Genomic DNA, 71,789 nt, shown 5'->3' on the forward strand with positions numbered 1-71,789 from the left:
GGTTTCTTGCTCAGCCTTGTAATTGGTATTTGCTTAGAAATCGGCAATCTATTCAAGTGGACAAAGCTTTGCAGGACTTGAGCAAGTCAGTACTTCTGGAGCGAAGGATGCTCCCCCTTGCCTGTCCTCTGAGATCCCCATTATTGAGGGTATCTTGGACCGTTTGGAAACTGTAGGTTTCTTCCAGTCAAAATAATCCCAAATAATATATATATACATATTAATGATTTATTTGAAGAATGTGTTGTTAAGCTGAACCAACTGGAAGTGCACTAAGAACTGTGACAGAATGGTGTAGACAAGGAGGAACACTACCAGTTGTGCTGTTAAGAGCTCCTGGAGACCATATCAATTCTACCTCCACGTTTCTCTTCCTGTAAAATATGTCAGTCCTTACGTTGTCAAATAGCAGTTTTATAAGGTAGTGGAATTTCTCTGACTGTTTTAGCTAGAAAGTCCATTTAGCACTTTTCTCAGCTCTTCAGATACAATGTGTTTGGTATGAATATTAATACGATTTTCCTGGCCACAGCAGATAAGGTTTGGAGCACAGCAGTGATGTGTTCACAGCAAATTGTCACTAAGCAGATATGCTGCTTAGTTTCATACCAACTGAAATATTTTCCAAGTGTAGGGCTTCCCTTTCAGATGTGCATTTTGATGGTTTGTATTCAGGGGGTATGGATATGGAGTCACCCTGAGTTATATTTGATTCCAGGACAAAACTATTGATAGGACAGAATTTCACTGAGAAAAGAATACAATATGAAAAAACCTTACTGCAGGCATTCAAAAATGTCTTGCAATGCAACACCTTAGCCTAACTATTGTACTACCAGGATGTTTTTCTCAGGCATTAGTTTTCTCAGCATCTCCAGATAAACCCATTGTTCTGAATTTGTTTATACAAGTCAGTCCTGTTCTCCTCTTTTATTCTACTTTTTCTCCAGAAAGATAAATCCTGTTTACCTCACTTCCTTAACTGAACTGTGCCAAATTAGTGATGCAACTCCATTAACTTCAGCACAGTCTCACCCAGGATTAGTGGCTCTGATCACAAATTCTTAAGAGAAATATGTCAATTTAATCAGACCAAATCAACAAGCTGCACAAATAAGATTTTTCCTTACCTTGAGGTCCACTTCCTCAAAAATGTCATGAAGTGGCTTAGGTACTCACAGACGCTTAAGTGCCCTCAGTGGTGTGAGTGATAGCCTCAGAAAATTGAAAGCCTCAGAAAGCAAAGATCAAAGCAAACTCATTTTATAGCTTTGCTCTCCATGCAATGAATTCCCTCCTTGTAGTAAGTCATAATACAAATTCTGATGTCTTTTAAGTGAGATTTAATCCAGGTCCCAAGTGGGATATTTTGTCTGCGTATGGCATGATGGATGTTCCATATGAGTGACTCACTCATCCCCAAAATCTCCTGGAATTGTGTCACTATGAAACAGGATATTCACTGAAAAATCTATTCCTGATCAGCAAACCAAAATTGTACTGTTGAGTTACAGGCTCATAAAAATAGGAGGTGACTGTGGTAAATTTGAATGGTGAACCTATTAAATGGAGAGCTTAAAAATGACCTCCACTGTTTTATACGTAGATATACATCAACGTTTTACTCATGCTGTAACTTTTACTATCTTGAAAGCAAGCACAAAAAAGATTTGACTCCTCAAACAGAAATAACAAATGTGATTTATGTATTTAAGTTAATTGATGGGCTTCTGCTGATAGACAAAGGAGCTCATCTAAACTAGCAAAAGTTTAATTTTGAAATTCCAGTAAAATAAGTTACGTGATAATGAAAAAGAAAACAAAAAAAAAAGAGAAAGAGAAAGAGAAAGAGAAAGAGAAAGAGAAAGAGAAAGAGAAAGAGAAAGAGAAAGAGAAAGAGAAAGAGAAAGAGAAAGAGAAAGAGAAAGAGAAAGAGAAAGAGAAAGAGAAAGAGAAAGAGAAAGAGAAAGAGAAAGAGAAAGAGAAAGAGAGAGAAAGAGAAAGAGAGAAAGAGAAAGAGAGAAAGAGAAAGAGAGAAAGAGAAAGAGAAAGAGAAAAAAGGAAAAGGAAAAGGAAAAGGAAAAGGAAAAGGAAAAGGAAAAGGAAAAGGAAAAGGAAAAGGAAAAGGAAAAGGAAAAGGAAAAGGAAAAGGAAAAGGAAAAGGAAAAGGAAAAGGAAAAGGAAAAGGAAAAGGAAAAGGAAAAGGAAAAGGAAAAGGAAAAAGAAAAAGAAAAAGAAAAAGAAAAAAGAAAAAGAAAAAGAAAAAGAAAAAGAAAAAGAAAAAGAAAAAGAAAAAGAAAAAGAAAAAGAAAAGAAAACAAGTATCTTTAAGTTTTATTTATGGAAGCTCCACCATACTGCAAGAAGGACTCAATTAAAATGAGGCAGAAAAGCTTCTAAGAGTGGACTGACACAGAGTCATTTAATTCCTTAAAAAGCACCTGTCTAGCATACAAACACTCTTCTGGAGAACATACTGTGTGGAGCAGCCCTTTGTTACCAGAGGGACAGGACTGAAAATGTCTTCAATTTTTCTGTGTTCTCTATTGCTTTTCTCAAGAACTGCTGCAATGAGGGTAACTCCTCGTCCCTTCCAGGAGCTTCTCTGCATTTCCTGTTTCTTAGTATTGTTGATTTCTAAATGCCAAAATAGGACAAGAATACGGTGATATTTCCTATAGCAGAATTATTGTTCTGTTCCCCATTTAGTCCCCATCTCAAAGGTTGTGACATGACATGGGAGACAAGCTTCTCCACCCCTCAGCAAGCCAGTACAGGTTGGGTAGTCCTAGAGTAACTTACTCTTTCAAATAAGGTGGACGTGGGAAGGCACTTGTGCCTCAGAGGGCTATGCCTGAAGCACACCACCACCTTCCAATTTATGGATTTGCTTCCAGATGTAACATCTTTGCTATTTTATCGTATTTATTTAGGGTGCTCATCTGGTTTGCAGTTTGGAGAAGGATGAGACCCATCAGGATATGTCATAATGCAGAGGTATAGCAGGAAAATACGAGAAGAGCCCAGATGTTCATATGATGGACTGTTTTTTGGAAATCCAGGATGTCTGTCAAGAAGGTTTTCAAGCTCAGTTAATATAAACAGGCAGAGGCAGCACTGTCTCCAGCTGTTGTCCAATGCTCTGTGAACGAAAAAGCTGTGCCAGTTATTGAAATTCCATAGAAGACCAGGTGAACTGTTTCAGGGGACTGTCATGAAAGAACGTCATCGTGCAATACTCATTAATTGACTGCTTGGATTTGCTGATGTTGCTCATTCTCTGAAGAATTGTTTCCAAAAACCTGTGATCATCTTGCTGTTGCTTCACATTTTCCTAGGTTTAAATGGCAATGACCTAGCTTTCATTCTGCTTCAGCTGTAGTTGACTTCCTGGCTGGCTGTTGTTATTGCAAAGACTCCTGAATTGCTTTTATTATTTTCCTCCATAACATCAGTTTTAGTTTAGCACCTCGTCCTCCAAAGTGCTTTCAATATCTTTTTTTTCTCTCATATACATTTTCAATCTGCTGTAAACAAGCTATATTGCTGGCGAAAAGAAAGGAAACAGAAGGATAGGAAGGACATACAAAAATATATAAATTCCCAGCAGAACAGAGCTTGAGTATCTTCCGTTGTGCTTAAGCAGGTATTTGCACTCCTGGTGTGGTAATTAGACACTTCAGTGTTGGGCTGTTGGAGGTCATATGCAAACTTCCTATAATATCTCTTCCTGATAAGATTTAAAAAAATTAATCCATTAATTCTAGCAAATGTTAGATACACCCTGAATCTGTTTGCCAAAAGGGAGCTTTAGCCAGATGTGACTGGCTCAATTCCCCTCGCACCCCGAAGCCTCTTGGGGCGGCCGTTCAGTGAGCACTAGTGGCTGCTGCCATCACCCTAGGAGAGGTGCTGTGTGCGTATGACGCAGAGAGTGACCATATCTCTGGTTGGAAAGAGGTTTAATATAGCTCACTGTGCTGCTTGCCAGTCCTCTGTTTGAAGTACTACTGGAAAAGGAAAGTTCTTTTTATTCCTGTTTGGTTGTAGCTGATCTCAGTCAGGTCCTCTTTGGCCAGGGAGAGGCCCAAGACAAGCCACGAGTGGTCTATCTCCCTCCTAATGACAAGCTTTACCCTTTGGTCTAGCACAGGAACAGCAGTAATTAGAGCACAGAAATGCCAGTAGCTGTATGTGAATATGCAGTCAGTTTACAAGGTGATATGTGAAAGCTGATTCAAGCCTGTACACAATCTCTTTCTCATTATGGAGGTGTAATTAATCACTTTGTCTCATTATCACACTATTGGATTAAACACGGTCAGTTTAACCTTCCTCTGTACCTTGGAATCTACTCTGGCACAACAGAAGCCAATTTCCTTCGGAAAATGTGATTGAGTTTCTGCATCTGCATGGACGTGGTTCTGCAGAGATCTTCTAGTATTAAGCTGACTTCAGCCTTTCCATTAACAACCTAAACTAGAAGAGCATGTTAAAGTTATTGCCTTCGTCCCTTTCCCAATAGCAAATCAAGCTGTCAGGGCCTTGAGAGCATCCATCCCCTTCCAGACGTCTCGTTGGCTAAGCTGAGGAGCTTAGCTGCCTGACTCATAGGCTGGCTCCTTTGCTGATAAGAGCAAGAAAAAAAGCTAAAAGCGAGGGCCTGCCCTTCCTCTCCCTTGGGAGCTGCTTTTCAGCTGAGGCTTTGCCACTGGCCCCACCTGGGCTGCATCACAGCTGGGGAGCAGCTATGAAAGGAGCTTCACTTGAGTAAAAACTGAGGGGTTAATGGGTGGCCCTGAAAGCCACAATCTGCAATAGCCCCAAACTCTTTAGCCCTGTGTTTTGTTCTAGCAAATCAAGATTTACTGAGTCGCAGGACCTGCCTTGTCAACTCATTGCACATAAGGTTTTGAGCCCATTACTCAATTTCTGGGCTGAGGGCAAGGTGCAGACTGGGCTGCCCCTTCACCTCCCTCCCAGATACCACAAACCAGTAACACATCAGTTTGCATACTATCCAGTATCCATCATTTATAGCTGGATCAGAAACAAGAAAGTTGGTAGCTGTCTCCTCTCCATTTCACCTAATTAGGAAAAGTTTTGAGCTCCGTAGAGAATCCCACACTGTTGACGGGGTGTTACAATGAGTAGAGCAAAGATGGTCCGAGCAGGGTGCAAAATGCACGCCACTGCACGAGGCAGCCAGAAGCCACATTTATGTCCTTTCCTCAGAGCAACTTCTGCTTCCTTCACAAATACGCTGCTACAAACACCCCCCAGGCAACCGAGCTCAGAAAAATGGGGACATGAGGTTGGAGCGAATCCTGTGCATCTCATGGAGTACAGGGAGCTGGTCCTGACTGCAGCTTGAGACCAGAGCCAGGCTGTAAGTTGACAGCTGTTCTGGGTACCACAAGACATCCCAGAAAGGTCAGCGATACTGTGACACTCTGCTGCAGCCTCACCCTGAGGTGGTGCTGAGCCTCTGAGCAAGGAGGGACAGTGACATACTGTCAGGCACATCAGGGAAGCAGGCACCCTGAGCTGCAGGTAGCAGGAGCAAAGGCAGAAGAAACTGAGTTGTGGACCTCCTCTAGGAAAGAATCTCCTCTAAGAAAGACATTCTGTTTCCCTTGCCCTGATAGAAGAGGGTTTGAGAGGTAGGAGATGGTGCTGAGAAAAGGCAACAATGCTAAGTACAGACAGTTTGCAGAGAGCTAAAGGCAGAGGACAGGCCGCACCATGTTAGGTGGGAGACACAGGACTTGGCCTGGTCTGTTCTGAGTTGCCCACAACTTATAAAATGGTGTCATGTTCCTGGAGATAGAGAACCAAGTGTCCCTTCTCCCCAGATGACCTTGGGAGCAGCGTAGCACCAAGAGCTGTGCAAGCACTGTCAGTGGTGCCTCTAAACGTAGCAGAATTGGGGTCTGTCTTGCATGAAACCTCACAGCTCTGCTGCAGTTATCGCAGATGCATCAATGTGCACTATGGGGGGCTGGCCCAGCCTTTCTGTCTGCTTTAATCCATTCCATCATTTTAACTTCCTACCTGTTGTGCTGAAAACGCTAAAATGGCTTTTTGTTTGTTTGTTTGTTGTCATAGGGCTTGGAGAGGTCTCTTTTTGCTAATCAGCTGCCCACTGTTGACTGATTCCAACACTGTTTTAATGGACCTGAGTGCAGCCCCATACCTCCACATGCAGAGAGATCTCAAGGACAAACTTCTGCTTCTTGTTATTTCATCTCTGTTTTTCCTTTTAATATTGCCATGAAGAATTCCTCCTTGAAAATTAAAAAGGGGAAATAAGTATGACCTGGTTTTGCATGGAACTACGAAAATCACATTTTTATACTCGAAATTATAATCCAGACCACGATTTCCTGGGCTTTGACAGACTTAAAAGGTTTATGAACCTCTGGGATTTGTTTTGCTCTCCTTAATTAAATAGCCCCATCCTGAGAAAGTCAAAGGGAGGCTACAGCCAAGTTTGCCTAGCACAGTAAATGGCAGGGACTTTGCTATACAAATGCTGACAGGCTGGTACTTTATTTCTGCCCTCTGGTTTCTCCCAGAGATAACAATTCACTAGGATCATGCAAGACTTTGCAGCTTGTACTAGCTTGAAGAAATATCTGGAGAGACTTCTGAACTGGGGGAGGAGGGAGGCTGGCGCCTGAGCGAATCCTTTTATTCTCTGCAGAGACTCCTGGAGCCCAGCCGTAGTTGCTCTGGCAGGGCACCGCGTAGTTATCTGATTATAGTAAAATATATTCCCTGACTGCATCTGAAATGTTCTTTCCTCTTTAATTGTATGTGCTGGGAAGACTGAAAAAGCTTTCGCTTCCTCAGCCTCTTGAAATAATTTTTTATCTAATGCATTTTGAAGTATTTTCGTGAATGTCTTGTAGACATAATGGGCTCCAATCTATGTGATTTCAGCCTCACACATGTGAAGAGGAGTCTTAAATTAAAAATCAATAGCACGTAATGGTCAAACAGCAAGAGAAGGTCAGTCCAAGACCATCAGACTTGTACTGTGGTAGCACAAGGACAGGTTTTGATGCTCCACCAGGCTAGCAGGCTCTGTCATGTCCTTAGGGACAGTCTCTAATAATGTGAGGACCGAATCGAGGCTAAGCAGAAAAGCTCTAAATCATTTTCAAATCAGTGAATGTGCTTGTCCGCCTGTTTCTTAAAGCCTGCTCAACAAGGATGCCCATGTCCTCTCTCCAGCCTCACGTCTCTCCTTCTCCCTTTCCCCCTGCATATCAGCTCCACAAGCTAGGTCTTGTGAGGCAAGGTGGTGTTCCTGGCTGATTATAATCATTCTGCTTTTAGAGGAGTCAAAGAATGATTTGCTCAAGGTCACGTAGTAGATGATGAGCAGAAATAAACCCAGAACCAGGACACAGATCCTCCTCCCCTTCAAGCCAACATAAATCAAGAGCAAGTCCACTGGAGCCACTGGCATTGCACTAATATAAGGGAAGCCAGGAGAGGTGTTTGACGCTTAGGCCTAAAGTGTCTGCAGAGACATGTTTCATCAACATCTTCCAAATGTCCCAGTTTCAGTGCAGCTGCAGCAACAATAGGAACCCATAGCGTAGGTCAGGGAACAGTGGTTTGTTTTATCTCGCCCCTTGGCAGCTCCCTCCTCAGGGCCGTGCAAGGTGGGAGCAATGTCACAGGCCCCAATGATGTTACAGTTCTGGGAATAGGAGGAAAATGACACATAAAACTACAAAACTTGCACTTCCTTGGGAAGAAAATTAGCCTCATTTATCTCCTCTTACATTCACTCTGACCAGAGGTTCAGGATCTTCTTTGTTATGTTCATTAAATTGCCTGTGCTTTTCAGGCACACAAGGATGCTTTTAGCACAAACTAGTTGTTAGCAGTTAATCGAGATTTTAAAAGGGTGTAGGGTTATTAAATCACGTATTGGTTGCCTATTAGTGAGATACAGGAACTGTATCAGCATTAACGAACAGACTAGCAAAATAAGGGAGGTGTTTCCTTCTAGACGATTTACTGTTGTGCAGTAAAATCTTTATTCCTTTATCTTTTATTCTAGGCTTTAAATATTTTCCAGTTTCCTCCTGAAATATTAAAACTTATTCCAAATTTAACTATTTCAGCTGGTGTTGCAAGCCTGTACCACGTTGCAGTATTTCACACGTATTGCAGATGGGTCTGATTCCCCTACAGTGTCTTTACTAACATACTGCACCTAGAGGATAAGTCTGTAAACTGCTGGTTTACAGCTGTCATTTTTGAAATAAGAAAGCAACTTCTGAAAAAAAACAAAACAAAAACCACCAAAGTTTCATGCTTTCCTCTCACCCAAATTTGGAATGTCATCTATCAAATTAAACCGCTGGCCCATCCAGGGTGAGAAATACCCAGCCAGAGATGAGGGAAAGGCATGAAGTCTGGCATCTTGCGTTCCCCTGCAGGGTGAAAATAAGAACTTTGTTTATTTGGAGAATGGAGGAATCCCAAGCTCGGACCGCAGCAGATCACGCTGGACCTTTCTTTCCTGGGAGGTCCTGCAGTATCAGACTTGGACATCACACCATTTTGCCAAGAAGCAAGGCAGGCTTTTGCCCACTCATCTGCAGAGCTGTGCCCTCCTAGGGGAGCAGAGGAAGGCCTGAGGCTTTTGGAGCTTGAGTTGGTGCTGACTGACACCATGAGAACTCATTTCAACCCCTCAGGAGGTCTTGGAGAAAGGTCTTGAAAAATAGACTAAATTTTCATCACATTTCTGGTGCAGTCAATGAATTTGGAAAGAATCTGGATGCTAATGCTCGCTGCCACAGGGATCTCAGAGGATCACGGTCAGCACGGTGAAGCCCTGCTCTGCTCTCCATGTCCAGCTGGTACACACCTGTTTTGCAGATTTCCCTGTGGCTTTCTGCCCCCAAATGCCACAGCACACACACTTGCAAGAGGTCTCAGGTGTAACCCCTGTGCTGGCAATCAGCCCAAGGCTAACCTCTGTAATTTTCCTCATGACCTGCCTTTGCTAGATTCTTCCCATGCGGCGCAGTGCCTAGTGGGTGGGTTTTATTGCTCTGGTTCTCCTACTCCATAAGGATGCTCAGCTGCCTCTCCCACATTACCCAAATGAGGAGTGGTTAGGCCCTGGGGCTTCGCAGGGGTTTATGGCTGCCCAAGATCAAAGCTGTGTTTGCTGGCAGCGTTTAACGCCTTCCAGCACCATGGGATTATTTCTGTCTCCCAGCTGGTCCTGGCTGCCCAGCCTAGGCTGTGGAGCTGTAAGACTTCCATCTGCAATGCCACCACTTTTAATTTTCCCTTTTTATAGGGAACTAAATCAGAGGGCTTTTAATGTTCCCCTCTAATTATTCTTTACTTCAGAAGGGAGAATTAAAAGCACACCAATGAGGACGGGAACTACTTGAAGCTGCAGCTATGCTCCTTCCCAAGAAAAACTACAGCCATGGCCCTGCTAGAGAAGCTGGAGCAGAGCTAGGGTTTGTTAGCACTCCTCATACCATATTTTATCTTATTAAAATTACAATCTTTCCTGTCAGTGGAAAGGGAAAAGTTAATATTGGTGAAGTCACAGGTCAAAAATAAAACAAACAATATTGAGTGAGCTGCTGAGTTTTCATTTTAGAAATGACTCCGAGGAACTCAGCCAGTCATAACTCAGGCATCTTGAAGCCATTTCTCAGTGATGCAGGATGTTAACTCGCATCTCTTTAATTACAGAGGGAAAGGGGCAGTGAGGGACTTGCTGAAATCAGTAGTGAAACTGCCACAGATTTTAACAGGCATAAACTTAGTGTTGGGTCAAGCTGTGTCTCGTGTGCATGGAGGTGGTTAAATGCCATCAGATTTAAAGATGCTGAACAGATACCGTGGTGTTCACAAGTATCAAAGCCTGCAGAGCTCAGGAGGGCCTGAGTGCACGTGACACAGTATGGAGGACTCTGATACCTGGTCCCTGTTCAGCTTCTTCAAGTCACAGACACGACAGCAAGGCCGTGGGTGAGCACGGCCCTGTCTCTGCTGTGCCATGTGCCTGCGCAGGCCTCTGCAGCCCATAGGCCACAAATTGAGCGCAGCAGCCTTGTCCCCAGCCACCTCAGCTCATGCAGCCCCATGAGCTAAACTCTTTTTTTTTTTTTTAAGAGCAGTTCATGGTCAGTGAGCATGCACAAGCAGACCATGGCTTTCACCCCTGGAACAATGGGTCTGCGTCAGGGCCTGCCTTGCTCCTCGGAGCCTGAGGCCCGGCAGTCAGGCAGGCATTGCTGCCATCCTGTGGAGACCTGGGGCTGAGGGACAGCAGTGGTGCCCTGGGCAGCCCCAGGGTGCTGGTGGTGGGGCAGGACCCCCGGTGGACAGTGCCTGGGCTCATGCCCCTACCCACAGCCCAGTCCCAGGCCCTTCTGCTCCTGGGAAACTCCCAGACACAGGAAAAAGGGGGTCTGGGGTGACCAGCTGAACGATTAGCCACTTAAATTTCAGGTCCTGGGTCTTCCCAAATGTCCGCTGTACTGTCACCACTAGGAACAGCTGGGAAAACTATCTGCACAGGGTCTATGTTATATCCGCCTCTAAACATCACTGCTGACAATCTTATGTATGAGAAATAGACAACTACATTTCATTGTTTCTTCAGACAAGAAACTGAAGTCTGAACCAAAGCAAAGTTTAGTGTTTTCCCATGACAATGAGTTCAAGAGTACCCTGGTCACATCTACAACATGAACAATGCTTTTGCTAGACACCTCTGAGAAAATGCTCGCAAAAAAACCTCAACCTGCTGAGAAATGTGGCTTACTGCTGTTATTCCTGACCTTTACATTGCACAGAAGTAAGGCTTTCATGCCAGAAGGCATGTGGGTGACAGGCCCCAGGCACAGATTTAGACAACCTGTTACAGCTTCTGAATTGTGATATCCTGGCACTGACATCTGTCCCATACTATAGAAGCACAGATTGGGGGCACTTTGCATGGTTTTGGGCCAGGGCCCTTCTCTTAGCCAGCTCCAGGACTTCGTTAGTTTATATTGCAGTAGTCCTTGTACCTGCAGTAGCTGAAAGGGGATTCTTGTGCTAAGCATACAAGCTGAATGTAAAAGCAACTGGGGTTACTTATTCAGTGTTCAGATTCCACAGTGACTGCTAATTTGAATGCATGGTAGACGGACATTTCTTTTCAAGGATGCTCTCCATAGTGACATCACAACCTCAGCCTTGTTTTTAGTTCCATTTTATTCTGTAAAAGTTTAATATTTTGCTAAAAGATAGTATTAAAAAATTCAACTCAGTGTGATTGGAGTAAAGCTATATGCAAACAGCTAGAAAGATCGCAAGAGAGCAGGAAAAGCAGGACAGTTACAAGCAGCAATAAAATTAATATCTATATTAAACTAGCAGTGCAAAGATACAAACTGGAAGCAGCTTTACATTAAAAATACAGCTTTTTAAATACAGAAATAGCACCAATTTACAAAAGATAATCAGAAATGTAAACGTGGCAGGTAGATTCAAGTATAAGTTACACGCTCACCCTCCTTAACAACTGTCTTGAAACCAAAAGGTTTTATAAACCCTGCAGAACATCGTGGGCATGCACTTTTTGTCAGTGCAAATACAAATTCTGCTTTTCCAAAGCTACTTTGCTGGTGAATTGTTACTAATTTAATTTACGTTTTCAGCTTTCAGTGAAGGTAAATGTAAACTCATTCCCTCATGACAACCCACCCTTCTGCCTTGCCAAGTCTAGTACAGCAGCTCAGGTGCTGCAAGTAGCACTGCTCCCAACATCACCCAAAAGCTTCAGTCCTGCTGCTCCATCACTCCTTTCCACCTACTCCAGTGAGAATTTTGCATTGACAAAAACAGAACAGCATGTAAACTCCCCTTCTTCTCCCAGACCCAAATCTGCTTTCACAACAGCAGCCCATCAAACAGCTTTGATTGTGAGGGAGTCAATCCTCAATTCCAGGCCTGCTGTATTTACGGAAACTCAAAAGTGGAAGCAGAAATTGGAAACCGAAGATACATTTTCAGCTCCTGCATTTTCAAGTATAGTTAGGTTAGTTATGACTCAGAGTAACATAACTGACACAAGGAGGCAATTTTTGTGATGATGCTTCAACTGGAGCAGAGAGTGAATACTTAAGCCAAATCCTCCTCTCAGCTCCCAGCTGCCATTTCATTAAAAAGTTGCACCATACTAGAGGTGAAGAGAAAAAACAAGGTTTGGAGAATCGATATCCATCATGTCACCCAGAACCCCAGCAGCATGTTTCCAGCCAGAATGGCAACAAATGTATGTTAGCAGAAATACAGTGGCACCACTGTGCCAGTTACACGTTCCTTTTTCAAAATGAAATTAAATTTAAGTGGGGGTATAGGAAGAAATAATTCAGAAGCAAAAATTGTAAACTTTCACAACTGTAGTGTAATTAAAAAAAATAAAAAATAAAATTTAGCGGTCTGAAGATTTCTCCTTACCACCCCTGAAATTTCCTATGATAATTCTGCTATAGAGACTTTCTTTCAATGAGGGCTAACCAGCTCTCCTTATAAGGCTGTTATTGGTCTGTTCTAAGATAAGGCCACATTATTCAGCTCCCAGTTTTACTAAAATTCGTTCTTAAATTCCATTTTAATAACATTTCATTATAAAAATAAAAAACCTTACCAACTCCCCAGCCCCCAAAGCCAGTCCTAGCCTCCCTTGACCAACCGAGTAGCACATCACAGTGTATTTACCCTTGGAAAACCAGTACCATTCAACACAAAGTTGGTGCTCATGACAGAAGAGCTGACAATGTTGGCCCTGTGTTTGCTGAAAATCTGGAGTAACATGATGTCAACAACACTTTCTGTCTTCCAAAGAGGAAACTGCACAAATTTAACAGCATACTGCTACACCAGTGAAAACATACCAAAGCATAAGAGCATTAACTCTTATGTCCTGTATTATTAATAGCACCATCCATTATGTGAGGACCCTGAATGTTAAGTGTTATACATGCCCTTTTCTTCCTCCTTATCTTCTCATAAGGAGGATGGATAATTTTCTCCCAGTTCCAAAATTTATGGCTCCTATTCTTTTTCAGCTTCTTTTTATGGTTTAGATAGGTATGTGCCAAAAACGTAAGATCTCCCTTGTCTTCCAAGTACACTCAAATGCACTATTAGCTAGTGACAAAATTCCCATAAGGGAACAGCTAGGCACCTCAGTCTATACCCCTTAAGGGTTTACTTAAAATCAACTTAAGTAGGCACTTAAGGAGACTTAAGTAGACTCAGGTTAAACTGAACCTAATCATGTGGTTAATGACTTACAAGTGTTCCTGAGTCATAAAGACTAGAACATATTTTTAATGGTAGATGAAATCTTAGCACTGCCCTCCCAGTGGCTTGACATTCTCAAATTAATTTGTCCAACTGATTTAAGGAATCAGGTTCTGTATTCTTTATATCTACCTTGTACTTTTTGCTCAGATTAGGAGAAAGAAACCCAAGGAACAACGCAGTTCGTTAACATAACTATAAAAATGTTAACATTCACAGTTATTTTGGTCTTAACATTTTTCACATGTATACATTCAATCATATTGTGTTATTATTACGTTTTCCTAACCACAAGTGCTGGGCAAATTGTACAACAATCAACTGACATTCAAGTAATCCTACCCTGAGAAAATCTGTTATTCTGAAGCTCCCACTCTAACGTACAAAATAAATAGCAAGAGGCTGTACTGCAGAGGCAGGGTTTGACAGATTGGAACTAAGGACGCAGTTGCTCTTGCAACTGTAGAAGTTTATCAATTTCACCGCAGATTTACTCAGGGTAAGTACAGTATATGTAAAAAAAAAAAAAAACACGCTTACCCCAGATAAGTGCTAGACGTCTCACTTAAAACCATGAACAAAGAACCCATGGGGACTCCAAGGAAATCTGTTTGCATCTCCTCACAGCAACAAAGAGAGTTTTCCAAATTAAAACCACAAATACAATTTGATGCCCACAAGGCTGTGTGAAGCACAGCATCTGAATTCAAATCAGTACTGAAGAACAATTAAGTAAAAGGTTTTTGCCACCAAGGATGATTTGTGAAGAAGGTTAACAGAACTGGTGGGTGAAAAGATGATGGGGAAGCATGCCAAAAGGGGTGACATTTTAACGTGCTCCTCTTGTCAGATAAAAGCTTGTTCTCTTGTAATGGATACAGTGTCCTAGGACAATCTGCCCACGCTTTGCAACCTGTGGGGTTAGTCATTGCTGCTACTAGAGATTTCTAGTCGCCTCTGCACAGAGCTGGCATTTCTGGTCTGGCTGCCTTCACCTTTTTTCCATGCACCAGGATCTCCAAGACTTCCAGGAGTTTTGAAAAATGTCTCATGACGCGCAGGACGAATACTCTTGGGAGTGACAGGAGTTGACGAAGGCTATTTGTGAAACAAAACAAAAAGTAATTCAGTAATTATCGAAGCCTACATGCAAGCATGCAAACAGAAGAGAGCTTGTAGACATGGAGCCCTGTACCCAGCTACTATAGGAAACCACGTCACACAATCCTTTCAGAAGCTCCACATGAAAGGCTATGGTCTTTGCCCCTGCTTTTTGTTCTGGGGTTGTCTGCCAGTACATCACTTCTGTGAAGCTGAAAGCCTCCATCTCATTTCCAACTTAAATGTATTCACAGCTAGTTCATACTCATTCATTCTCATGCCAATTTTGGCCTCTAGCTTAAATGGCTCTTTTTCCTCCTTATTGTTTTACTCACTTTTGTTATTTGCTAGCATCAAAACAGATCTAAAATTAATTTTCCTAAACCCAGGCCACTTCTGTTTTAAGTGCCACTCTACTGTTACCTTTAATGCTGGTATCTGTAATCAGATAGGCTCCGTTACAGACTTTTTATAAAGTCTAAACAAAATAAACATAAAATAACTGTCATAAAGCTTCCAAAACTTTGATTTGTCTCTGCATTAGAAAATAGGAGAACACATCACAGATCTACAAATTTAAGCTAAAGCAGTGCCAGAATGTCACTGCCAGTAGTTGTGAAGACCCAGGTAACAGCGTGACATGACTGCTTTATATCATCATTGTACCTCAGTTAGATGAGCCCTTCATTTTTGAATTCCTTGTTTATTTACTTTAAAAGCCTATTACCATGGGAGATTTTTAAAACTATCATTACAAAAAGGTTCAACAAAACCGATGAAAATTGGTGTTTTCCCCCAGTTCTGATCTGATGCTGCCATTACGTTTCTATTCCTTGGTGAACAGTGATTAGAACTGGGGGTGAGGATTCCCAGCACACTACCACCTGATTCTAGCCAGTTAACTCCTGAAATACAACAAACAATCCTCCTACAATGTGTTTCCTATAGCTCCTGCATGATACGCTTACAATGACAGTGTCAAACTGGAAAAAATACTCACTCAAATCTCAGGGAAAACAACCAGCAACTCTTTTACCCCTATTTGTGCCAGACTTTTTATCTTTTAAAGTTCTTGTAAGTTTTTTTTTAAAACTCGCTGCCCTCCCACCAGTACGGGTGGACGTGTACGTTAGGTGGAGGACACCAAGTCCCAGCCTGCCAGCCTGCTGCTCTGATGCACAGGCACCAGCCTGCAGCACGAGTTGACTTCGGTGCCAGTGAGCTGGAGCTGCTGCTTCACCGTCATTCAGTCACCTTTTGGTCTTACCTGCTGCAGCTTCAGGAGGGTCACCGGATGCCCCATGCACACAGGGGAGTCCAGTTTAACAGTACTGCAGGACCTGGCAAGCACAGGACTCAGGTGCACAGCGGGGTGAGCTGTTTGCTGGGGATCCACCGAGGGGGGCGCATTTGGAGTAACCATTGCCGTGGTGCCGATGAAAACAGGTGCTGTCGATGCCAGGCCAGACATGCTGATATTCATGGAGGCAGCAGCCGAGAAGGAGCCATCAGGAACCGGAGAAAGAGGGCTGGGGATCGCAGGAGAACAGACGAGAGGGAAGGAAGCCAAGGCTGCTGATGGCACCATGACACAGGGGATGCTCAGAGAAGGTAACTGGCTGGCAGCCAGCCCAATGGCACCGGGAGCTTGGTTTGCAGAGAACAGGAAATTAAAATTGCTTAGTCCTAAACCAAAGAGAAACAGAAGGGCATTAATACAGTTGAAAAATTTGGAATTAAGCTATTATAACTTCATCTAGAACAGGAGAGAAGGGTGAAAAGCAGAAGAAAGAAAGAGAGAGGCTGCTCAGGAAGAAAAAACTGGCTGTTCAGTCAACCCCCCTTTTCCTACCTACCTCCATGTCCCCCCCTGCTGCCTGTTCACCATCTCTGCATCCATTTGCTTTATTCATACTGAGCACCAACTACACCCTTGCTATTTTCTGCTTCTAACTTGAGTTACAATTAACATCTTGGCTAAAGAAACTCTTCACTAACAGGAATCACATTCTGTGCTGTACAAAAGTATATACACTGGGTTTTGACAAGAAAAAGAAATGCAACTGGAAAACCTCCACAAAGATATACCCCAAAGATGCTCATTTTCCTTAGAACAGCTGAAATATTGTTTTGAATTGTTTGTCAGACTTTACAAAAACTCCAAGATCAACATTTTCTAACTAAGGTCTCTATCCTATAAGTCGCTCCACATACGTGAAGTCCCATAGAACCCATTCTGGGACAAAGGAATCAAATAATAAAGCAGGAATCATGAAAATCTGCCACATGTATGGTGTTCCCACAAAATAGTCTTCCATGCCACACGAGCACAGTCACAAAAAGGGTGGACATGAAATTCTGTGTTTTCAGTATTTTCAGCTGCTTCCTTCCCATCCCTAATGTGTCCATGAACACTCTCAGTGCCTCAGTTTGTGTGGGATTACCCCACTAAATTACATGACAAGAAAGTACAAAATTCACAAATGACCCCTTAGAGGAATGCTTTTGCACTATTCTGGCTGTCTTTCTGCCAAATCTAGTCTTCCAGCTGCCCCCAGTTTTGAATGCCAGATAGTTTTTTTTCTTCCCCATATAATTCAAGCATAGAAAATCCACATTATTTATCTCTAGTAAGGTCTGTGTACCTCAAAAAAAAAAAAAAAGCTTGCATTTTCAGAGAAGCAACAGTTCATATGGAGTTAAGAGAATTCAGAGCTATTATTAAACTGCCATGGAAAACCGCTGACACTTTTTGTGCCAACTATAGACTTATTGACCTATCTGTAGGTCTCCCTGTTTGAACAGCTCAGTGAACAGATAGAGAGGGTTGAGTACCTCTAGATCTCATGCCTGTCCTTACCAGCAGTAGGCTGAACATAAAGATACTGTGGCAGAAAAGGTTGATTGGCATTTTCTTTAGAGGGGTGCTCTTTTCCTGGAGAAGGTTCGTCGGGGTCTTTATTCTTAGGCCATTTTTCTTGCTCCTGAGAATCTAAAGGGCTCGTAGACTTTTTGTCTTCAGTCTCTGGAGCAGCAGGACTTGAGAGGTCAAGATGAAAAGCTTCTAGATGTACAGCAGATGCACAGCTGCTCCCTGGGGTAGAATCTGCCTTGTGCAACTCAGAAGACTTCTAAGGAAAAACAGAGGTAATGAGGCATCCAAACTGAAATACAAAATGATGTCTCATACACCTTCCTCAGCTAAAGAATAAAATGTGTACTTGTGTACAAGAGCAGGGCAAAGCTGATTAGCAAGTCACTGCATTCAAGATTTTGTCTGAGGGTTTGAAGAGCAATTTTAGTGATGCCTGACTCCTGTGCCCAGGGCTGCAGTTCACTTTCAGTACTTGGAAACAGTAGTTAAGAAGTACCTGAGCTTGGGGATTCATTTATTTCTATTGATAAGGAAAAACATCTGTTTCAGATGGCATATATTCAAGCAGTGATACATCCTTAAGCCTGACACCTATTTTCAGTAGCTAAAAGAACTGAGACTGACACCCTTCACCTTCACCACAATCTCCTGTCTCACCATTCTGCTGTGGGCAGTACCAGGTGAGAGAGGGATTCAGGACGGAGAGTAGGGGGAAAGTGCTAGTCACATTTTCTGTAGCTCAGTGGAGTAAGCAATGCTGCTGCTGTCTGGGAAAGCTGAAGCAAACAGGGGAAGATGAATAGTAATAGTCACATTGATTTTGTCCCTTCTGCCAGCCTGAAGACAAGGACCAAGGCATTGATTCCCAAGAACAGCCGATCATCCTTTCAGTATGCAAAGCAATCGCAATCCATTTTTCCCTCCCAGTGTGAAAATTTCTCCCAATTAATGCCTGTACTTGCTGACACAGCACCCATATAATTGTATTAACATGTGGGAAGTAGCATTTGTATCTGTAACAAGAGCGGTGCAGTGAATTTTCACTTATAAACACACCGTCTTGGGCAAAGTCTTCCCTCACTAACGGGAAGCCTAAGTGATAACGCAATTCCCTTCTTTACCTTGGGTACCACAAGTGAGAGAGGGCCATCACTCTGTTCCACGGTCTGCTTTTTAGCAGCTGGCTCTTCATCATCCATAGGTGCAGAGGGCAACGAGCACTCGTGGGAGCTGCGTTTCTGGCAGCCAGCTGGAGGGCCGGCACCCTGAGCTTCCACAGGTGAGGCCTTCTCCTCTGCGCTCCTGTTTCCTACGTCTCCTGCTGCAGGCAAGTTCTCCCTCAAGAGATTTTCCTGAAGACCACCGCACAACATAAAAAGGGATGATGAGGGAAAACACAAGAAGGGCTGGCTGGGGAGCAGAGTAGGTTTTCCGTTTTCTGTTTTGGAGGCTGCTGGAGCGGTGGGTTGTAGAGCTTGGTTGCTGACCCCATTTGGCAGCAAGACACTTGGCACATCTGCCTGAACCACAGGGAAAACCGCCTGAGGCAAAGGGTTAACACAAAAATCAGAGTCCCCAGGAACCGTAAGAAGGGAGAGAGGTGAGGTTATACTTGGGTTCCTTGCTGAATTTAGTATTGTTTCTGTGGCACAAACTTTGGTCCTAAAACAAAGAAAAAAGAAAAACATTTAGTACAAAAGTAAACCCATGTATTATCCTCAAAAGCAACTAGGTACATTCTTAAGAGTAAATGTTTCCACATTTCCACATTCACCAGGAAATTCCACTTATTTTACACAGTTTACAAGAGTGTCTTTTTTTTATTATTTATTATATCAGGTTATACAGAAGCAGACTCCTCAGTTTTTTGGCAGAACAATAATGCTTTCAGTTGCACTTGACAGGAGAAGAAAAGGTCAAAAGGGAGATATGCCTGGCACCCACAGATGAATTCAAATTAGGACAGGTATAGAGAAAACCCACTAAGATGACAAAGAGGTCTTCTGCGGAATTGTGATTTGTTCAGCCTACCTAAATAATAGGTCAAATGAGGCAGGAATGCCCTATATAAACACACCTGAGATAAAGAACAACTGCTGAAGCTAAAGGACGATGGTACAAATACATGTAGGTATAAACTGGCCATGAATAAGTTCATGAAGAAAGCTTTTAATTAACAGAGAAGTGAAGTTGTTTTATGGTTTGACAGAATAGTAAAGGAACAAATAAACAAAGGAGTTTGAGGTATGTCATTTATAAGTTTGTTTCATTTTACATTAAGACTTTTTGCACGTTAGAATGACTCTCTTAAAAAAAAAAAGAAAAAACAAACAAGCCACAGTGAGATGTATCAGAATTAAAACTGAAAATTGCTAGGGTCTCATTATTGCTATCTTGGTCCCATTAATGGAAACTAACTTTGAACTAAACATGACAAGCACCAAGCTGTAACTAGACAGAAGTCTGTAATACTGGCTTACCTAGTATCTTCCTCTATTTTCTGCCTACAGACGGTTGCTAGATTTCTCATTTTTGAGCAATATTCATCTGAGTTCACAGTATAGGCTGAAAGAACAAAGGAGCACTCAATTAGTAACAGGTATGTTTACCAAGCATATTTTCATAATGGCCACATAAAATAACGGATCTAATTTTAATTCCCTGGTACATTTTTATAATATTCACTAATCACCCAGAGTCAGAACCTGCAAGATACTCACAACTCTCAGTCCCACTGGAGGGGTGCTTGACATCATCATTTCCTGTAACAGGGAACTGTGAAAGGCCCTGTAATTGCTTTACCATTTTAAAGAGCTTTCCATTAGATTGTTATAGAAAATTCCACTATATTATGAAGCATAACATAAAGCAAGCTTTTGTGTCTGAAGAATCCTTCTTCATCTATATCAAATTACAACAGAAGAAACCACACAAAAGTTGCAGTTAGCGAAGAACGGAAATGTTTACCAGAAAATAAACTGCTGATTCAAGGCAGTGTCACCCAGATTCATCTCATCTAACTTTATGCACTTGCCTGGAAGATCCAGAACACAAGTCTCATCGCCTGGGCAGCGGAACTACTGGCACCTCCCTAGGGTAATTCATATATATTTTATTAGGCTGTTTCACCCAGACGAGAGCCTTAAACTGGTGGGCCCACATTTGGGTAGATCCAGCGGGATGTAAGAAAACATGCTTCCTTAGTAGTTACCTTGCCTCTCCTGACGTGGACTGCTGGGCTCAGAACTGACCTTCCTTTTGGTCCCTTCACAAGGCTGCGTGCCATTAAACGATGCGTGACGTGTAAACCTTTGCTTCCCAGTAGCACAGGCCTGGTACGGGGCACAGGCGCCTCTCTGCTCCCCTGGTAGAGGATCAGATGTTGGGTTATGCCCTCTTGGCTCATCTGAAGGAATACAATTTCGTACAACAGTCCCTCAAGGAACACAGCTCTATGTTTAGGCTTCTGCCATGTTAGCAAACTTGGCCGTAAGAGGTAATCTCTATGCCACCCCAAACCACACAAGACTGAAGTAGAGCACAGTTCAGTGAGCATGGATAGAAAAGAAAAAGCCTTCCCTCCTTTCTATGTCATGGCAGCTGCAGACAGCAGCAACAGTCCAGTGCGTACACCCAGAAGGGTAAAAGGGACTAAAGATGGCAGAAAGGATATGCTTTACTTTCACTTGGTCCTGGCACTGGCCTGACCCAAGTAGAAAATACCATAGCACAAGACTTTCCTTTGCACTGGCTTCTAGCCAAGAATCAGCAGCTTACAAGAGAAGCTCTGGCCAACCTCCTCCTTTACAGGCAAACCTTTCCATCAGGAAACGTGCAAGAAACAGCCCTGCTCTTCCTTGGCAAGTTCTCTTGCTAAGAAAATAACTTGCTGTCTACTTATGACAATTACTAAGGTTTTGCAGCCCAGAAGATCTGTGAACACAGATTTGGAGACATCGGCATGATCTTCCATTGCTCTACCGTTCTTACAATTATTCACAGTTAGGTAAGGCAATGTAAAAATACCAGCAAGTCATAGTATCATCATTCAATATCCCTCAACAGCTCCAGCCTTCGAGCATGAAGTATAACAAGAGCAAATTTTGAGCTGGCAAGCAGTTAAAAACCACAGGGTGGACAATGAATGCCAGATCGTTCTTTACACACAGAAAACAACCTTTTATAATTTGGAAGGGAATGTCAAATGAAAAAGCAAAGGGCTATGAGCTTCACACTTTACCAATCTTTCCAGGGAATTCCACGGGCCCAATCCACTTGAAAGCTGGCTTGCGTCCCCGTTCCTCTGTGACGTGAACTTTCTTTATCAAGCACAGGCTGGTAAGAACATTGGCGATATCATACAGCCTTCGTACCTTTGCTAACAGGAAAGGACAGAAATAGTACAGACAGTCACACTTACAGTGAACACAGTACATATATGTGTAGTAATTTCATTTCCAGAATATCACCATAGCTCTCAGATGAGGCGGTAAAATCAAATGGGGATGGACTTGAGCTACCTCCTATAAAGGCTGCCATGCCAGCTCCCACTTCCACCTGCTTGTCACTGCTTCTTATCTTGGCTGCTCATCCAGCTTAGCTAGTCAAGTTTAAACCAGCCTACCTCATTTTGATGGAAATGGTAAGGGAGGGATTACAGGGAAGGATTACTTCACCAGATGCCCAGAAAAGGCAGCAACCTCCATAAAGGGAAAAGACATGCACAGTGGCAAGAGGCTCATGGATGTGCACAGCTGATCACAAGAGGACATGTATTTACAGTCTTAAAAATGAAACACCCTTAGAAAAAGCTGTGACTCTGATAAATAACATGTTTGAGCTGGATATGGTACCCAAACCCATTACTCAGTTAAAATCCTTACGTCCCTCTGGCATCTGGGGTAGAATTCTAAGACTGAAGTGCTAGTACTTTATTTTTACAAGTTCATAATTATTTATTAATGCTGAGTTTTTCCAAGTTATCCAAGGGAGCTAAGTACCAAATCCCACTGAAAGACAAACTGTGCTATCCAGCTGTGAAAGATTTCCAGAGTGAGAAGTAACATGTCTGCAGAGGAAACATCAATTCCATTAAAGAATGCATTTCATTTCAGTAAGTTCTGAAACGTCATTCAGAAAGGAACAGGAAGCAAGGTATAAAGTATAAAAAAAACTCAAATCAGAAACCTGATTTGTCTTCATTCTAATTATCCCCAGGCTAAAACCTGTAGATAATTGTCGAATTGACTCTTCCCCACCCCGATGTCTATTTACAGCATCTAGCATTTCCGATTAAAAAAACAAACCCACATTTCAGCAAAGATCCCAGACCCGCTCTTGCTGCTGTCTACTGGTGTCAGTTCAATGCCCCCATTTTCTTTACTCACTGACTGATTTGTCTCTTAAAAGCCAGCTTACTTTTGAATTTGCTGTGGTCCACTGTATCCTGGGTTTCTTCAATCAATATCTTTGCTGCGATGTCCAGAGTGACTATCTTGGTCTTGGAGACAAGGAACAGCATGACAAACTTTTGGCTCATTATCCGCAACGACTTGTCCTTTCTGCTGTTCGCAGATGCTGCGTTACAAACAACAGCCAAGCCTCTTAGCATATATCATCCAACACAGACAGAAAACTAGTAAGTAGGTTTCTCACACATAAAAGGACTACAGCATTTTCTTGTTGGGAAGCAGAAAGCTTTTGAAAGGCAGCAAATAACTGAGTAATGTAGACCGGAGTTTCCCCTCAAGAGACCTTAAAAATTAAAGCTTACAGAGAAACAGCCTTGACAAAGTCAGACTCCAAAGCTAATTCTGTTATGTTACACAGTGCCACTACAATTTTGTGGTTTCAATGGACTTAAATGCTATACATTATACGGGCAGCACGTAAATAGTAGACAAATGGAACATGTCACCTTCTGTCAGGACAAAGCATTTATTGCCAGGTATGGGCAGGGAAGAAGAACTGGAGCATCTGGCAGAAGTTCCTGCCAGTCCAGAGGAGAGAAGGAAAATCTGTCCTGACACCAGTGCCAGGCATAACACAGACAGTTTTGTGACCTCTGCAGAGAATTCAGCACCTTTTTGCAAACAGTATATGTATATATATATATATATATATATATATATATATATATATATATATATATATATGTTTACTATCTAATTTAAAAGCAAAGCAAGGGAGTCACACAGTAAACTGGAGAAAGAGACCCGTGTCTATACAGCACATCACACACATTAGTTATCTTACCGGAGGTGCAATCTGGTTCTGAAAAGTCAAGTAACGGTCTGTCTTGAGAATCTGGAACAGTTTCCTTTTTCCGCTCTCCAAGCTTATACTCGAAGTCCTGTTCTTTGTGCTGGAAGGTCATTAGCTCTCCATACTGCAGCTCTCCTGCCTCCTGAAGCATTTTCAGAGTTTGACTGAGGTTGTGCCGGCCGTGCCAGCAGTACTGGTTCTTGGCCACGCGGCTGACCAGGTGCAAGGACTCCAGGACGTTCACTATGTCATAAATTCGTCTCCGCTCAACTCCTTTTTAAGTGAGAAAAATAAGAGACATCGATGCTTGCCTAGTTTAACGTGCTCTTTAGCAGAAGCTGAACACAGGCTGTTCAATATACACTCGTAACACGTCTTTCACTGTTTTCCTGGACACATTACATTAAATCCATCCCAATCTGCACAATTAAAGCTGACTTATGTATGACTAACCCCATGGTATGATGCTCTTTAGCAGTTAGCTGCTATCGCCGCCGTGACTTCAGCTTACAACATCTATGCTGTGTTCAGAACTGGCTGCGGTTTGCTCAGCCTCACTCACATCTATTCGCACTGCCCTCAGATTTTCAGAGCACTTTGGCCCTTCTTTTCAGAGCTCAGGCATGTACCTGTCCACAGGCACGTGTGTAACAGTGAGGGCAGGAAAGGCTCTGAGCCTGGCACTGACACAGGGCAGATACAAAATCTTACTCCTGCAGCAGAAACAAGCTCTCAGTGCCACCTAGGTCGGGGAAAATCGACGAAGTATGGCCAACTAGGGTTCCGCTTGACCAGTATGAGCAAGGTTGGGGATTGAACAGGAACAGGCTAACTGCTCACTGTCCTGGGTACTTCTTTCCAGCTCTGTTTGAAGCATGGCTATGTTTCATAACACACTAACCCGTATTGTGTACGGCGAAACAAGCTAGTGGCAGTATCTGCACCTGAAATCCCATCACTATTAACATCAGTTGAGCAGAACAAGTGCTGGCTAAGTGGGAAAGTTTTGAAAGACTTCCCTGCAGAAGGCAAGGCCTTGATGCATCTGTTTACCCATCTGGGGAATATGGATAACACTTACTAGCTTCAAATGCATATTAGGATAAACAATGCATGAGTGTTTCCAAGTGTGTAGAGATTTTGGAGTGAAAAGATACTCTATAAAAACACTGCTACACACATTCTGGTTTCCATCAGGCACCAGCAGCACAGTCCTCTCTGTGGCCTTACCATAGCCAGCTTTCCAGTGAACACAGACCTACGTAGTTGCAGCAGCACTATCAGCAGTGAATGGTTTTGTGGTTGCTGAATCAAGTGGATGCACACAAGCAAGGAAGTGAAAATCAAATCGAGAACAAAAAAAATCCCTTTCTTGGAGGTAAGATCACCAGTACTAAGCTTTAAAGCAAGATTTCTAGTCTTTAGGGAAGCAAGGTAATGCCACCCCCAACACAGGACAATGCACTACTCATGGTTAGCTACACAAGGATGGGGTACTAGTATTACACGCAAACATACAAAGGAATAATATCCCCGCTTAAAAAAAAAGCTACTTTTTAAAGGAATTGTTCAACTATTTACTTTATCTGAATCCTCTTCTATTTTCACTTCCCATTACCAAGGCACGGAAATGGACTTTCTCACCAGAGTTTCAGAGAACATTACATTTCTGTTCTCCTTCTTCCCCAAAGGGACACATTTCATTTTGCTACTTCTTTTCTGTTACATAACATTCTAAATATAAAATATTTTTATTTAGTTTAAGTCCAATTCCATAAAGCCCTTCTTCTCCACAGACCTGGATCCTTTTGTTATTGCTGTGATCTGAGTCCTCTCTCCCAGGTTTTATTACTTCTCTCAGATAATTTAAAAAAAAAAAAAAAGGCCAAAGTTGACAACAGACCCAGCAAATAGGCTCATACATTCTCACCACCTCCACACAACACATTTTCTCATTCCACTTTTTCAGGCCTCCTTGTAGCCTCCCTTCACAAGACAGCATTTAAAACTAAGATAACCTTGATGAACCATGAGATCATGGAAGATATAATGTCAGGCATATTACTAATTCATGAAGTAAACCCAGCTCATTTCCTGTATCTACTAGATTGCAATTGTTTCTCTAAATGTTCCATTTTGACGTCATTTGTTGCTTTAGTCCTCCCTTTGGAGGGCTTGTAACTCATAACTCTTTTAGTGTTCAGCAAATTGAAAATTTAAGAAAGCAGCGTTGGTAAACAGCTGAAGGATTTATCTGTTTAGTAGAAAGTGCTGTCAGAAAGCAGATTTCAAAACGGTAGCATTATCAGGCATTTCTAGCTCTTGATTAGCATGATTAGAAGATCATCCAGACCCAAGGAAAGGCAGACTCTGAAATACACTCAGTAATGGGATTGATGTTTTGAAGGCCATTCTGTAGGGCTATCCCACGTGATCAGTTACCCCATTTTTGCAGTAATACATACCAAGAATTGAAGCCACTTCATCCAGAGAAATAGTAGTTTTTTCTGTTGACAATGGATAACTTGGATAGCGAGCTAGAAACTTTTGGCACAAGAGTCCTAAGCTTTTCTGTTTTCTGCTGGGCCTCTGCTTTTCAAATTCATCAACCGTGCTGTCATCTACCATATCATACTGTTTAAAAAAAAGAAAAGTTAACCCTTTAGTACAGAGCTTTAGAGGCAAGGCATAGCCAAGTAAGGTATATTTCAGATGACATCAATATTCAAGCTCAGACTTTCTAACAAGGAAAACAACATTGTCTTCTTCCAAGCACTTGGGTGACACACTTTTGCTTGCAAGCTCTTTTTAACCCAGTGTACAACATATGAGATCTCTATTGAAAAACTCTTACCTGCAAGCTTATGGAACAATGGTTATGCATAAGGAAACAAACCAGTAAGACTAAACACCCCAAACCAGAAGATGGCTAGATCCTACTTGGAAGGAGAATTTCTTTTTGAGAGAGGAGAAGGAATTTTCCCTCAAAAACCTCTTGATCTAATAAATTAGACGTACAAACCATCAAAGTGTTCCTGCAAAACCACTTTCAAGAGATTTTACAGCCCTTCACAGCGGCCCTCTAACATTAAGGAACTGGGCTGGCTGGGGTAGGGAGGAGGGGGCAGCGTGATACTAAGTGGCTACAAAAGGCACCACCCAGCCTCTGAACATCAAACTTTGTCAAGCTGTTAACTTAAGGCAACTTCATAAGCTGGTATGAATATGGTCTTTCAGCCCCTGCAGGAATAAAAAATCTGTGATGGCAAAAATGCATGAACAGGTATGTTTATTAAACAAGTTGAAGAAAATGAGAAGATGGATGACGTTTTTGCACTGCTAATTTTGGGGCTTTGATTCTACGTTAAAAAAAGGGAAAAAAATCTGTCTGGCAAAGAGAAGTTGAGAGTGGTAGGAGCTGTTGAAGCCCAAATTTCCATGCTTATGAGATCTTAGTTGTCCTCTGCTGACTAAGTGACCTTATGGCAGGCTGTTGCTCTGAATTCCTTGAGTTCATACACTATAGAAATAGCGGTATACCTTATATGCTTAGCGGTATACCTTATATGCTTTAATGTTTATACACTTTTAAAGTAACACTTCCACATCTCTTCTAATATTTACGTTCAGAAACTTATTAATTGTAGGTTTTATTATCTAGAAAACATGGGAACTCTTTATAGTAGCCACCCTAAAAATGCTGCCTGACGTCCATGGACACTTCTGTTGTAACTGGCTTGGATCAGTAATACGATTAACTTTTAACATCAGCTATTTCTACTTATTTGAAGCTGTGTTAGGAATTATCTTCAGAGAACTGTTTGCTGCTCTATGACTTACCTAAACTGGAGATTTCTCCAGACTACAGTCACCACAGATGTTGTAATATCTGTATTTGTAGCATGACCTGTACCTATCAAATGATGTTTCTCAGAAGGAGGACCCCAGAACTATCTTCCTCTAACTGAGATACTCAGTGAAAGATATTTTATAAGAAGTTATCCAGGAGATGAAAGTTGTTGAGGGGAAAAAAAACCGAGGGAGGAAAACTAACGACACTTATCATCATCCAACATCATCTCCATGGATGCGCTCCCTCGAGCAAGGACAGAGATCAACCCCACCACTACCTGAGTCCTGGCACGTACAAATCTTCCTAACAGTTGTCCATACTGTATAACTGTTAGTTTGGGGCTGGAGTGAAAAGACGGGAAGTGACTTTAACCAACCAGCCTGTTGGGACTTGTCCACTATTGTGGACAAGGTATAAGACTGCAAAAGTACTTTGAAAAATATGCCTGCACCAGAGTCTGATTGCTTCTGGAAATGGTAGTACAGTGGACAAGCACGGTGTCTGTTTAAAAGTGATCTGACAATTTTCCTTCTGATTTTTTTTTTGAAAATAGCTCCAGGAGCTGTGCTGTTTTCCCACCTGAAGCTCCGCTTCCTTCACTATCCTCTCAGATCAATTCATCGTCAGGCTCTTGAGAGGTCTCAAGCCAATTACCACCAAGACAGCTACTTTTCATCTTTGAAGTTCATACTGGTCAGCTAGCGTCGTATAAGCATCTGCCTTTGGGAATGATTTAAAATACTGCAATTTCCTACATGGAGCAAAGGACCACTTGGAAGAAAACCAAGGCAGCATCAAAGGAAGGTCAGAGCTGCGACTGAACATAAGGGAACTGTTCTGAGTCTCACCTGTAATGAATCAGATATGTCGTTCTGCTCGCTGTTTTCTATAGGTCTGAAGAGCTCTTTCTTCTTTTCCCTGTCCCTCATGTCGGGGCTAGCAGCACTAACAAGCATCTTCAGGTTAGCAGTGGGGGTCCAGGGGTCAGGCTGAGGTCTGTCAATGAGCTTAACAGGTGTAATTGGATTTCTTTCCGGGGTGCAGCCTTTCTGCTTTGATAAATCAACTGGTTCATTCTTAATGGGAGTCTTTGGGGCCATCCTGGATCGATCAAATATGTTTTCCTATTAAAAACAAAATGTTGTTTAGACACAACAGGAAAGAAAACAGTCCAACAATCAATTTCATTTGCTCTTACAAAGGTAATCTTAGTGACTCATGCCTTGGCACTCAAAGCTATATTTAGCACAGTTCTTCTGCCTTTATCAGAAGCAGTGAAATACTCTATATGCTAGCGTACTGGAGACAGTGTGTATGAGATACTACTGTGAATTACAGAAGCTGAGGTCAATCAGTCAAACTTGGCCTATTAGGCTTTAAAATTCTGACTGTTATTACAAGACAGCACTGCCCGTGAACATAAATCACCCAACTGGATTGAAGCTGAAGGAGTGCTTTGGTCACATCACGCTTGGCAAGAAGACACGGTCTTCTGCTTGAGAAGTCCCCAGTGAAAAGCCACGCTGGGAATACAGCTTGGACCGTCACAAGACGTCAAGCTAAAATTAACTTAACTTCATGTGCAAACGAAGCAAGCTTTGCAGCTGCACTATCTGCTGCTCAAAACAACGAAGAAAGTCTCTCTAACAGTATTCTTTGACTACAGCTAGAACTGGAAGGAAAAGCTTAATTCATAAGCTGATTTTCATTATTTCTTGAATGAAGCGCAACCTCCTCCAGTCTCTAGCTGCAGTCCAACTTTTTTCACCTTTGGGTCCAACAGGAAGGCCAGTCTTTTCACCCCTTCTTCTTACTGCAAGAACTCCCACTATGATCAACAACTAATCTAAAGGAACTCATTCGGGAAAGCATCAATGGTATCCTGTAGCTGAGAGATCAGTTTCTGAGCAACAGGAGATCCTACTTCACTCTAGCCTGCTAGTGCAAACAGCTCACGGAGACTAAGGAGATGAAGAAGACAGAAGGACATGCTGGTTTTCTTTACAGGAAGTATGCTGGAGCTGGCACAGAGCAGGACTTCCAGAAGTGTCCACGCAGAAAGCAGCACATCTCCTTTTTGCCCTGGGAGCACATTCGGTTCTTACAGTCCCGTTACCACTTCATTCTACTTACCACCCTATGAACAGGACACTTGTTCTGAGCTGAGCTTTAAAAGTCTAACACGCTAACTTTGAGGGTGGGTACTGTTACTGCTTTATTTTGTACTGCAGAAGATCCAATTCTGAAATGGAATATTGCCTGAAATAAATACATTAAGTTACTGTTGGTTTGCTGTGAGAAGTTTGCTGTAAGAAGTTTCCTGTGTTTTGCTGTTTATTTGGAACAATTTGGCTATCACTAGCGGGTACAGATATTCGAACAGGTGATTCCACGTATCATTTTATCAGGTACAGACATTCAAACAGGTGATTCCACATATAATTTTATCAAGCGCAGTCTAACTGGAAAGCACAAAGAAGTTTTCGTAGCAACTGAAGCTAGCTTTTACTAGCAGCAGCCCTGTAGTGCTCACACTGGGCACAAACTTGGCTCGCTGAAAGCATCTTGTCCTGAGCCCCGGTATAATTTCTGCATACGTTCACCTGTGAATAACCCACAGGGATGTAACAAGTATCTTCTTTTACAATTACCAGCAGCCAGCTGTAACATACTACGCTGCGACAAATAGGGGTCAGTTTGGAGGCCATGGTACTCCTTGGGATGTAGGTTCCCACAGCGTTGGCATGTGATATATCCTTGCAATTGCACGTTGAGCAGCAGAGAAACCACACGTAACCTGCGCTGGAGACGGTCCTCCTTCCCCCCAGCCTCTGGTCTCCGGGCTGCTGCTAAGGGGGTGCAGGGGGCTCAGCCCCGCGGTCCCACCGCCCCAAACTCCCACCGTCGTGCCACCAAGAAGCGGCGGGGAGAGCGGGAGCGGCTCCTGCCCGCTACCAGCCTCCCGGATCGTGGCTCCGTGTCACAACCGGCTTGAATCGCGGCGAGCGGCACCTTCCCCTCTCCCCTCTCCGAGCCCTTCTGCTCACCCCGGGGGGCGCCCTCCCCGCCGCTCCCCCCCGCAGAGCGCCCCGCTCACCTTCTGCGCCTCCTCGGGCTCCGCGCGGCCCCTCCGCCCCGGCCGGCCGGCCGCCAGGTCCCGCAGGCTCAGGACGCCGGGCTCCATGGGCGCGGAGCGGAGCCGTGCCCTGCCCGGAGCCCTGCCCCGCCCGGAGCCGTGCCCGCGGTGCCGCCCGCCCGCCGCTCCCGCCAGGCGCCCCGGCCCCGCGCTGGCGCCCTCCGGCCCGGCTCGTACGATCCGGCCAATCAGGCGCGGCCCGCCGGGGAGCCCCGGCCGCGCCGCCGGCCAATCAGCGCGCGGGCGGGCGGCGCGCGGCAGCGCGGGACGAGGCTCCCGCCCGCGCCGCGCCTCTCCTGCGCGCGGGAGCCGGCGGCTCCAACCCCCCCCCCTCCCCCCAGCACCCCCCCCCCCCCTCCCGCGCGGAGGCTCCCGACCGGCACCGCCTGTCCCGACACGTCCCGACACGGCACGGCCCGGGCGGCGGGAGCAAGGGCGGGCTGCTGCTTGGGAGCCCGGCTCGCAGCACCCCCCCCCCCCGCCCCGTCCTTGCACTGCTGACCGGGGGAAGGGCTCCGGGTGGTTTGGGAGATGGTCACCGGTTGGGTTTGGGGGGCAGAAAAAATGAGTTTTTTACATGGGAATGTGCAGGGCACGTAAACCTTAGGTCGGAGTTGTAAGGTTTAATGTACACACGCTTAGCCTGCTGTAATTTCTGCCCAGCAGCAAGTTCCAGGACACCGCGGCTCGTTGAAGGGAATGAAACACAAACGCCCAGAGAACCTCTTTTAAATTAAAATAAATAAATAAATAAATCCCCTATCTAAAGGAAAACGAATTCCCTAGATGCACCCCCTTGGCACATATTTGTGGCCACAGCGCTTGGTACGCACAAGCGAGCTGCTGCCACCCTCATGCCCAGGAACCCATCAGAGATGGGGGGCCCCAAAAAACAGAGCGGCCCCGATGTGGCAGGCCGGTGTTGCTGGGACTGGCAGGGGAAGGCCACGGCACCAGCCAGAGCCCACCGGCGTGCCCACCCCTGGCAGCACGGAGCTGCCGTCCGTCCCTCTGCTCGAACGCAAATGGCTTCGGGAAGCCCAAAGCCCAGTGACCGTGCAGGGTTGGCAGGTCTGGCTGCGTTTGCAGCCCCAGTACGGTGGCTTTGCAGTTATTTAAGACCTTAGGAAGGCACTTGCCGAAATGCTGTGCCACGGTTGTGCAGCTGGTCAGCATCAGCGATGGGCTGTGCGGGCAGCGCAGCGCGCCTCGAGGTGTGCCCGGCCTGCAGCGCTGTGGGACGGAGCTGGGGCCTCCCGTCGGCACTCGTCACCAAGTTTCTGCCCGAGGTTCAGGATGTCTCTGAATATTGACTGCTAAGGCTCTCTGCAAGTCGCTACAGTGATTCGGGCACAGAAATCGGTGGGCTGGGTGCCCACCCTGCCGCTCTCTCCTTGGCAGAGTAGGGAGGAGGGTGGAGGTAAGGACACAGGGAGACCCCTCGCCAGCGACCGTCGTGGGCAAAACACACAACACTTGGGGAAGATTAATGTTATTTATTGCCAGATAGTAACAGAGCAGGGCCAGGAGAACTAAAAGCGAACTAAAGCCATGTTCCCCCCGCCCCCCTTCTTCCCAGGTTCAACTTCAATCTAATTACTTCTTCAGTGAAATAAACACCCAAATGTCCCCTGTCAGTAAAATGCAAACCTTAGCTGGTTAACATATGAGTTAGAACAAAGCTATGACACTACATTTCCTTTTCTGCCTCTAGCAGCTGTAAGAAGCTTGCTGATTATCAGATAAGATTAATTATTGCAGCTGTACACACATACATCATGCTCCAAGACGATTTGAAATCTATCTCTATATCTGATATGCACAGAACATGTAATACACCTGGCAGGACTGAGTTAAAAATGAGACTCCTAAATTTAAGTACAAGTACCTGTCTTTAATGCTCTGCTTACATAACTTTGTGACAGGACCAAAAAAACCTGCCTGTTAATTTATGATTTCGTATGAACAATACATGGACTAATATATGCGTTTTTTCTATGCAACATGAATATTATTAAGAAGCAACACTCCTATTAATTTCATCCAGTTTGTTTCCAGACCTGAAAACACAGGATTTCACGCAAGGTACAAGTGCAGGTGCCAATTCTTGGTGAGGGAAAGCCAATGCCTTTGGCGGAAGAGATGGGTAAAAACAAATCATATCAGTGTATCTAACAGTACTTTTCTATCACAGAATAGCAAATGGTTCTGAAGACATCAGCTTGGGAGCTGCCAGCCTGCAGCGACCTCGGGCCGCCTTGGACCCGGCTGTCCCTTGGGCCGGGCACGGGCAGCCACCGTGGCCGCCTGACGTTCAAAAGCAGCCAGGAGAGGTCGCATTAGAAGTGATCCTGTGAACATTGGTGTCTGTAGCCATGGCTGAAGTACAGAAGTATGGCTGGGAGTGGGACCTGGACACGTCGAGGTCCTTTCCTCACCATGCTGTGGTGTCTTGTGCGTTTGAAGTTTGCATTCCCCGCGACACAGAGCCCCAGCTCTGACCGGAGGGGCAGAGGGGGCCGCTGACAGGCCGCGGCTGGGTGGCTCAGGGACGCAGCAGGTGGGACATGCAAGTTTGAACTCAGTCCACTAGAGACAGGCATTGAATGATTCTCCCATCGTCTGGGTGCTCTAATTGCTTACCTGCTGTGTCAGTATCGTTACTTCGCCCTTAACTCTGTCTTATTTGTAAAAAGAGTAGGTGGCTTCCCTGGATCCAAACCAAGGAAGGGACTACGGCTGTCTGTTTGAGGCTACGAGTCGGTAGGAGAGTGTTGGTGTAAAGTTGAAAAGGGTGAAACAGATCAGACCTTCCGTAAGGCATTGTGGAGCAACACAACTCTTTCTTTTTACCAGCAGCATTACTTCTCTCAGTTAAAAATTGGTCATCAGTGAGATGGTTTGTGGGTTATATCTAAGGTCTATCTTTTACATACCTCAGTGATATCCCTTTAAATGGATCGGCCATTCCTGACATTTAGGGAAAGAAGTAAGGTCATCAATTTATAAAATTATTTTCCTGTCCAATGCTAATTGGTCAAACATTGGGTCAGGCTGCCCACAGAAGTGGTGGAATCCCCAGCCCTAGAAATATTTGAGAGAGGTGTGGATGTGGCACAAGGGAACATGGTTTATTTAGTGATGGGACTGGGTAGGTCACGTTGGTATTTGGACTTGATGATCTTGAAGGTCTTTTCCTACCTAGACGGTTTTGTGACCTTCAGATCTCTTTCTTCAGCAACTCCCATTGCCTAATTCAGGTGCGGGTTTGTTGAGGGTTGCAACGGCCGTTCACAGGAGGTAGCAACTGTCTGCCTAGTGGGTAGTGTACAGAGGCACTCCAGCGGGTCTGAGAAATCCCTTCTCGGAGCTGGACAACTGGCGAGGCCAGGCCTTGGTCCTTTTATGTGTCTGATCCCAAGTAACCTGCCAAAGGTCACATAAGGAAGCAGGTAGCTTGCTGAGTCCTGTCTCTTTAATCAGTCTTGCACCTGAAAATCACTTCCAGCTGCTGCTTTTAGAGAAAGCTGAGTATTTCACAAAGGTAGCGTTACACCTCCAGCAATTACTGGGTACCGAAATGAAATTGCTATTAATGATCAACTCTTTGTAAATTACAATTTCATTACTCTACTTTGAATGAAATATAGTTTGCTTCATGTCCCATAGCATAAACCTCCTTTACCAGGGTTTCAGGTAGATGACTTCTCAGCAAAAAGAAGTGAACAAGGAACCAGTGTTTAATTGTTTAACTAAGAACTAGTGTATAATGCAAAACAGTTTTAATAATTATTAAAACAATTACTGGAGCATTCCGTGGTGGCACCGGAAAGCCACAGTAATGGTTGGTTGAAGCCCTGTCTTCCTGGGCACGGTGTAGCATCTTTACTCTGTGCAGCCCTTGATCTAAAAGATAAGGGGCTACGATTATGTTTCAGCTGGTTTCTAAATCACAGAGTGCAACCCCTTCCTCTGTCTTACCACATTACCTTTAGTGAAAAGTGCCTCTGTACCTCTGCTTAGCTCTAGACTGACCCTAAGATGACTCAGGAGCTCCGAGTATAGGAGGCTATTTAGATGTGAGACCACACATCTCCCACACAGCTGCACTCATCACTGAGTCAAGTTAAATTCTAGAGTTGTTTGTTTCTTCTTTGGAATATCAATAACATACCAATACACAACCATTTCTGCCTAAAATTCACAGAAGAAGATTTGTTGTACCATAAAACTGTCAGTAGTATAACTCGAAGAAGGATGCACTGTGTGCTGTAAATATTCAAAACTGCTCTCTAGTGATCATTTGCTACTATTTCATTGTACAAAACGGCTCGGCAGTGCTAGTTTCCTCCATGAACCTGCCACCTGAAAGTTTGGCTTTTTGAATTAGCAGTGGAAGAGAATGCCAAGTATCTTCTTATGGATGAATGGTTTTCCTCCTGATTTCAGTCCAAAACCAGGACGACGGTCCCCCCTCAATCACTTTAAAATTTCTCTTGAGACCAAACATGGAAAATATGAGTTTGAAAAGCAGGCTCTTACCTGAAAATTATGATCATAAATGTTATAACAGAAGTCCCAGTATGACCCTATTGATGTGATTCTGTAAGAACATTTGCAGTCTGTGGTGCAATCTATCCACAAAATATCCTCTGATGGAAGAACAAATCAAGAGATGGACAGGCAGGAAGGAAAAAGAAAGACCCGTACTTCTTAGTTTTCTAGCACAGTACTCCTGGAAAAGACTGCCATGCACACTCCTGGCTCATTTCATTACTCTGCCCTGTATGCTTTGATCTTATATGATTGTCCCTGGATTATACATCCAGAGGGACCATTAGATCATCTGGTCTGACCTCCTGGGTGTTGCAGGCTATTAAATTTCATTCATTACCCTTGTATTGATCCTAAGGACTTCTGCTTGGCTAAAGCTTGTGTTCCAGAGAAGCCTGTGGTATTGATCTGAAGACAACAAAAGACTGTGAATTCATCATTTCCACCACTACTTGTTTAAATATTATCCTATTCTCCCTATCATTTTTTTTCCTCTTATTACTAATTGTATTTCATCTGGTTTCAGTTACAAGCCATTGGTTCCTGTTAGGATTTTCTAACCCAAAACTGCAGGACCTTTAAGTACTGCATTTTTCCTGTGAAAGTACTGGAAACGTAAGCAAGTCACCTCTTACTCATATTAACAGGCTCAGAATAAGAGCTTTCATTTCTTACTAAAAACCATTTTCCAGTGCTCTCAAATGACTTCTGTTTTTGTTTGTTTGTTTGTTTGTTTTGTGTTCAATCAACTTCTCCAATTTTCCTACATGTGTTTTTAAAATACAGATATCCAGGCTTTATATTATGTTAGTGTACTGGTCTTGTCAATATTTTATACAGGTGTAAAATCATTGCCCACTCCTCATCTGCACTTCTTTAGAAAACTGCCTGCAAGGAGGTTCTCCTTCAGCAGAAGACAATTTAAATCTTATACAGAGCTTTGTAATTTTCTTCTATTTGGGGGTTCTTAGTTATTCACAAAGCATATTGTCACAAAAAATGTATATATCGATCAAAGTATATATTTTGATTTCTTCAACTGACCATCATTCTGTGAAGATCTTGGTTTCGATAAATTCAGTTTTTCAGTCGGGATGAAAAAAGACCTCTGCCCCTTGCTTCTGATGCAGAGATTGCACTAGCCCTGCTTATACCGGCACTGCAGCAGGAACTCATTAATAATTGATTGTCGCCTATGGTCTCTCGATCTTTTGCAGTCAGTGCTCTGTAGCCCCCTAGCTATTCAGAGGGACCTGCGTTCCTCTTATTAAATGAATAACTTGAGTATGTACAGATGTTTTTCATTTGCAAAGGGCTCTCCTCATCAAGCCATCCGTATTCCTATATGTCCGCTCTTCTCATCTGCAAATTTTATCAGTTTTTAATTTTTGTCTGCGAATTTTGTACCTGCTGGGAAGATAGCAGACGTGGCTGTTTGTTTTCAATGTGTCTTCAAAGCCTACTGCTCTGGTAAGTTACCATGCCTCAGTGAAACTGTCACTGGACTCATTGCCCATCAACCTGATACAGAAAGGAGAGCAGTTCCCACTGGTCCCTCATACTCCACATGTGCCATGTTTAAATAAAACTGTTCGGTGCCAGACCCTAAGGGCATGGCTACCAAAACAGATAAAGAAAATCACCTCTGGATATGCAAAATCAGGGAAAATCTCATCTACCAGCAGGACTGAGGAAGCTCTTGGATATTTATAAGGAGTTGATCAGATCCAAACTTGAAGTGAAAGAGCACCTTAGGCAGACTTCAGCCTCCATGAGTAGAAAGCTGTTGCCAAAAAAAGTCTCTGCGTTGCGACCATCAAATCCCAGAAAATGAATTTGGTGGGGAAGAAGCACACCTGAGTTCTCCACCTGCAGGGTTCCTGTCAACTGGGAGGATACCGGGCTGAAACTGGGGTACTACCCAGTCACCATCAGCTGCACTTGATGTCAATAGCTAGCTCAAAACTGGTACATATTTACATTGTTGGTAATGCACAATGCATTTGGTCTATGTAGTGGAAGCTAGAGCTAAAAAAAAAAGAGATTGAAATTCCCCATCTAGGGGATTTCAATGCCAGCTTTTATGTCCTTGCCCCTCAGAGTGAACCTGAAGGCTAATGCTAGTCAGATTCAGCATTCACAGGGGTAGGTGCCACACCAAAACCTGAAGCCCACGTGCTTAGTGGGAAGCCATTTACACCCAGACAACAGGAGAAAACAAAGACAAGGCTGAAGCCCTAAATCCAGGTGCCTAAAAGTGTATGTCCTGTGAGGCAGAGCCCGGTGCAGCAGTCTTCAGAGCACTGAACTTTGGGGTGAAGCCTTGAACCATGAAGCGTATGACACACATACACTCTGGTGACCATGTGTCGCAGTGTCTGGAGGTTCAGGTTTCAGAGGTACATTGCTCGGCTGTTGAACCCAAGCTGGTGCCATCTGACCTTGTGCCCAGGCCAACAAACCCTTGTGGAGAGCAGAAGAGCTTGTCACTATGGCCATATTTTCAGCCTCCTGCCTTCCACCATGGCTGGAGTACTAGACTGAGTTACCATTGCTCCTGTCACTTTTTCTTCCTTGCCCCGGCTCTTCCTGTTTGCCCCAAGGCATCACCCAGTTTTGTCGGACCTGCCCTAGATCCGACATACTGTGCGCAGCGGTACCTCTCTTCCTTTTCAATATTTAGTTCTTGCAGTTCTGAGCAAAGTCAGCTCCGTGGTTCCTGAGGTGACAAACTGCAGTCTGGCAGAGCAGTACTATTTACTAGCGGGACTGTTTCCACTGAAGTATCACTTCCAGACTGCAGCGGGGAGCAGTACAGGTGCACTCATGCAGTGCCATCCCTGGGGTAATAAACGAGCACCGAGCGGGTTCCGCACAGAGCCCCGCGAAGGGTCTCCACCTGCAGCGAGGTTAGTCTGCAGTCCAGATAAATTGCCAGTAAGTAACTGAGCAGAGCTGACTATATATCTGAAGTCCCCTACAACTGCGTTTTTAAAAATAAATGACACAAAAAGAAAGCAACACTTCAGCATTTTGTTTGATGGACAGCCAGGGCTTATTTGACCTGGAAAGGGAGAAGGCCATTTAGCACCTTTATGGGAGCAGACCCTCTCGGTGTTTGTAAGGATTTAATATTATACTTACAATGCACTTGAAGGAAAACAGAAGCCAACTGAAACTTATGGTTGGCACATGAAGGCTGTGATTTAATGAAATTTCCTCTCTGATATGAAAGGAGGCTCTTGGAAGTGGAGTAAACTAAAATACCTATGTGTCCTGTCAGGGCCAGAGAACAGGATAACATTGTTATTGTCTAAGTTTTGCAGGCTATATGATATTGCAAAATCTGTCTTAAAGTTTGTTCTAAATACACCTCAGTTTCTCTGATGTTTGTAAGCCAAGAGTAATATTTTCCTCCTTCGCTGATATATGAATGTGGATGATTTGGCAGAAGCCAACCAATGCCATAGAATAACACCAGAACCCTACCCTAATGGGCTTTAAAATGCCACTGTAGAGCACAGCTGTGAGTTTCTTTTAAATAAAAAATGAGTACCTTTTGTCTGTTGTTCAAGACATGCCCTACAAGCCTCAGAAATCAACTGAGGAACTGCTAGGAGCTTGGTGCATTTTAGGACCTGACTTTCTACAACAGCTCAATCACAGTGAAAGTGATTGGATATGAGCCTAATTTAAGATGAATTAAATTTTCAAAATTTTTTAACTTAACAGCCAAATGCTTAAGCCTGATGTAGTCCATATGAAACAAATGGGGATTAAGACTTTCTGATAGAGCATTCAGAGTGTGTTTTGAGCAATGCTTTGCTGTAAAGAAACTCATGGAATCAGAGACTGCTTTGGGTTGGAAGGGACCTTAAAGCCCACCCAGTTCCAACCCCCTGCCATAGGCAGGGACACCTCCCACCATACCAGGTTGCCCAAGGCCCCATCCAGCCTGGCCTTGAGCACCTCCAGGGATGGGGCATCCACAGCCCCTCTGGGCAACTTGTGCCAGTGCCTCGCCACTCTCATAGTGAAGAATTTCTGCCTAATGTCTAATCTAAATCTATCCTTTTTAGCTTAAGGCTGTTACACCTTGTCCTGTCACTACACTCCATTGTAAAGAGTCCCTCGCCAGTTTTTTTGTAGTAAAATACAAACAATACTTCTTTTGGAAGCACAGATAATATTACCTTGTCTGAAATATAACACTGGCATATGTCCAGATGCTTGGAACATGCCTACATTCAACAAACTGCTTTCAGTTGCATTTAGCTGCCCGTGGCAGGGAAGTATTTTGTTCAGGCATTAAGGGTAACAGGATGATTTGATAAAAAGTACGTTTAAATAGAAAATCATACAGAATCATTCACAACAGTTCATCGTATGCAGTAAAACAAAGATTTGTGCACTGTTACGTGAGTATGATAAAATGGGGGTTTACCTGAAGTTATAAAAAGGGATTTCGTTACTTAATGTAAACAAAATTATGAGTATCTTGATATGTGATTTGTATGCTTTTAAACTGAACCATGAAGTCATGCGCCATAAAATCTTAGTGATATTGATGTGAACAAAGTCTCAACAAGTGTAATCAGTGGACTGCTTGCGGGAGAGGATGGAAAAGTGTATTGGCTCCTGCATTTCTTCATCTTGCTATTGGATTTGCTGCAGTATGTGTAGGATGGTTGGCTAACAAAGACGATAATTGAGTTCCTCTTTATTGAGGCTGAAGTGGCAATTAATCATTACATTTATTTATTTGCAGTTGATTTAGTAAATCAAGATTTCTCACTAGCATATATATCCTTAGAAACCCCAAATTCTTACTAATACAATTCATGTATTTTACATGTATATTTAAAAAATTCCGTGTAGCCACAGGTTTCACCATCTGTTTCTCAAGAATTTTAAAATGTGTTGGAGATAGCAAATAACAGGAGGAAGGACAGAAAAGGAAGTCACTTGGGTGGGGTCTGGACAGGCCTGTTGGGTGGAATTAAGGTGTGTATGCACACTTGATACCCCTTTTATTAAAGACTGTATGACACAAAATGTATGACACAAAGCCAGTTTCAGGAAGGATACCAGATGCAGGGAGGTTACCTTGAGCAATACTAACTGCATCCATGAATTCATAGCTCTTGCCCAGTCACTATGCTTATTGTTTATGAGTTCAGGAGAACATAAGAATGGCCACATTATATAGAGGCAAAAGTCTGCCCTGCCTAGTGTCCTGTGCCCCACAAACAGTGGGCCTATAGTGCCCTATAGAAAGTGTATGAAAAGGGAAGTGTATGAAATCATAACGTACAGAAAGCACTCCTTTCCCTGATTATTCATGCCAGGTCCAGCACCTTAGGGAACTTCCTGAGATGGCAGTTGCATCTGGGCTGTCATGTTGAGCAGCCCCTTGAAGTCCCTTCTGGCCACCTCCGTGCTCTGCAGTGACAGGTCCCACAGTGTCGTTGTGCAGCATGGAAGGTACTTCCCTTTGAGATATGCTGCCTGACTCAGTGTCAAAATTTTCTTTACATTAAGCTGTCCTTTAAAACAGCAAAAATGAACAAATGAGAGGTCTGCTGTGGTATCCAGCTATAGGATTTATCTCCAAGTGTGCTAATGCTACCATTTAATTTGCAGGTGTGAACTGTGTATTTATGTGGCTGTGCTGTTCTTGTTCCCCAAAGCCCTCCGCAGCGTATGAATGAGCTGCTGTGTTTGAGCTGCAGTGTGTGCAATCAGAGGCTGCTGGTTCCTTTGGGAGTTCAGTTATAGCATGAAATTAATCTCTTTCAGCTACTCTGGTTGAGCAGGTGAAAAGTGAAAATAATTATCAAAGCTCTGTGGCCTCCAGTAATTGTTTGAAACCCCTGAATATGCCTGCGCTGTGGCTTGCTAACATAGTTTGCAATTGTCTGAAATGACATAGTGCTTAAAATAGATAACAGCACTGTTTTCTTCTTGAATGGCTGGAAAGCTGCAAAAAACAGGTAGTCAATTTCTCCTCAAGAAACTGGCTGCTTGTGGCTTGGACTGGCATACGCTTTGTTGGGTTAAAAACTGGCTGGATGGCCAGACCCAAAGAGTTGTGGTGAATGGAGCCAAATCCAGTTGGAGGCCGGTTACTAGTGGAGTCCCCCAGGGCTCAGTGCTGGGGCCAGTCCTCTTTAATATCTTTATCGATGACCTGGATGAGGGGATCGAGTGCACCCTCAGCAAGTTTGCAGATGACACCAAGCTAAGTGCGTGTGTCGATCTGCTCGAGGGTAGGAAGGCTCTGCAGGAGGATCTGGATAGGCTGGACCGATGGGCTGAGGTCAACTGCATGAAGTTCAACAAGGCCAAGTGCCGGGTCCTGCACCTGGGGCACAACCCCAAGCAGAGCTACAGGCTGGGAGATGAGTGGCTGGAAAGCTGCCTGGCCGAGAAGGACCTGGGAGTACTGGTTGATAGTCGGCTGAATATGAGCCAGCAGTGTGCTCAGGTGGCCAAGAAGGCCAACAGCATCCTGGCTTGCATAAGAAGCAGTGTGGCCAGCAGGTCTAGGGAGGCGATTGTTCCCCTGTACTCGGCTCTGGTGAGGCCGCACCTTGAGTACTGTGTTCAGTTTTGGGCCCCTCGCTACAAGAAGGACCTGGAGGTGCTCGAGAGAGTCCAGAGAAGGGCAACGAAGCTGGTGAGGGGTCTGGAAAACAAGTCTTACGAGGAGCGGCTGAGGGAGCTGGGCTTGTTCAGCCTGGAGAAGAGGAGGCTCAGGGGAGACCTCATCGCTCTCTACAGTTACCTTAAAGGAGGCTGTAGAGAGGTGGGGGTTGGTCTGTTCTCCCACGTGCCTGGTGACAGGATGAGGGGGAATGGGCTAAAGTTGCACCAGGGGAGGTTTAGGTTGGATGTTAGGAAGAACTTCTTTACTGAAAGGGTTGTTAGGCATTGGAATGGGCTGCCCAGGGAAGTGGTTGAGTCACCATCCCTGGAGGTCTTTAAAAGACATTTAGATGTAGCCCTTAGTGATATGGTTTAGTGGAGAACTTGTTAGTGTTAGGACAGAGGTTGGACTAGGTGATCTTGGAGGTCTCTTCCAACCTAGACGATTCTGTGATTCTGTGATTCAATCACATAGCTTTGAAAAGCCACTCATTTTCGGCGCAAGCTTTGAGTGAATTGCTTATTCAACATATCCCATGTGCCCACGTGCCCTAGGTAGCTGGGAACGCAAGTAATTAGGCTCAGTGTGGTGTCTGTCTTTTTAGATGGCATGACAAGAACTGATTTTGCTGGTGCTGCCCATACTATCAAGAAAGAATGCAGTATCTCACCTGGAGAACTGGCACCAAACCTTGAATGGGAGCCACTGCTATTTGTTTTGGCTGAATACCAAGAATGGCTAAATATAAGCTCAGGGCTTACTTACATTGCTTGGTAAAATTTGTTAATAATCCAGCTTTTTTTTTTGTTTTGTTTTTACTTAACCCTTCTCACTCGCTAAGGGATCAGAATGATTTCCAGAAAAGTCAATTACTGCTTTTGCTCTTTTTTCAGTTAGTTTTTTTTTTTTTTTCTTTTTTTAAATGTTCAGTACAAATGAGAAATTTAAAGACGCTCAGGAGGGTTGTGAAGGAACCACCTGTTCTCATTCAACAAGTATGTAAGCAGTAAGGAAGAAACGTTAGCAGATATATTCTGGCCTTGCTTACAACGGGTTTTGTTCCAGATTAGGATTGATGGTCCTTTTGATCACTTCATCAACAAAAATAATAATGACTAGAGCCAGCATAGGATCTCGTTGTGTAAAGGCTGGGAACCTCACCTGAGGAGACTCTGGGGTCCAGAGCTAGAGGCTCACACTCCTGGGTGGAAGACTGGGTCTTCTTGGAATAACAGTGAGACAAACCTGCCCCTGAGATCTGACCTCCCCAGCTTTCAGGAGAAAAAGCTTGGTATCCGCAATCTGAGAGGTGTTCTCAGTCCTGCATTTCTAATCAGATTAGGACTGTAGGAAGATGCTTGAAACTTGTTGCAGGCGCAGAGGAGAGGAGAGATTTGAGATCATTCTGCTGTCAGCTGGGTTAGGCTTGTCCCAGGCTCAGCACATCGGGTGCTGAGTGTCTAATTCTGTCCTTTCTGCAGCGGGACCTTGGCTTTGGGACCTGTCCTGTGGCAGGACCCACACACAGCCTGGCAGTGCCCAAACTCCAACATAAAACTGAGATCCAGCTCAGATTCAGGTGCTAAACATCTCCAGTTGTGTTTCTTCTGGGCACTCCTACTTACTTTGGAGGAGTCACATGGGAAGTTATCTATGAAATTTTGGTTCCTAGGGGAATGGAGAAAAGCACTGAGTGTTTGGAAGAGGAAGTTGCATACTACCTCTCGTGGGACAGCTTGGTTGCACTTAGCCCAAGAATAGCGAGTATTCCCAAGCATTCAGCTCATGCAAAACATGGCTTTTTGTGCAAACCACAGAACAAATGGGTCTGCTGTCATTGGTGACTGGTGGCACAGATTCAAGGGCAGAATCTTGCTATCATCTCTAGAGATTAACGCAGAGTATTTACAGGCACAAAATGTCCTGGCTTTACTCAAAAGTTGTTGATAACTCCTCTAGCTGGGGATGGGGTAACACCTTTTTGCTTGTAAAGCAGCTTGTAATATCAGTCTTGCAAATGTCTAGATTGATTGGTTAAAGCTTCTGCATTCCCCTGGAAATTGGGAAGCATGCTCAGGCCAAATTATGCAGCAAGTACATGTGCATGACAGTGAACTTAGCCACATTAATCATAGACGTGCCTAATTGAAGCTCTCAGGGCCTAGCTTTTCTTATGCTGTCCATGTAGATGCAGTGATACGGAGTATGATCTGATTCATGAAGATGCTGCTATTCAGAATGGCTGGTTGTCAGTCAGTATCGATTCTGGAAATCAACTGTTGCTGGGACGAATCTGACAGAATAAAATGTCCAAGTGTGTACCTGTCACTACTCGTTTGTCCTTTCTGGCTGTTTTTATAGATGTGACACTGGCATCTAAAATGAAAAAGCATATTAGTAGTTCAGAGGTGAAAACAGCAATTGATGTATATAGGATGTGGTAAAAAAATCCAGTGGGCAGCCTTCTGTTTGCCAAGTGATTTTGATGAAAGTGTGTTGATATTCCATCTCTTCACTGAACAAGGTAACTCAAACTCAAGTGTGAAAGGCCCTGTTAAATCGGAGGGAAGGACAGAAGGACACGCTTCAGTTACCGTATTTAAGTCCTTTTAAGACTTCTGAAACAGCTTGTGGCTATTAGATTCCTACAGAAAAACCCATGACTTGTGCTGTGTATGCCATGTAGGCAGAGAGTAAATCCAGTATGCTGTAAACAAGAACTGTGAGGTCTTAAGTGCTCATTTGTATCTGCCTGGTGTATTTTGATCATTCACTCCAGTTTATACTGTCACCAGATTAGAGTTTAGGTGTCTAGAGTTTGTTTGTTTCCCTTACTGCAGCGTGGGGTCTTTTTCTCCTGCTGATTTCTCTGGAAACTTCCCATTTCAAGATTTCCTTGCCCTCTTGGGGCTTCAATATTCAGTACTGTACCTGTAGCACTCCCACGATGCGCCTTTCAGATCGTTAATGGCAGTATTTACCTTCTGACATTTGGATGAGATACTCCGTCATTTCAGAGCAGGCACTCTTGGCTTTTGTTTCTGTGAATCTCTGAAAGACACAAGGAATTTGGACAAGTGTTTGAGAACTTTTCATGTCATTTATATGTATTCACCCAGTGTCTTATTACTGGGAACAATACTTTTGATGTACACCTCTAAAAGACATTCCCTTTTCTTATAGAAGCACAACATGTGTTTCTGCAGAGTATTTAAGGAGACGTTCTCGGAAAAGAGTGCATTTTGTAATTGTGCTGTGCAGGAAACTAACTTTTATGGGCAACTGGACTTCCATGTTCAGTATGTTGTTCAGTATACCTAGACCTGGGCCCAGATTCAGACATCTGATTTTGACCAACTGGTTATCAGTAGCATAATTAAGTAAAAAGATGTGGCTAACTTGATTCAGCTTGGACTTTAGTCTTTAAATATACTTGCTGCTTCTTGTCATTTTGACAAGGAAGCAGCAGGAAAAGAAAAAGGAGATGAAAAGGAAGTTAGATTATCTATTAAATAGTTGGTGTGACTGCACTTGAGGTGTAGTAATTGTCCTCACTGCTCACTCCAGTCCCTCGCCTTTCCGGAGGTCACCACCAGCTGAGTTTTTTGCCTGACTGCTCTTTAAATCTCCGGAGTGATTTGACTTGACAAGACACGCAGTCTCACATCCAGGTTATAGTTGTTTTAAACTTTCTTTGTCAGATGTGCTGGTTCAGGAGGTCTTGCCCCTGGACACAAAAGCATTGCTTTTGACCCAGAGCATTTGCCTGGCCCAGCTCCCAGCACAGCCCTACAAACGCCAGGCACAGGGATGGGACACTGTGGAGAGAGAGCAGGAGTCTGAAGGTGGGAAGAAGAGAGAAGCAGGAGCTTCTTGGGGCAGGATTGACTCTTATGGAAGACTACGTGAAGATCAAGGACAGGGCTGGCATCCTGTGGGTGTTATTTCTGCCTGCAAAGCTGCCTTCAGCAGCTGCTCATCTTTCCATAGCCCTCCCTCTCCTTCCCATCCCTATTCTGCAGTTCACCACCCTTTCAGCATGCTGATGTAACTTCTGTGGCTGCCATGTATGGCAGACCATGAAGCAAACCAGGCTTTAAGAAATATCTGTTTGTGGCGTGTTTTTAAAGCTGGGTCATTTTACTGATATGGTTTGGAGCATTGCATGGTAAACAGTTGTGTCAGCGTAACATTGGAGGAGGGTGAATGTCCTGAAAGGAGGTAAAAGGAGAGGAAAGGTCTTCTAAATTAGCTTTGCAGCAGAAGAAAAAGACGGTAATGTTCAAACTGTCTCCTAAAGAAAATGTGGTAGGGTTTTGCTTTGGCAAGCCCTGGCTTAGCACGCATCCTCCCTTCAGCTGAGAACAGCCACAAAGCAAAGGCGCAAGTCCCCTCCACAGCAGGCAGTTTGGAGATCTGGCCTCTTTGTGCAGCTGCCTCTACTGCTTGGACAAGCAGAGAGCTGCCCTGGATGGATCTTCAGATATTGCCGTGTAAGACAGGAAAGGTACAAAAGCTGGTGGTGCTGTGCTGTACCTGTGCATTCCTTCCTGCGAGATGGGCTAAAGACAAGGCAGAGCCTGCAGGGAGAAGCAGCGTAGAGTTGGTGTACAAGCCTTTTAAAGATGCTTCTTGTTAAGAAAAAAATGTTTCCCCGCATCTTAGCTATTGTAAAATGCAGACTTGGCAGAACTTATTTTTTATCTTGGCACTAATATGTCAAATTTATGGGGTTGATTCAGCAACATCTTGATGAAATTTTATGGCCTGGGGTTTCTGTTGCTATTTTTGTTTTGTTTTTAAACCAAGAAGGTCAAACTAGATGAGCAGAATGGTGCTTTCCGGTGTTGAAGTACATGAAAGATTCATTTACTCTAATTCATATTCTCCTTTATAGTCGTGTAGCATAAAATAACTACCATAGCAAACTTTATTAAAAGGGGGAGGGCTCTCAGAATCGGTCTTGTTTTCCAGTTAACTGTTAGCTGCTTCTCATCTTGGAAGTCACAAATTAAATGCAGTACTTAAAACCATCCAATATTAATATAAGTAATTTGTAGGCAAAGTAGATACTGTTATACCACTTACTGGGCCAAAAATACGTCAGCTTTGAAGCTGAAGGCAACTCTAATGTCTTGCCAGTTTCAGTGGCTATAAAAGCTTCTGCACAAGTTCTCATCAGCTGTAAGTTCCCCAGACTCCTGAGGCAGCCATTAAAAACCAAGAAAATCCAGTAATCACTCTGGTCAGGTGTGTCAAAACAACGATTCCTGGTGGACGATACATGGAAAGTCACATCCAGCAAATGTATTTCAAGTCTTGGCTTTGACCCACCTTATTTATAAAGTGCTGATATTAGTTATTAAAACAACAGAAGAATATGAGTTGGAAGCAAAACTGTTTGGTTTGGCCCCTTTCAGAAACAGAGTGTCATGCAGCCATCATGTGCCTCCGAGAAAGGGTAGCCATTTAGACTGTTAGTTGATGTCTAGTTAGATTACACAGTATTTGAAAACTGCCTCTGTGGCAGAGGATTTTAAAAACAAATATCACGGTATTAATTACTGGAGAGCAGACAAGCCCTGGCTGGGGATGCACAAGATGTGGGCTCTGTCATTGCTTTGTTGTGTGACACGGACACGGTCACCACACAGTTCTATGTGTGACAGAGAGAAGAGGCTGCTGATCATGGTAAGACATTTTGGAAATCTAGTTATGAAAACAGCAAGATATTAGTAGCTACTTATTCAACACTTTCTTTGTGCAACCTTGTGCAGGTCAAATTTAGATATCTTGAAGCAAGATCTTTGCTCTGTCAAGGGGAAATGTACACAGGAAGGCTGCTGCAGATCTGCTAGACCAGAGGAAAAGCCTGAGCAAATGCCTCTTAATTCTACTGCATACAGACGCCTGTTTGCCATTCAGCAATGGGTGAGATGATACAGTTCTGCCTGAAAATGACTTGATTTTCATCCCTCTATTTCTTGGCACTTGTGCACCAGTCAGTTTGGAAGGGGCATCTGTCATTTCCTCCAGCAGTCTACAAGCCCGAGCTTGTTTTCACAGTCATCTGGTAGATGCTCCCAGCATGAGCAGCGTGTCACCTTCTGTCAAAGAGGAGGCAAGGTGGGAAGGAAAGAGAGACAAAGAAGGGATAATCAATTAACAAGGCAAAAGCTTAGAGGCATGTGGCAAAAGGTATCCTAAAACAGATTTACAGCTGCTTGTCATTCCTAAAAGACACAGAAGGTTGTGTGACAACAAAAGGTAGTGGGTTTCTTGTGCTCTTGCACATACAGTTCATCACAATATTATACATTATCATAGCATTATAAAAGCTACTAATTACTGTGTAAGCAGTACAGAGTAATGAATGGGGGGGTCTGGGACTGAGTAAGGAACCTGATTGTTCGACCAGGAAGCAAAAGGTGCATGCTTGGTTTTGCTTGCCAGGTTTTGCTTGCACATAACATCCCTAAGCCCACGGATGTGTTGTGAGCACACACTGCCCATCAGCCACCGTGGTGAGGGGAAGCAGTGGATGTGGGGTGGGGCAGAGGCAACACCTTGGAGAGGGACAGTGACATGGGAGGTTATGATGATCGTTTAACTGAACAAATTCTAAAGTCCAGAAAACAAATTTTGCCTGCACATGGGTCTCATCCTCTGGAGGGACAATACCAGCATACCTGTCCACAAGACCACTTTTTTCCTCTTCTTCACAGCAGGTCATATTCCCATTTCTAGATGTCAGGTTTCTGTTCCAACATGAAGACAAGGATGCTGTGTAGCAGGAACCATTTAATAGGAAGAGAACTGGGCCCAGAGCCACAAGAAAGGCATCATGGGGAGAGCACCATCCAATGCTTGCGGAAAAGGGACTGTCATTGCCTGTGAGTTCTTGGCTGTCACTGCTGTTGTTCAGGCAGAGAGACTGCAGCACTAGCTAGGAAGAGCCTGAGGAAGGTGTGGATGAGGTCAAATGCCAAAATATCTTGGTACAGTTTTGCGTGGGCTGATTAGTTTATGGCTGACAAAAGAGATTATGCTGAAATACTGGACTTCCACGGAAAGGAAGCTTTTCTCCCGGAGGATCTGAAAGACCTGTGTAGCTGGCAGTCTGCTGGCCTGGGCAGCCTGCTGTGTCTGCCTTCTCCCAGCAGATTCCCTTCTGCCATGAAGAGGAAATTCCAAGTGTACCATGTAGCTTCCTGCTATTTTATGCTAAGAAGTAGCCCCTGTGGGCACCATGCTAGAAGTGGCAGCTCTGAAAAATAAAGGACAGGATACCAACGTCTTCCTTGTAGCATTAAGAAGGGAGCCTATAGATGACTGGACAAGGACTCCCAAGGTCCGCTCCGGCTGGGTGCCCCAACCACTCTGTGGAGGCTCAGCCACTGAGGAGGGCCTGGTGTGGCCTCAAGGCCCTGCCTGACACACCGGAGCTGTCATCCGCAGCTCGGGATAGACTGTGCACGGCTGAAGCCATTCAAGCATGTCCCAAGCCCAAAATGACACTGTCACTATGAGGAAGATGTTGACAAAAGAAGCAACAGGAAACAAAAACACAAATAACTGAAGTCCGTTGGGCTGCCTCAGACAGACAGGACCCTCCCGAAAGTGATGCAGTTTTGCCGTTTCCTTCAGATCTTATCACAGTTCTCATAACATTTGGTCTTTCTACTGAGTAACTTTTTCTGACAGGCTGTGCTCAAGGAAATCCTTTGTCATCATCATCTTTAAAGCTAGCTTCCATCCTTCAAAGAAAAGAAAAAAAATATAAATCCTAAAAATATCATTGCAAAAATTCAAAGAAAAAACAGTCCTTGTGATATACCTGCTGGTCATTTTTGATGTCAGAGTTGTGGCTCTCAACTTACTCCTCATCCTGAGCTTAGCCTTCAGCACAGAAGTCTCAAAAATATTTGTGCTTGTTTGTCACATCACTGGAGGAATGTTTTACATATGTACATGCATACAGTGTTTTACATTTAGCTGTCTTTCTGGTATATTCCTGAAGGAAGCTGGTGGTTCAAGGGGAAGCTGAATCCTCACCTGTTAGGCAGATGCTCTACCTTTTGAGGGTGGGCAGTTATTTCAGACCGCTCACCAGATTCCTTGTAAAAAGGGAGCCTCATGTCCTACCATGTATGGTCCCCTCTGGCTGATATGGTGATGGGTATTTTAGTAGCCTCTCTACCCACAAAACAGACATTTCCTCTGCTCCCTATCATTGTTTTTCCTGAGTACTTCCAAAAGCAATGTTATTCTGTGATACAAGGGAAAAAAAACCTCCAACCAACAGATTCACATTAAAAAATCCAAAGGATAGTTCATTTAATGATAGATCATTTTCCTATTTCTTTACTTAGGTGCTTCTTAATCTGATATTGCTGTTTCATAATTTCTGTAATGTATGGGGATCATCTTTTGGTTTTGGTCACTTCAATAGAAATAGAAACCTGCCCAAGTCGCACAAGTCTATCAAATATGTACTAAAGTCCAGGGATTTACTGGGCAAAGGCATCTTTTTGCTATACATAAAAACATCAAACGACTGATCTCGTAAAGTACATACTGACTTCAAGGGAAATATTACAGAACTCTTTAGAGCCTTGAGAATGGCCAGACATGAATTATGCCGATATATCTCTACATTACTATTTTATTGAGCAAGATAAGGATAAAACAGAAAAATCAATCATATTCAAGCAATCCAGAACTACCAAATACATCTTCAACTACATTAGGCAAATATTTTGATCCATTTATGTAGACAAATACTTTGGCTTGATCATAAACAAAATAAAAAGTGTGTTTTTAGCTCTGGTCAATTTGAGCTTTGCTGCAGACATAATGGAACAAAAAGGCACGATAGCCTAAGGACACGTTCTGTCTGTGGAGCCAATAATTTCTTTTCTTTGTGCTTGAGTGAATGTTTGTTTTGGGAGGAAAATGTTCTTTTACCTGGAAACAAAATATTTTTCAATATCTTGGCTTTGATTTTAATGCTGAACATATTTTAAGGAAGAAAGCAGTTAAAATAGCAGTTCTGGAAACAAAAATAGAATCTAACCTGTGAGCATTTGGTAATGTGAAATATGAAAATCTAAATTTGAAGTAAGCTTCCATGTAGCTGGGGTGATTTTTACCAAGAAAAGTTTAACCAAGGGCCTGAATCGGGCCATTTAAAAAGCGTCTCATGTAACCCTACTCCCGTTATGGAATTTTGATCTATTTCTAGAGGGAGCTGTGCTATATAATTCCACAGTTCACTACGATTTTGATTCTTATTCAAGAACACTCGCTGAACCAGAGAAATCTAGGCTTGACTCAAACTAATTAAGCTTGTGAGGATTTACAAACAGAATCTTGCCAGCAAAATATTCAATGGGAAACAGTGTAGAAGCCCAAACCTTTCTGCAAATTGAACAGCTTTCCTTGGAGCTCCAGCAACCAGTTTGAGGCTTAGGGAATATCTTTGATTTAAAGAGGGATTTTCGGAGCACAAAATGAAAACAAAATGATTAGGGACCAAAATATTTTATAAACTTTTCCTGGTAGTCTGTACTGAATGTCCAAACGTATTAATGCCTGAACAGATGATCAGTCTGCAGATGGAAAGCCGAATTGCCATACCTGGCCAGTGCATGCACTCCTAACTTTGCAGTAGAGCAAAATATGTTAAGCTAAACTAAATATATAGGTTTTATTCCTCAGTTGCAGTGAGTCAGGAGCGTGCAGATGGTTAGTTAAAATTCTTCAGACGATGAGTCAGCTTCTCAGACCGCAGTAACTCGGTCGCTCGCAGTTAACTTGATTGCCTGCGATAGTCTGACTGTACCCTCACTAAACCATGAAAAAACAACAGTTCTAATTTTTCATTCTCTGAAGAATAATATTGCACCTGGCACCGCACGCACAGCACCTGGGTGTAGCACAGCCCAGTACTGGCACATATCCCCATCCTTTCCATCCCCGTGTTCTTGCAGGAAGGTGAAATCTGGAGTGAGGTGGGAGGGTTCCAGTCTGGGCAGATTCACGTATTTTTGTATCGACACTGAGTCAGCCTGAGAAGCCATGAGCACATTTAAGGATTAGAGACACATCCAGTGTAATGGGCGTGTGCTGGTGAATGTCATGCAGACTTGGAGACAGGGGCCAGTTCCATAAACGCGAGCATGGCCAGCCCATCTGTTACAGGATTTGGGCTCTTTGGGATAAATCTGCTTCCTTCATGTAACTCTGCTTGTGCTGGGTAATATGAGAGGATCCCTTACTTATTAAAACCCAAACCATCTCTGTTAGAAAGAAAGAAAATATTTAGTGAGCTGCTCAAGTTGGCTTTCTGAGCCACATTCTGTAAACCCATATTATTACTGACGGTGGCGCTGAACTTTTCCAGCTTGCCCCACTTCTCGCACATTGTGCTGTACAACTGAGTGGTAAGAGATGCTCAGAGAGTGACAAGTCTCCAGAGGGTGAACCCACTCCTGTCTAGGAAAAGTCCCACAGAGATAATTTTCTGACACTGAGAAGTAGAAGGGGAGAGGATAAGACAGAGCTAGGCAGCCCAATTCAGTTGCCTGAGCAGAGGTGTCCAGTAACCTCTGAGAGGTGGATGGTGCCCAAGAGATGTGCACAGGGCTGCCAGATGTCACCTAGGACCTCTGGACGTCTTGCACCTTAATGGAGAGGCAGCTGGAAGTGAGTAGGAACACCTTAGGGCATCAGATGCCTCTACTGAGAGAAATGAACCCATGATGCTTTTGTTATCTTCGGAAGAGTGTGAAAGAGGAGAGGTATGGGGGGGTCTTTTTGGTGGTAGGCTTGATAGGATAAGAGTTAGGTTGGAAGGTTACCTGAGCTGTGGCATTCAGTGGTGTGTGACACCAGGAACGCCTCCATTTTCCAGCTGGAAAGTTCCCCCATTGTGGGAGACAGCAGGAAATACCCAGTCCAGGTTTGTCCAGAGAGAAAAGCAGCTGGTGGGGGAACGGGACAGAGGTGAAGGGTCTAGCCCATAGCCAGGCGAGTTTCTGCCAGGGCTAGAGGAGTCTTTGAGGGAGTGATGGATCCAGGTTGGCAGGAAAACTTTAACAAGTGCAGATCAGCAGGATCTTGTGTGCTCGCATGATTTTCTGCAGTATTTACCTTGACTTAAGCTAGTGGCCACACAATACAGAACTCAGTGTTCCATCAAAAACAATAATTTTCACTAAAACTCCCACAATTGCTGGCTGTCTAGCCTGTGTTAGGTGAGTCACTGTCTTGCTGCCGGTCACCACGGAGGGGTAAAAGATGGCACCATGACGATGACTGAATGTCCTTCTCAGACACCACTGGGGATCCCAGTCTGCTCTGAGAAGCAGGGTTGCATTGGCACCATGACTAAGTAGAAGCCTTGATGAACTATGTGACTCCAGAAAAGATTTACTCTGCGGATGTTTTAACTTTCCCCTTAGCAAACTCTTCTTTCAGACGTGTGTGTTGCTACATTTGCACCTGTTCTGTCTTTAGTTATACCTACGCTCGGACAGACAGAGAGCTGTAAATTTGGATTTAAAAGGCTAGATGATCTCATTCTGACAATATTTCTTTCCCTGGCTTTATTGCCAGCTCCCTCCTCCATCATGAAAAAGCAATAGGTTGCAAGTGATTTTTTTCTCACTGAGATAATCTATGAATAACAGAGGGGAAATAAAAAGAAGACATTTTGTCTTAGAATATATTTTCGGATGTTGATGATGGATATCCTTTCTTAGAAAATGGAGATATTTAAATAACTTCATAAAACAGGCTATTCTAAGACTGATAAAAAGAATATTAAACAATAAATTTTATTTCATAAAGTATTTATATGTATATATATTTAAAATGCCGGTGCATTATTCTTTCACCAAAGCTTGTATCTAACTGCATGTTTCTATTGCACTTATCAATACTTATTCACATATAGGTATTTTTTGCAAGGTGCCATTGCCCTCAGCACGGATTTCTTTCCCAGTGAAAATCCGTAACAATGACTACTCCAGTCCTACACCAGCTCAGATGCTTCCTGCCAAAGGGTGATCCAATCCAGTTCCTGCTGAAGCCACTGGCAGAGCTTTTTATTAGAATTGTATCAAACCTTTAATTTTATAGATTCTTTTGGGCACTGAAGCTTTTCAGTATTAGACAAAAGGTACACAGGGGCCTTATAAAACTGAGTTGTTATTGATGAATAATACTGAAAGGTTGCTTGCTAATTACCATTTACTATTCCATTAGTTTCAGCAGCCAATGCCATGTTATTAATCTTAATTTGAATGATTAAATCTAAAGATGTTTCTCTTCGAAGTCTCCTCTTTTTGTTGCACAATAAGCTCTATTTGCCATGTTTTACATGAGCTATTTTTTATTGTCTGAACTACTGAAAAAAATTACTAGCTTAGTAATTACTTCAGAATAGGAAATTTCCAGTAAGTCACAGCATTTTATGTTCTGAAATAAAAACGCAACATCTCTGATCCTTTGTTAGGATGTAATGGTTTACTCATTCCATAGTTTTTCACTCAATCTTTTTTTTTTTTTTTTGAAGGAGAAGGAAAGAGAGCTTTTGTTTGCTCTTGAAAGAAGACAGAAGGATGAGCAGCACTTTACAGAATCACCTCAGCTGGTATATAAAAAAACCTGTGTACATGAACCAATAAATAAATAAATAAATAATAATTAAAAAAAAGGTCTGCAAGACAATTTTGAAGTAGACTTCTCAGCTTTATTTTTAACGGAAATTATTCCGCCAAGGTTAACTTGGAATAATGCTGTGTCATTAACAGCAGAGATAAAGGTGAGCAGAGCTTGACAAGCCCTGTGGAAAGGGCAGGGCTCCTTAAGGGTCTCTGAATGAGCAGGCAGTGACTTCTGGAGTAAGAGAGGAGGTGAGCTTTTTGAACCTACTAAACAGCAAAGGTAAGGGCAGAGGTGAAGCTGATATGACCAGACTGGAAGTTGCTGGTGGTTTGTGCATGGTAGAGTTTTAGGCTTCAGCCCTTTGCTTGAACAATGGCATTTTGTTACTAATAACAAGCTGTAGCACCACGTTATTAAGCAGACAGACAGCAGGCAGCATCTACACACAATATACTTTTTGTACTCTTTTTTTTTTTTTCCCTGAAATACTTTCAGAAGGTTATTCTTCCATACAGTAGATCACTTGCTTACAGAAATGAGAAAACTAGTTTCATCTGCTGCATCTCTTTCAAATTTAAGTTCAGAGATGTGAGAACAGGGACCCAGACTTTTCAAAGTCAGGCTGTTTGAGGTGGGAAAACTTGGGTCACCATTCTGTGATTCTGTGTTTCTACTGTACTGTCTAAATAATACCAGTGCCTGTTGTGCACACAGGACTCAGATGGCCAGGGCACCTGCTAAAATATTCATTAGACAGTTGAATTGAGTGCTTAAGGACTTGTATACTTGTGGAAACATTCAGAATCAATTTCATCATAGCTATCACTTTTAAATGGCTTTTGCTGCTTCGTGTCTCACCTTGGTGTTGTTCTGGTATTCTGACTGTGTGAGTTGCAGGCAGTTCCCAGTATATTTAATACACCCAAGGTGTAAGGGGTTGTTAGTGGAAGGTGCTAGGAAATTACGGTTAGATGCATTTTAAAGATGTGTAAGTGTTTCTTGCCAGATTTGCTTGTCCCAGGCAATTCTTCACTTACAGTTTGTTTAATTTTTCTCTTATATAAAGAACAAGGGCAGATGACATAGCCATGCTCAGGTCTCTTACCCACATTAGTCAGGTCTCTGGGCTGGGTATTTGGGAACTGAGTCACTCTCTTATTCTGTTTGCACTGAAGTTTCATTTACAAGGTGTATTTATTAAATCTGCTGGCATAAGCTTTTTGTCACCCTTGGCATCGTGTGTCAAACTAATATTCCATAATACAGATGTATGTAAAGTGTCTTTGCAGGAAAACGTGGAGAGCATTTCAGAGATCTAGTTCTCTACTGAAGGATTTTCTACTCGTGAGCGTCCTTGTTGATCCACCTGCACACACAATGTGCCCTAACCTCACAAGGGAGTAGGTAGAGCAGTAGAGAACACGATCAGATTACCAGAGGCCTGGAATAGCCTTACTGAGTGCTATTTACTATTCCACATCTCTGTTGCTGTTGCAGGTCTGCAAAAAGAAGAGATGTTACTGCCTCTGCATGTTGTGAGAGAAAGCCATTGCCAAGAAGACTGAGAAAAACTGTCAATTAAGACAAAACAGGAGCTGAACCACCCACAATTGTTTCTTTTGAAAGTTCTAAAAGTCAATTTATGAGCCTTAGCAGTGTGTCAGCTGTTCAAATTTCCCACTAAATCTCAAAAAAAAAAAAATTAATTGAAAAATATCATATTATGATACTGAAATTTATGGATAATCACAAAAGGAAATAAAAAAGAAATATCAAATAGAAATTCAGCTTCTAACTTTTCTAAATGCCTGTAATGCTTTTAAATGCACCCACACAACTTAGGGCTCACGTGACCGTTTTCCTTGAAATGAAATTATTACTAAATTATTCATGGTGGGACCTTTCTATATAGTGTTCAAACAAAAACCTGAAGCCTCCTGTGTCAACAAAACAGGAGGGGTAAAAGCAGTATTTCTCATTGTTACGCTTTTACAAGTATTGGTAAGTAGTACATGCTGTGGGCTGACTGTAAGTCAGTTTTTCCTTTGCAGTCCTTCCAACTGGATGTAAACGCTGATCAAAGGAGCTGTCAGCACAATACCTCTCTGCATGAAGGTGAGGGGCGTACTGAGCATACATCAACACAGGCACAGGAATCCAAAATTAAACGCTAAATAAATGGTCATTTGGTGCACCAAATAGCAGCTAGAAGAAGTCAGTTATAGGATGAGATTTCTGAATTCCTAAATCACAAGAAAAAAAAAGCTTTGTTTGGTTCCATAATTCAAAATTCATCCTTTGAGAAATTAATCTGTAAATCTTTTTACCAAGCCTACAACTGCAGACACTTAGACTGTACAGGGCTCTCCCTTGATAGCCTGTCAAGTTTATTTGTCTCTCCAGACTGATCGGCAGCCTATTTTCTCCATGTTCACATACCAAAGGCAATGTAATAGAAATAGGTGAAGCATGGAGTAAAATTGTGTACATGAAGGCTAAGCCTCCCTGTCAAACAAGAGGGTGCAGGTTTTTCATTGTTATTTGACTGAGAGTTTCATTTGCCTCTTTCTTACAGGTGCACTGTCATTATCCCTAGGCTGAAAAACCAAGAGCCCTGGATGTCCCATTATTGCTGTATTGGCTTTATTTACTCCTCTTGCATGACATGCTTACCTCAAAAGACAAAGCTCATGTTTCAGAATAAATGTTCCTTGTGATTTTTTTTTTTTGTAAAACAACATCATAAAACAGTAAACCCACAGACAGGGAAGTCATTTGTTGATGCCACTGCTAGCTTGTGTGAGATATAAAAAAGCACTCATGAGAACAATTCCCTGTCAACAGACAGAAAAAGCACTGGTTCCCAATTCACAAAAATAGGACATTATTTAAATATTAGAAAACAAAATATGTGTGAGTCACATTCTCTCTCCACTCCCACCTGAGTCTTGATATCTGCACTGGGGACCACAGGAGCAGGTACTTTCTGCTCTTGGGGTCTGAACCTACACTTAAAGGCAGTATTGAAATGAGTAAGAGCAAAGGGAAGGAGAAGAGCTCTTTTGTTTTTAGAAAATCATGGCAGCAGTGAATCAGCAGGCTGCCAATAGTAAGTAAAACATCCATTCCAATAGGATCACAGCTCTTTGGTTGTCAACCTCCTTCCAGTCGAGCCTATTGTTATCTACAGGACTAACTCGTAGACTTTCCTGTCATTCTTCTTACCAGGGTTAAGTAGGATCAGATCATGAGTAAAGGTTCCTTTTAAAACTTGCTTCTTTCATTGCAATGCTGTGCAATAATTTTTCTAGCCTCTGCTCACAGACTGAAGCCTTGCCATCCCTTTGCTGCCTAGCACTGAAGAAACTCGAATAAATCTCGTTGTGCTCTGTGGTTCCGAAGATGCAGTCACTTACCTCCAGTAAGTCCCTGCCACTCATACTCACCCCAAGGCTTTCCAGGTGACAGCCACTCTTAAAACTGCATCCCTAAGGCTGCATTTTTTTCCTGATCCCTGTGATTTTTTCAGTGTGTGGTTACTGAGCACAACCTTTTTGTGTTCTTCCAGAGATACCCTGAGCATGCAGGAGGGACTGGCTTGGATCACAGCTGACTGACACTGTGGATGTCAAGGGTGCTGAGCTGCCTGGGACCAATGTACCCAGTACCAGGCTCAGCAGACCCTGAATTCTTCCTTCACCTGGAAGAAAACTGTTCTTAAACTGCAAAGGCAAAGGCGGCTGCCTTTTAGGAAGGGTTGCCTTACTACTGCTATGCTATCTTCTAACAGCAAAGCTCCCGCTCACAGTGCTTGCAGACGCAAGGCTGTCACACAAAGCAGCTTTCGCGGGGTTTGCTGCTCCCATGGGATGCTGCTCCCATCTCTGGGTCTAGGAGGTTCCTTCTTTTGCCCAGGAAAGTGACCTCAGTGCTGTGGGTGCTGGATGGAGGTGACAGTCACTGAAGTTGTCCCAGGTCCTGTGGCAGCTGCAGTGAGCAGGTGCCATGACCTCTCCATAAGGTGGGTCTCCTAAAAGTCAGGTCTCAGTGCCTCCCTTTCCACCGCAGGGGGAAGCAGATGCAATAAGCATGTTCATGGTGTCTCAGGCTCTTGAGTTTAGCCCATCCTGTGAGCGTGAGCTCTGCTTTTACTCATGTTTATTGCTCAATCCTGCTCTGCTGGGCTAGGTAGCTAAGGTTTGGCTGCAGCCAACTCTTGGCATGAGCTATGTTAATTAATTTTGTAGCTCTTAGGTCACCAAGTAAGGATCCCTCCCAGAGTACCACACCTCAAATCTAAGTGATCTCTAACCCAAGCACGGAAAATGCTTGCTGTAGGGGACTTGCTGGTCCAGTGCCTTCCGCTAGTCCAACAATAGATGGCAGCAGGCAGTTCCTCCGGGTGCAGCCTCCAAAGCAGCGGCAGCAGCAGCAGGTGATGATCTCTTACGCTTGCAGTGGTTTGGGGTTTAAAGCTGCCTGCAGACGCTGTTGCTTCTTAGGATGCTGTCCCATTTAAACCCAGAATGTGTTGGTTCTCAGGTAGGGTGTATGTTGTTATTGCTGTGTCATGGGAGCAGTAAATAAGGATTGGCTTCTAACACAATAGTATCCTAAGAAGATTAAATATTTGGAACCTAACAGATTTTGTGCTACATTCAGTGCGTTTTTTTGGCAGTCTTGAGTGTTCGTAAATCCCACTTCTTTCATTCCTTCTTGAGTCAGATAATTTTTGCAACAGTCAAACAAGGGGATATACTTTTTTTGAGAAGAAAAAAAGACAGGTATATACAGAGTGTTTAAGAAGATAGGGAGGAAAAAAACCAACAACACAAACAAACACAACAACACATGTCTTAAAGGAAAGCTGGGGTACTTCATGTGCTTACATGCTGCCTTTCCTTATAAACATTTCAATTGCAAGTTTTTCAGAGATTGGTTAGACTTGGTCAGTCTGTGTTGAGCTGTGAGCAAGAGCCACAGGCTGTGTTGAAAGTGAAGCTCAGATTACACATGTAAAAAAAAAATAAGTTCAGATACAGTGTTCAGCCTAATCAATCCCCTACTCAAAAGTGTAAATGAATAAATAAATAAAATAATAGGAAGGACTGGGAGGAAACTTCTGTTGTATCCAACACTCCTGGTGACGCAGAGCTGAGCTAGTACCAGTCACTGATGGGGAAATGTAGAAGCTGGTCTTTCACTCTGGGTCCAACCCAGAGTTGGTAAAAGCCTCTTGTGTCTATGGGAGCTCTTGGAGTTGTGGTGTAAAGCACTCTGCCTGCAGTTTGAAGGTAGAGCTTTATTTAGTTCTTCTTAATGAGCAGTTGCATTGCACCTCAGAATGGTTGTGTTGAAAATTACCTGTAATGACCAGAGTGATGGAAGAGAGCCTCACTATAATCTAAATTTTAATGCTGCATCTAGTGGATAGAATTCACCCCCTTAGGTGTTTTTATCCTGATGGGAGACTAAAAGGCTATGTAAGGTATCAAGCTTAGGGTTAATTACCAAGCTTCTGCCTTGCAAATAGTATTAGGAAACCCTTAGCAAGAATGCTTAGTGTCTGTGAGCTGGCTCCACAGTTACAGGCATGAATTCATCATACTCATTTACTGTGAAAACAGCAAATTTCAATCTGCAGTGTAATATAAGGCTTTGCTTCCCAGACTTCTGCAATCTCCAGAGTAGAACAAAATAAATGTAGAGCCAAGCTTCCATGGGAAATGATGTAAACATAAAATTCAAATAGAGTCAAGGTGAGCTGTGCCCCAAATTGCTGATCTCAACCCTTCAAAAAAGACCTTGAGGTGATGTTCTTAGTATGAGCATGCAGGGTTATGAGTCAGGAAGTGCTGGGTGAAGAAATCCAACTAAAATTCATGGGACCGCCCCTGAATGGAGGACTGTATTCTTTCGGGGATTTGAAAGTGCTTGATACTCTCTTAAGTCTCTGCCTTCAGAGCATACGGTATTTTTATTTTGTATAAATAAAGCTGCATTACAAGGTTTGTTGGGAGGAATGCAATTGCTTTTTAATGTTTCAGTGCTGCAGTGGGCCTAGAGGATTTTCAGCATTCTGAGTATCTCTGCACGGTTTGAGTTTATCCACTAAGAAACTGTACAACCTAAGGGGGAAAGAGGGGGAAGTGTACAAAGGCAAAAAGTACTAGATGAAAGTATGAATCCTAGAAACCTGGTTAGTTTATGTGGGAGCTCTAGGGAGGCAGTGAGGCTAGAAATATTATCACTTTTCAAATAGCCTCTTAAAAATGATAATCTGAACAACCATATTTTTGCTTTGGTATCATTTTGTTGTTGTTGTTATTTTCTTGACAGATAAAAAACATGATGAATTCAAGTATTGCAGAGCCTTACACATGATGCTTTGCCATTTCTCCTTTCCTGCAGGATGCTTTCAGAAGCACAATAATTGAGGCAGAATTGCTCTGTGTTCCTATAGTCCAAGCCTTGACATGAGAATACAGCCTATTTAAGCATTACCCTACTATTCTAGCTTTCTCCTTTTTGAAACAGGACCTAAATAGCAGACCAAACCCAGCTGCAGATATCAGCCGTCAATATCTTTTCATTTTACATTTCACAAACATGGCAGAGCTGCTGTGTTTGTAGTTTTCCATGCAGCTGAAAAAGTCAGCACAGAATTACTCACCAGCCTCGGGAAGTCATTTATATGTGCTGGCTTCTCTGAGCTGTAGAGCACCAGCATTCACAGTTGAGAAGACTAAATCACTTCCTTCCTCCATCCCGATATATATCAGAATGCGTGAGTCTTTATGGTTTCTGGGTGATAAGCTATCAGCTTTACATCCTCCGTTGATTGTTCTGGAATTCCTTCACAAATAAGTGGAGGAAGCTAAAAAGATGAGCAAACAGAGAGTGAAAAATGTCCGTGATAAATAACATCACCTGAATCCTTTGCAAACAAGCACTCTTCAGCTATGTTGCACTTGAAAACTGCTGTTTGTTCTGCAGCAGCAGTCAGCACCCCCCATCCGACAGGTGGGCTAGAGATGGAGGGACACGATACTTCATCAGAGCGTTTGGTTAAAGGGAAGTCATGTTGGAAAGGGGCTGAGTCCATTTCTCGGGGTACAGTTTGATGCTGCAGATAATGTCATTTAATAGCTAATTGTCCCTGAAAGTGGAATCCCCCTGGCTCTCCCTGTGCTCCCACCACTTCCCTGGCACTGGCACTCATCTGTCTGCGTGGAGACGGCTCAGTGAGTGGAAACTGTTGCCAAACAGAAAGAGTAAGGAAGAAGGGGAAAGTGGGATCATGCCTTTTAGCAACAACTAGCTCTCTTGCTTGCCTGGCTGTGTTATTAATGACACCCCTGGGGCCTAGGAGAACATGCTGACCCTTGCAAATCCAGCAGTTTGTGTGGCAGACACTTCTGTGCTGCAGAACGTTGCTGGGTATGGAGAGGAGAGGTTTTGCTCTTTGATTGCAGACTTACCCTAGTGACATTTCTCTTGTTATACGTAACGAGCAGAATTTGCTCATCTGTGTGGATAGAATAATTGAAGCTTGTATGTCCAGTAATGGTCATTTTAATGAGAGGTTCAAACTAGTTCAGCTGACAGTGCTGCTGTACCCATGAGCAAAAAGGGTAGAGTGGAAATGTCTGCAGTTTTTCTGAGCAAGCTTTGGCCACTGAGAAATTAACTTAAACCTAGCTGCAGTAAGATACTTCTATTGTAAGGCCAGCTCACAATGTGTGTCCCAGTCTCCAGAGGAATTAAATCCATGATTAACATAGGCAAACAGCACTTTGTTTAGCACTGAAGAACCAAGCTAAGCAGGAACACCCTTAGCATTTGAAGCAGTCCTGACAGCCATGGCAGGCTCACAAGGCCACAGCTCTACAGGTCTTAAGGGATTTTCTGAACCACAGGTGGAGGGACTATTGGTTTGCTGGAGATACTCAAACGCCACCTGGACATGGTCCTGGGCAGCCAGTTCCAGATGGCCCTGCTAGAGCAGGTTGGGGGGACCAGACAACCTCCAGAGATCCCTTCCAGCCTCAACCAGTCCTGTGGTTCTCTGAGTGTATTGTGGGTCAGCTCCAGTTGCCTAAATGAATCATTTTTGTGCTGTCTGAGATGCTCTGAGGTGCTGAGAAGCGTGCAGATTTCAGGTGGATTATTTTTAATCTTTTTTTTTTTTTTTGCCACGCCCTTCTTGGATATGCCAAGGCATCTCAAGTGCATGAGAAGTCTTGGTTTAGGCAACTGTGACTGCTCTGTAACTGACCTGATGAAAAGTCTAGCTCCAGGAGGAGATGTACAGCTGTGAATTGCTATAAAAGCAGTGTGAGAAGTTAGGTAGCTTTGTAGTCCTGCTTTTCTCCTCTTATTTCCTCCTGGCTAGATGCAACAGCTCCTGCTGAGTGTGGTGACCTCTCATCATTGTCCTCCATGGTGACTGGCTCTCCCTGCACATGGTGTAAGGAACCAAGTGGCTCCATTGCAGCAGCACTTTTCTGCGTGGGAGCCAGCCTCCTCACAGCATGACTCACCCAGTTGTTTCTGTCTAAGTCACCTCCGGATACGTGAGACGGGTAGATTTGCACCCGCTGCTTAGTCAGGTCTCTGGGAGTTAGTAACTAGTGGACAGGCTCCTGTGGCACAGACGAGAAATTTGTGAATGTGACCCCAAATCTGACCTTGCTCACAGATGCTTCAACAGATAGCTAGAGTAGTCGCCGGAGGAGGAATCACTCTGGTCAGAAGCATCTCCTGGGTCACAGAGGCAAGGGAGCAGCAAAGAGGGAGCTCTGTCAGTGTGCACAGGGGCACTGCTGTGTGCACAAAGTAGACTTGAGTCTCCTGACATGTTCTGGTGTTTTTCCCCAGGAATTCAAAGTGTGGTTCATTATCACCATAGCCCCTCAGGAAGATGCATGTGCTGGTTAGAGAACAGAAATATCTCACCGAGTGCGTGTGCCACTGCCTTTCCATGTGGAAACTGATTCAGTCCCTCACAGAGCTCTCAAAATAGCATATGGAAATGTGTTCTTGCTTTCACATTCATTTTGTTCTGCCTTACACCTGTTAGACTTCATATTTTCCACAAAAAGAAGTCATTGCCTTTTTTTTTCAGAAAACAACTTTTTTTTTTCTGCCAGAGCCAGCTGAACAGCTTGTGTTCCTGATCAATTTAAAAAAAAAAAAAAAGGGAAAAAAAATCTGTTCACCTAAAACCACAGATAAGTGAATCATATTCAACAAGGTCATCTATTCCCAGCTAAATAAATGACTTTTCTGGTAGGGTAATACAATATTCTGTTATATAGTGATTAAATTACCAAGTTTAAAAAAAAACAGAAGTCTTAACCTTTCAGAATATTGAATGTTTGGGAATTTGCTTTCAACAGTATTACTAGCAGAGCAGTCTAGTAAAGCAAAACAAGAAATGCTTCCTCCTGGACAACTTCAGAAAATATGTGAAGTGTTCCAGGTTTCCCTTAGGTCAAGATTCATGCTGGATGTTTTTTCTCTACTGTCCCTAAAGTGATCTATTTACTATCATTACTGCTCCAGATGCAAATGGCTTACGACTTCAAAAAGTCAATTAGGAGACTGGCTTTGAATCTCTTCTACCTAGCTCCTGTCTGTGGCTGGTGTGTTGCCAAGGGAGCTGTATTGTTTCCTAGTGCAGCAAACGAATAAAGTTAAATTTATATCTCACTATGTGCTAGGGAAATAGAGATGTAGTTATGTATGCATTACCTTGAATATAAATCATATAGAGATCTCCACCTCCTCTGTCTGCTGCAAGGCATGCATGAAAATGTCCCTCTGGAATAGAAATAAAACCGTAAAACACCATGTCTGTAGCTAGAGATGAGTCAGATGGAGACTTCAGAAGTGGATCCAGATTTCAAATACCACCCAAATCTCGGCGTGTGATCAAAGGTTTTGGTTCTGACCCAACTCTAAATCACCATAACAGCCTGGATAAAACTGAATCCATAAATCTTTACCACTTCATACCTTCATTTAACCATATGGAGCTTCTTTCTCAAAGCAGAGCTGGCAAGGGCTGGGGGCGGATGCCTTGCTGGCCAGAGCAAGATGTAGGTTGGACTCCCAGGTCCGCTACGGAGCTGTTTGTGGCCTTGGTTAAACAGCCTAATCCTGGCTGGCGTTTCCTGGTTGAAGGGGTCCAGAGCTGAGGGTATGAGCTCCTCAGAGGTGCTGGGGAAGGCACAGCCATGTGGGACGGGGGACATGATCCGTGGCCGTGGGGCCGCACCTCAGGCTGGAGGTGGCCTGCCTCGGGAGGCCTCCTGCCACCCACCTGCAGGCCCTGCGCCGCGGGGCTGAGCCGGTGCCTGGCACGCACCGCAGGACGAAGGGGAATAACTGGGCTCAGTCCTTTTATAGCACAACTTCTTGTCCCCCTCCCACATTAAAGCTGCCTTCGCCCTCTTAAACAGCCCACTGTCTTGGTGTTCCAGCAGTGTCAGTGGGGTAAATGCTTCCTCCACCTCACAAAGTTGGTAAGTGTGTGTGGGGAAACATTCTCTAAATTTTGAGGCACTGAAATCTAGCACTCATTAAGGCACAGGTAGACCAGCAATGGGGAGAGGACTGGGGTACTCTGTGAATTTACCATCAGATGACCTTTAAAGAAAATATTATGGGTTTCATTTTGGTGTTTTTCCTAAGTAAAATTTCATTTTGAATTAACACTCCTTTTCAGCTTTGTTAAAATAGTCTTTTTTATTTTATTATTATTATTTTTTTCCAAATTTTATTTCGGTTTGAAATGGTTTGTCCCAAACAGGTCCCACTTAGAGTGTAATAGGTAAGCCAGGAAGCAGCTCGAAGCACAGCTCTCTTAAGCAATGTTTGCTTTCTTACTGGATTTGAGGTTGTGTTTTCGGCGAATGCAGCAGCTGAATCGAAGTACCAGCTACCCTTCAGGTCAGACAAGGGTATCAGACTTGGATTTAGTCAAGTCACCCAACTCGCTGTGACTGATTGTGCTACATCCCCATATGTTACATCCTTCTGAAGCACATGCACATATTTTGCCTTCCAGAGATGTCCTAAAATTAATTAATGAGCTATGAAAGTGTGATGAGAAGTGCTTGTATCTCCTTCACTAAGAAAAGGACCTTATGTATCACTGTGTAATGTGTCATTAGGCTTAACTGAGAATTATCCCTCTCGGTCATAAATAAACATGACAGTTTGAATTTAGTATCACTCTTAAAAATCTGCAAATGGTTTTTGTTTTCAGGGCAGTGGAGGAGATGGAATGTGGCCTACAAGAGGAAAGGTCTCTCCTTCTCACACACTGCCCATCCACACTGCACTCTGGTTTTCTCTTTACAGAGGGAATTTCTAAAACTAAGAAGAGGATAAAAACATTTCTTGTCTACACTTAGGGAAAATGCCTGCATTAACATTTTTAAGGTCGAGACATGAAGTGAAAGAAAGCGTTACTTTTCAGCACACAGTAACAATTCCAATTCTAAATGAGAATGTTATTTCCAGAGTGTCACATCTTAAAGTGCAACCGTTCCACTTCTATCTCCTAAAGCTGTTTCCCATTTTCCTAGTAGAAAGAGAGAGAAAAGCTAAGGGGATGGAGAGGGTAACATTTCAGATGAGAATTAGGACAAAAATCTGAAAGGCCAGAAAATTTCCAGATGCTTTTAAAAAATAAAAGAAAGAAAACCCTTTAAAATGTTTTTTTTTTTTTCTTTTTTTTTGTGGAATTAGTGTTGGCTCCTAGAGTCTTCCAGTTTGACAGAAGCACTATTTCATTGCAGCAGTCCCATGTCGAGAAAATCTGAGCTCATGAGCACTGTGTGGAGATGCCATATGGGAAGCTTTGTAAGCCTCTGGCAAATAGCTGTATAAAACATGCACTCGTGTAGTGCCTTCTGCATGCAAAGCACAAAATGGCAATGACTGAAACCTCCCAGTACCTGTGGGAGGCAACAAATCACCTTCTTCACTTACAGATGGCAAAACTGGGCCCACCTGTGCTCCTTGTAGCCTCACCTCTGAGGAGGAAGGTAGCATAAAATGTTGCTGCTCTAAGCCAGCATTGCATGCTTATAGTTATCGAGGGAAAGCTGGAAGGGAGGAATGATGAGCCCAGCACCTCGCTGGGAGGAATATGATCTAGATCATGCTTCCAGGCCATCCTTCTATGTATTACTGTCACCCCATAACTGGTAAGCATGAATGCTCTGCAAAGACACAGATACTGGTAATACATTTTATTTGGTAACTCAAGTCTGTATAAGTTTTTAAAGTGTATGTGAGAAATCTAAATGTAAATCAGCTCTGATTGTGGAGCAGTGTTACAGCATCCCTCAGTGCATGGGGGATTCCTCCTCCTGGCACTCCTTACCATCACGTTAACGTGTCACATTAATAAGCTTTATCTGGGGGGGGCATTGGCCGGTCACGGCTCAGCACGAGGAAGACGTTCTTCAAGGAGCAGTGAGCCAGACGATGCCCTTTATGGCATTTGCCAAGGGAAGGCACATGCTGCAAGCATAAACGTAAATCAGTTATTCCCAGGCAGCATGTGAAACAGGGTGACTGCTTTTAGGGCCATCCATAATAAAAATGAAAAACGTCAGCATCAGTCTTTCCTATTTCGCTTATATCTTTCCAGCTCAATATTCTCCCTGAGCATGAAACACCTTTATTGAGCATTACAATATATCATACACACCATTAATTCAGCTTCATAATGCCATTACCAAGCAAGCAATTACAACTACCTAAACCAAGCTTCACAGCAGGTAAATATGGAGAAGCAGCCTTCATTCACCCTATAGAGTTATTCTGTTTAAAAGCTCTCCTGTCCTGTAATTATTCAGGTGCCATGTAGAGTAGTATGAATGCTTACCCCTGCACAGCAATTTTTAAGTGTTAAATTTTCCCCAGTCGTTTCTACAGAGATACTACAACGATTCCTTCTACAGACTGTCATCAATAACAGCAGTCTCCCTCTCAGACACCACTAATAAATGCTGAATTTAGCAGCCACGTGCACGAGCAAGCAAATCTATGTGCAGGACTGTTTATTGCATAGAGCATCCAGCAATAACAGCAGACAGGATACAGTCTGCATGGAGATCTTATATGCAAGCTACAAGAAGCATTAGGAACTGGAATTATGCATCCAAACCTTAATTTAGCTCCCTTATGCCTAGGCATTTTGATACATTTGCTAATTACACGATCGCATACGGTGTTTTCCACATTTATCTCCTGCTTCGCGTGGTGCATAGGCTGCTCTTTGATGGGCAGCTGTTGGGCAGGCCTCTTCTGCCAGTTCTCCATGCAGGGGCCCTGGGCTGCTCTGACTAAGCACCAGGCTGCATGAAATGGATATAATCATCTCCTTGCCTGCTCTTCTGAAGCATGAGTCGCTGGGAAATCAGAGCGCTTCGCAAATATCACTGAATATCTTTAGAGCTCCCCTGTGACAAAAGGCATTATCCCACTTCAGAGGCATGGCTGAAGCCTGTGCAGGCCTGGTATCTTCTGGAAAGTATGCCTGAATTCCGCCCACAGCTCCACCAGAAGTTACTCGGTGTCACCGCAGCAGTCCAGGCTGACAAGTGAGAAGCAGATACTCGCTTTTCAAGGTGAGCATGTGAAGCCTTCTTCAGAAAAGCTCTGAAATGCAGAAGCGGTTAGCACCAGCTCCTGGACAGGCTCCAGACTGTAACTCACAGCTTCCTCCGGCTCCCCGTGCAGATCACTCTCCGGAAAAAGGCCAAAGCAGAGCTGGCAGGTTTGGAGGGCACTGTGTGATGTCCCTCACAGGGGGGTATTGGATAGCCCCCCCCGCAATCAGCCAGAAGCAGGGACCTAGGCTGGGGAGGGGAATTCAGCCCAGCTAGTGACCCTAGCAAAACAGTGAGAAAACCAGTAAGGGAGCTAAGCAACGACAGCTCTGCCTGGAGTACATCTGAGGACCAAGGTCCTTCTGGCTGCCTCAGGAAGCACAAGTGCCCACGTAAAACCAGCACCTGCCTCAGCTGCAGGGCACAGAGGGTATCTCCACGGAGGCGGTTCGTATCAGCCCAGTGTTACTGAAGTTAATGAAATTATTTGGCATGTGCACCTGCCTGGAAGCCACAGTTGGCCCAGGCTGTGCAGCCATAATGTTACATTAATGACTTCATATGGCATTTCATCTCATTAATTTCAGCAAGCCTGTGTGTGTGGGTCGCAGCCATAGGTAGAAGGGATCTTTCCTCTCTCTGTAACCATAGTGGAGCAGTGCAGGAACATCCCAAAAGAGACAGTCAATAGATTAAGACAAATTAAAGCTGGCAAAAGGTATGGCTGTTGACAGAATAGTACAGTGGTATGAAATTGTTATCTATCTGTTTCAAACAACCTTGACTTTCAAAGTGTATTTGTTACTGGATTTTGATACTTTCCACCCACAATAACAACGCTATGTCTATACGAGGCAACATATAAAAATACAATGTGAGATGAAAACATTTGTTATAGACATTTTTAATCAGATGAAAGTGAACACAAAAGAAATGTCTTATTGCATAATGATCTATGGAACTCAGAGTCATAGGAAGTCATGGAGGACAATGACATTCAGGGTACAGAGAGCACTTATTTATACTGATATGCAGAATAAATAAATTTAGAACAGTAGAACGGTCAATCATTTATTAAAAAAAAAAAAAGTGTGAGTAAAAGAAAGCCTGAAACCTCACATTTTCAGATGAGGGGCCTGGAAAAGCTGTCCTCCAATTCTGTTTTGTGGAGTTTCATGTAACTTTTGAAGTGTCTTCATCTTCAAACTTAGCAGCTTGATCCACTATGGAGAAATCTGTATTTTGGCCTGAATAGGATCCATCTCCTTTTCTATTAGACCTATGTAAAAGGCCCTTCAGCCTCAATAAATGCAGCAATTTATAACATGCCAATGCTGACTGACAGCAGGAGAACTGACACCACAGGACACAGTAGTCGCTGTATTTTTCCTGCTTGATACAGGTAGTATCAGCTGAAGCTTGCCTTTCATGTAGTAGCCTAAAACTCCTGATCAGGGACTTGGAGGTATGGGAATGATGCCCACGTCAGTGTAAGGTAGGTTTAAACCTTTTGTTCCCCATTTTTAGGAGACTGTGCTACTAATTATGGCATAGGTGAGATAAATGGGGAAATAGACTGTAGAAAGGGAAAGACAGGTTTGTAGGAAAGCTGGGTATGGGTACCTTTAGCACTGCCAGTTGAAACTGTGCAATTGCAAAAGGCAAAATTAATGGTCTAGAGAGCAAGAATTTAAGCAAGAGCCAGACTTGTACCCCAGTGAGGTGGGGACTTCATACTCTGAAATACACCGAGGAGTATTTTTAATGCATTTTTCCATTAATCACTGGATAAATCTGCATGGAGAGAGACACCAAAACCAGTGGGACAGGGCTTAGATCCAAGTCTGGCAAAATCACCTCCAATCTGAAGTACCAGATAGGTAGCGCTAGTTACACCGGAGGGCATCACTTCTCTATTCTTCTGCGTGAAAGCCATCAAGTCGGCTGTGTTATTAAGAAACTAGCAGGTTTGCAGACAGATACTCAGTTCCTGTAAATCTTCTTTGCATAACCTGGTATGAAAATGTTTTAAATAAAAAATGGATAATTTTCTTATTGGAAAAACTTGACAAGTGGTAACCATATTAAGTTGTGCTCTAAAGGAGATTTTTCTCGTGACTCCGAGCTCCTTTGATCAGAAATGCAGCAGCGACTAAATTAGCACTTCCAGTTTCTCCTGCCTTGGCTGCAAACATCCACTGCTTTTTGCACATGGCTCCTTGTAGGCACCTCCACATCAGTACAGGGGGACACTTCCAGCTCCCGTGGGCACAAGGGCCTGATGCTGGGTGCTGCTCGCAGGCCAGGTCCCAAACACAGGTCTCAGTTTGGTGGACAACATGCCAGCATGTTCTGCTTCCAGCCCACCAGGATAACATGACCTCAGCACTGCCATTCTGGTACAGATCATTTTTATGCCTGGTTTGGCAAAGAACAGAGAAATTTCCATTCAATTCATGGCAAAAGCAGCAGTCGCCCTCCTCCCAGCTAAGCAGGGCTGGCCTTACATCTCTCTAAGGAAACAGCCTCCTTCTGCAAGCAACCTCTTGATGTTTATTAGCTGTGGAGAAGCAGGCACACACCCTTCCCCACGGGGCTGGGATCAAACCATCTTTCCTGGCTTTGGGGGCTGGAAGCACACTGAAACCTGCCAGCTCTGACTACAGTCCCTGGGCTGGGTCCCAGCACCTGCACTTAATTTTCCTTCAGAGCAGGTGGGGCCAGTCGTATTTCTGGGTCCTTAAAGAGGTTCCCTCTGTGTGTACCTGGCCATGCTGGGCATTGGGATATTGCATCTTGTATCAGGGTTGTGCCAGCTGAGCAAAGCCTGGGTGAGGCTGTCAGCCCTCGTGCCACTGTGAGGTGAAAAACTGTTTGTGGGTGCATGTAAGGGTCTGCTTCCTGCTCAGGGTGGTATTGTAACTAGTGCCATAGGTCAGAGGATGTGAAAAAAGCAAGGATCCAGGGCATTTTGCTATTTAAACAAAGTGGCATCTTTTTAAGACCTGCCACCTGCCTTCAAAGGATTACAGCAATCCGGCCTGGAGGTGCCCAGAGCATCCGTCGGCTGCAAGGGGAATAGGACTGCTGAAGAATTGTAATGAGTAAAATCCTACTTCAGCTGCTAAACTAGCTAAAATAACACTGTAAAGTAGGCTGTAAAAGCTGTTCAGTTTGTATCGCTCTGTGGCTGTTTGCAGACTAATTTACAAGGGCTTTTACTCAACAAATATTTCGGCTTAAGCCCCATTCTCATTTACATCCTTGTAATTTCACTGAAGGTCGTGGGGTTGTATGCTCCATCACATAGAGCATTAAGTAGGAAAAGCACACAAAAAAAATCAAATGAGTCATACTAAAGAGGGACTATTCCCTGCAGTCTCCAGAATTGTGCTGTTAAACCCCGAGATGGAGAGTTTAACAAAGGCTGGAGACCATTATCTCGCAGTCTCTAACCGCTTGCAATTTGCAGTCAGGGTTTAGCTGTGTGAGCGCTGCAGGATTTGGCTACCATTGAACCTTTTTTAAATGTTGCATTCGCTTGAAATCTGACGGAGGCAGATTTTTTGTCAGAAAGCAGATAAATGAAACACCACTGTCTGCTTAATATATGGATTGTTCAAAATTCAGAAGATTTACTGTGAATCTCAATTAAAAAGGCATCTTTTAATATTTGGCACATCATTAAGGCAGTG

General features: G+C 43.5%; 1 protein-coding gene across 3 annotated transcripts; it reads right to left on the reverse strand.

The window, feature by feature from the left end:
- Positions 1 to 11,241: 11,241 nt before the first annotated feature.
- Positions 11,242 to 30,721, reverse strand: E2F7 (E2F transcription factor 7). 3 transcript variants are annotated; one of them, XM_048047465.2, is made up of 12 exons: positions 30,547 to 30,721; positions 28,298 to 28,573; positions 26,062 to 26,230; positions 23,588 to 23,869; positions 22,751 to 22,909; positions 21,573 to 21,710; positions 20,544 to 20,738; positions 19,813 to 19,897; positions 18,454 to 18,994; positions 17,318 to 17,585; positions 15,725 to 16,143; positions 11,242 to 14,454 (listed from the first exon to the last, which is right to left on the reverse strand). In XM_048047465.2, the coding sequence occupies exons 1-12, from the start codon at positions 30,631 to 30,633 to the stop codon at positions 14,278 to 14,280; spliced, it is 2,796 nt and encodes a 931-aa protein (XP_047903422.2). In that variant the 5' UTR covers positions 30,634 to 30,721; the 3' UTR covers positions 11,242 to 14,277. The 3 variants fall into 3 exon arrangements, with proteins under 3 accessions (XP_047903422.2, XP_047903421.2, XP_047903423.2); XM_048047464.2 differs by having other exon boundaries at positions 17,318 to 17,588; positions 30,547 to 30,720; XM_048047466.2 differs by having other exon boundaries at positions 17,318 to 17,588; positions 20,544 to 20,696; positions 30,547 to 30,719.
- Between the last annotated feature and the right edge of the window lie 41,068 nt (positions 30,722 to 71,789).

The sequence above is a fragment of the Anser cygnoides genome, chromosome 1 (genome assembly GCF_040182565.1).
Source record: "Anser cygnoides isolate HZ-2024a breed goose chromosome 1, Taihu_goose_T2T_genome, whole genome shotgun sequence".
NCBI lineage: Eukaryota > Metazoa > Chordata > Aves > Anseriformes > Anatidae > Anser > Anser cygnoides.

Excerpts from the sequence above, each read along its gene's own strand:
- E2F7 (XM_048047464.2), bottom strand. The coding sequence starts at position 30,633 with ATGGAGCCCGGCGTCCTGAGCCTGCGGGACCTGGCGGCCGGCCGGCCG. Across the intron at positions 20,739-21,572 it reads GGAATTCCCTGGAAAGATTG|ATGAGCCAAGAGGGCATAAC; the intron begins GTAAAGTGTGAA and ends GTATTCCTTCAG. Across the intron at positions 16,144-17,317 it reads TTATGTTCAGCCTACTGCTG|GACTAAGCAATTTTAATTTC; the intron begins GTAAGGACAGGC and ends TCTTTGGTTTAG.